We start from the raw sequence: 60,948 nt of genomic DNA on the forward strand, positions 1-60,948 counted from the left end.
TTTAAATTGATTTGATAAAAGTTAAATGGAGAAGGATGCAGAGGATTGGCCACACTGAGGTTTAGGGAGTCTTTATTAGACAGTGTGCACCTCGGGCTCCTCCCTGGGCATCACGGGCTGCTCACGACCATGTGACATTACAGGAAGGAAGCCACAGACTTGGCTCCTTGCTCCTTGTGGAAATGAAACGGTGAGGGAAAGTCCTCCTGTGTGTTTCATCAGAACTTACGCTATTCCTGAGCCTTCCTCCTTTGGTGGGGACATCAACCAGACTTTAGGCTAAGATTGTCATAATAGAATTTCCAGGGCTAGATTATAAAAGACTGGACTTACATTTAAACTTTGTTTGGTAAAGGAAAACAAAACAAAATTAGAATTATTTAAAAACCCGCATTTTACACAGTGAGCTCTCTAGAGGCCAAGAGGTGGAATATAACCCTGGAAGAGCCGTTCCCACTCTCAGTGTCTTGACTCTGGAGGATGTTTGTCCTTATCGGTGACAGCTGCACAGACATGGGAGGGTTTTGCCTTCCTTTAAGCAGGTTATGCTTCAAGTAAGACTCTCTCTAAACTCTCGGTGTCATCTTTCTACTTTCTTTAGTGGAACTTGTGCACATAACTGTGGCAACTCCAGGAGACAATCCCGTGTGATTATTATACCAGGGCTCCTATGCATGAGGTCATGGCAGAGGGGAAGGAAAGTGGACATGGACAGACGATGGGGGTGCTCCTGGCATCTAGGCTGAGCCCAGAGCGGTCAGCAGGGCCCGAATCTATCCCAGCCTTCAGTGGGCAGGGTCCTCTGTTCCCCACTACGACATCCAGGGGGGCCAGATGTCTCCTGTCTCTGAACAGAAGGCCAGCGCCCCCAACCCCAGAACTTCCTGGCCCACTTGAACAAGTGAGATGGTTTGACTCCCACATTCCTGGAGCCTGAGGGGAATTTCAGCCCCAAGAAGCTTCTGTAAACCCATCCCCTAGCACTGCACAAAGTTCATGGCAGAGGGAAAGCCAGGGAAAGAGAGGGGAGCCAGACCCCGGGGTGGGGTCTCCATTGGGTCTGACAGTCCCGAAGACTCTCTGTAATGACCGGGTTATACAAACAAGGTGCAGGGAGGGACCCTGGGGTGAGGGTGGGTCTGCAAGCCCCTGTCAGCCTCCTCCATGCCTGTCCCTTCTACTAGCCACTCTCCGAGAGAGACACGCAGGCCCACTATCTGCACCCTGGCACCCCATAGACAAAAGCCACCAGCACTAATGAGAAGAAACACATCTATTAGGAATATTAGAAAGCAATACATGTCTTGGTACGAGGAAGCCATTAGCATATGTGCCATGTGATACCATGAGACAAAACAGCTTTTCTCTGAATGAACCCAGTGTTCCTTCTCATGGAGCAAACTTCCCACCAGGAAAGGCACAAGCAGCATGGTCTGCTTGAGCAGAAAACCATGTTGTGTGATAGTGAAGGAGGCCCGAGGCTCTTGGCACCCTGAGCTCATGCTGGCAGCATCTGGCTGGGGAAACAGGCTCCCTGAGTGGGGAGCCCCAACTGCTGTCCCTGCTTTGAACCCACCTGTTCTTCGCAGGATGGCTGTGGCCCCTGGTGGTGGGGTCACATCTTGCATCACTGTGTTTTGCTCTGGGTAGGAGGGTTCCCTGGGGTAGCAGGAACACCCATATACCGGGGCCTGGAGTTCTTCCTTGTGACAATTGAATTCCAAGGGACTAAGTCCTTGCCAAACCCCTATTTCTCCACTAGGATCTGTCCAACTAGTGTAACTCGTGCCTGGACCTGAGCAGCCCTGCTGTGCACAGACACTCTTCTTGGGGCTGGCCCTGGGCTCTGGGCTGGGGCTGACCCAGGCGTGCCCTTCTGCAGGGGATATTCCTGCCTTTTGCCTTTTTTATTGGGCTTCAGGCCCTGGAGAAAGTGTTCCCTTTACTGAAGCGGCTTTCTTCTGTAAGTTTCCTGCCAGAAAATGATAGTATTCCCTGACCCGGGCAGCATGGCTCATCCTACTGTCTTGGGTGTTCCTTGGTCCTGCGGACCTTTGTTCCTGCTCTGCTAGTTTGGGCCTCCCCCGGGGCTCTGTCTTCTCAGTAGGGCCAAACTTCTCCCTCTGACTCTCCCAGGGCACCTTGGATTTTGGGCTACTGGGCTCCTCCTGCCCCTGGCTGCCCCCTCCCTTCCATGCAGGGTCACATAGCCCCTGGAAAGATGACATTTCCCTAGAGGACACACTCACAGAATAGGACGGAGGGGCCTGGGAAGGCAACATGTCTGTGGAGGAGCACGTCGGTGTGACGGCCTCCAGAGTGCAGGCCAGTGGCACAGTCTTGGAGGAGGACACCAGTGGCAGGACCTTGAAGCTGGCTGTCTGACTCTACTTTCACTTTGAACTCAAACTTACTGACAACATTTGCTTTGAGGAGTAGCTCTCATACATCCTGGCTGTAAGAAATTCTAGAGAGTCAGGAACCCTTACTGGTCCCCCAGAGACCCTGAACTCAGATTCACATTGATAGCTTGAGATCATACTTGCTCCCAAGGTGACTTCCCAAGCAGGGGGTCTTCTTCTCGCCAGTCTCTATGGTCTCCTGGGCCCTTAGGATTCGGCACCGCCACTGAGCTCCAGCACTGCTCCACTTGCAGGGGTCTCCTGAGGCCACGCTCTCCTTCTCCTCCGCTGACGCATTTCTGTCCATTGCTGGACTTGCACTTGGCACTGCACTGCCTCTCCTGGTCCCCAGGACAGTTCTTCTCTGCCAGGTTCTGTCCCCGAGGCTGAGTGTGAGGGGCTGAGAAGGTCACCTGCCTCCTGTCCAGTGGGAGGGGCCTCTAAGTGCACACGGTTGTCCCCAAATTGGGGCCCTCTCTGGACTTCCTGTCTCGCGGGTGAGGGGAGAGAGAGAAAACCAGTCAGGATGAGGACTGACTTCTCTGTTATCACCATCCTCTCCAAGAACGTTCTCCCAGGAAATTGTCAACCTCATCTATAGAGTCTTCCCCAAACTCATTGATGGCCCAAGAGGGAAAAGCAGAGTGTGGAAGGGGCCAGGGCTGAGCCTTGAGTTCTGTGGGCTCCAGGGACTGGAGGTTTGAACCCCACCTGTCCCTAACCTGGAAATTTCCATTGGGAGCTCCCAGCATCTGTTGAGTGCACAGATCGAGAAAGAAAAGCTCCTGGGAGGGGTTCACGCAGCATTTACCTCCCCTCTGGGATGGCAGACATGTGGGGTTTGTGCGGGAAAGAATCTGTGGGTAGGGCTCCATGAGGGTGGAAGAAAACAGGGACCCAAGCAGGGACTCAAGGCAAGATCTGGAGAGGGGCCCAGAGGATCCATGCACAGGTTCAAGAAATACCTCACTGAAAGTTCTACAGAATGATGAGGAGGAGGAGGCAGACAGTGAGTGGATTGGGCCCCAGAGCTGTAAATGAGGATACTTCTTAAGCAGGGGCCCAGGGAAGCAGCATGTCAAAAGAAAACCCTGAAAGCTCATTTGGACAGAGGACCATTGCCAAGGGTGTGGTCCCTGTGCCGGTGCGTGGGTCCTGGCTTCCTGCCAGCCTTGCTGATCCCAAGTCTGACACTCGCACAAAACCCACAGATCTACCATCCTGCAGGGGTCAGAAATGCTGCATGAACACCTCCCAGGAGCTTTTCTTCCTCCATCCGTGCACTCAACACATGCTCGAAGCTCACACTGTAAGATTCTGAGTGAGGCACTGGTGGGGCTCAAACCTCCAGCCGCTGGAGCCCATAGATCTCAAGGCTCAGCCCTGGCCTCTTCCACACTCTGCTTTTCCCTCCTGGGCCATCAGTGAGTTTGGGGAGGACTCTGTAGGTGAGGATGGCAATTTCCTGGGAGAAAGTCCTTGGAGAGGTCCAGGAGAGAAGGTGACTACAGAGAAATCAGTCCTCACCCTGACTGGTTTTCTCTCTGCCCCCTCACCTGCGGGAGACGACATCCAGAGGGATGTGAGGGGGCCCCAGTCTGGGCACAACCGTGGGCTCTGAGCTCCTGGGCCCCACCTGTGGTTATGTCCTTGCTGCTTTTACCTGCACACCCAGGAGGCTGGGAGCGCAGGGAGGCCCCCTGCTTGTCTTCTGCCAAACTCTGACCCCTCCATGGGAATATACACTGAGGCTCTATGAGCTCCTCAAATTCTTGGGATCTGCGGGAGGGGGGGTCCACCTGGCATTTGTTTGGGATGAAACTCCTTGGAATATGCTGCTCCTGCTGCTCCTGCTGCTCAGGGCTGATGACCACATTTAAAGACCACATTTAAGACCTAAAACCATAAAAAGTGCCTCAACATTGTCCTTGGAAATGGTTTTTTTGGATTTGAAATCAAAAGCTCAGGCAACAAAAGCAAAAATAAATGAGTACGACTACTCCAAACTAAAAAGCTTCTGTAAAACAAGAGAAACAATCAACAAAATGAAAGGACATCCTATTAATTGTGAGAAAATATTTGTAAGCCATATATCTGGTAAGGGGATATATAAGGAATATAAAATATAATAGGAACTCACATGACTCAATAGCAAAAACACAAATCCAATTAAAAAGTGGGCCAAAGATCTGAATAGACATTTTCCCAAAGAAGACATAAAAATGGCTAACAGGTATATGAAAAGGTACTCAACATCACTAATCATTAATGAAATGCAATTCAGAACTACGATGAGATATCTCACACCTGTTAGGGTGGGTATTTTCAAAAAAAAGATAAGTGGTAACAAGTGTTGGCGAGGGTGTGGAGAAAAAGGGAACCTTGTACACTGCTGCTGGGAATGTCACAGCGAGTGCCAAAGTCAGTGCAGGAAGCACTTAGCACAAAATGCTCCCATTGATCATTTCACAGAACCAACCTTTCAGAAAAGTTCCTAAGGGTCATCTAGCCCAATTCACCCCATGAAAAAGGAGAACCCAAATCCAGGGAGGTGAAGATGATGTGTTTTCTCCTCCTAATTGGAAGGGGGGCCACATGTGGCCTTCTGGATGCTTGTGTGAGGCCTTTTGTCTGCACTTGATCTTAGCCACAAAGCTGAGAAGGGATGAGGCCTTTTGTCTGAATGCAAATTTTACAGAAAGGGATTTGTTCTGTGAAGTTTGGATTCAGTCGAGGGGCCGCCCTTGGGGATATGGAGGGCCGCAGGTTTCCCACCCCTGAAGGTCTGACAAGAGCCAGGACCAGAAGACAGGTGGTGTTAGGTAAATAACGTCCAATGTGATCAAGTCTAGCAACTGTCAAGACACCTGACCACCGTGCCTGACAATGCATTAAGACTGCGCAGGCGCACGGGGCGGGGGTGGGGCTGTGACGCGGGGGAACCGCCTACGAGGAGGGGCGGGGCAAGTCCGGAGCGAGCAATCGTTGAGGAACAAGGGGGCAGGACCAGGGTGTGATTGACAGGCGAGGGACCAATGCCGGGGAAAGGTCCGGAGGATGAAGGCAGCACTTTCAGTTCAACTGGAGCTGCTGGTGGAAGTTGTAACAGCTATGTGTCAGGATCTTCAGTTTGGTCCAGCGATGCCAAGCACTTTTCATAAATTATTTTATCTAGAGGTCTGTACAACAGCATGAGTGAGCACCATTACCCATCTCTCTTTTACAGAGGTGGCAACTGGGGGTTAGAGATACTAACCTAGGCAAGGACACATCTGGGATCCCAAATGGGGCAATCTCACCCCAAATCCCATCCTGTTAATAGCACCACAGTTCTGGCCCTTAGACCTGGGAGTCAAGGCGGAGCAGGGTCCAGTAAAGAGGACTGGGATGAATGCAGTTGTCCACATTGTAGGCGGAAGTGTCAAAGCAGTGCACATAAATACGAATGAATAGCTGGGTGGGTCGTACACGGTGCGAGAGCGCAGAGGATGGAGATGGGAGTGTTATGGACCAGGCTGTCCCCCAGCTGGTGGAGCGTGGCTGCACTGCAGCATGACCTGGGTCTGCATTAACAGCAAGTGCAGAAAAGGTCTTCTCTTGGGGCTGCGGTGTTTTCCACGTGTGTGGAGTTAAAGCATTTTAGGAACGTAATAAGTGGCATAGTACCTGGAACAGAGTTGTCTCTATTTGCTGGGGTTGTCATAACAAAATACCATAGGCCAGGTGGCCTAGATGACAGGAATTTATCTTCTCACCGTCCTGGCGGATGGGAAGTCTGAGATCAATGTACTGGCAGGTTCAGTTCCTGGTGAGGCCTCTTCCTGCCTTGCAGATGGCCTATCTGTGTCCTCACATGGTGGACAGAGATTTCTTTTTCCTTCTCTCATTGTAAAGCCACCTGCACTTTTATGACTTCATTTAACCTTAATTACCTCCTTAAAAGCTTTATTGCCAAATACAGTCTCATTGGGGGTAAGGACTTCACCACATGAATTTAGGGGGACACAGTTCAGTCTCTAGCAATAGGATATGCTCAGTAACCAAGTAATGAATGATTGAGCACTGAAGAAAACGAACACTTTCAGAACTCAGGTGCACCTGAAGTGCTTTCACAACTACTACCTGGCTTAATGGGCATGAGGTGTGCTGTGCTGGTGTGAGCCTTAGCAGTGGAGGTGCATTCTGAGAACTTGGGTGGGAGGTCATGGTACCTCCACATGGCCACCATGAAGTTCTCTGAGAAAGTCACACCACATGTCCTTGATGGGGCTTAGTGAATCCATTATTCCCAGATTTATCTAAACCTCTCTGTCCCTGTGATGTATATGGCCTTTGGTGCTTCTGGAATAATGACAGCCACCATGACCTCCCCCAGGGAAGTGAAATAATGACTTTGTTCTGTATTGTTTCTTGTTGTCATCATACAGTTTGGTGACCAAGTCCTTTTTCATCCTGCTTGCCCTGGTGGGAGGAAGAGTGGTACAATGCAAAGCTCCAGGGCTTGGGGGTCTGCAGATACGGTTCCAGTCCTGGGTTCAACCACCTGTTGAGTGACCTAGGGCAAGTCACTTAACTTTTCTGAATCTCAGTTTCTTCATCTATAAAACAGAGCTAAGAAAAATACTGAGAACACAGTGTTATTGTTAGGCCAACTGAAAACAGTTTGAAACTATTAAGGAACTGGCCACTGAACTAGATATTCACGCAATGGGACCTGCTCTGCTCACACCAAGAACAGAAACCTCTACTACAGGCCCCACATCTGGCTGGCTATTCATTCATTCATGCAGAAGATTTTTATTGAACACCTGTGAGGTGCTGAAGCACCTAGTTCTGAGTCCTGGGGCCAGGGAAGAACGAGACAGACAAGGTCCAGCCATTAATGTAGCTTATGTCCCAGTGCGGGAGACAGACAAATAAAATGGATGAGGTAGTGCTAAGAGGTATGAGGAAATGAAACACAGGGTCATGGGCTGAAAGAGTGACTGAAAGCATGGCGGCGGGGGTGTGTGTGTGCTGGGGGCAGTGGGGGCATGTTGGACCACTGTGGGGTGTCTCAATAGCTGGGGAGGCTTCTCTGGTGAGTTGAGCTGAATCCTAAACGTCCAGGACTCATCACTCCCCAGGCAGGCGGAGCAGCACGTGCAAGGCCCAGCTGATGAGAGCAGGCTGGTGCCCGACCAGTCTGCAGGCTGACCAGTGCTCTGTCTGAAAAGGAAAGAGATGCTGATCTGAATTTTCTCTTGGGATTTAGAACTGGGAGACATGAGAAGAATTTTCACTTGGCAGTGGGAGCTGAAGCTAGAAGGTAGAAAGGTGAACCTTTGGGGAAAACACAAACTCTGAGTCAGCTGAGGAAGTCAGGTTGTGGCTCCAGCTGGCACCTGACTGACAGGAGAATGAAAATCGATGGGTATTTAACTGTCAGTGAGGTTCTTAGAGCTGTCTTGGAATCCAGGCCACCTTGCAGCTCTAGTCTGCAGGAAGTCCCGCCCTGTCGACAGCTGTTCTCGGTGTTCCCAGTTAGTCTCAATTTCTAATCTCTCACTATGTATCATTTCAGTTTTTGTTTTTATTTTTGTTTTCACTTATGCTGGTTCTCTGTTGCAACCAGAACTTGACTGAAGCAGAGCCACATGGACCTGGTTTGAATCCCTGGTTTTCCTTTTATTAGCTGTTACTTTAAGCAAATATTCAGTTTCTGTAAGCATCAGTATCCCACAGCTGTGTCCTTGCAGTGTTGTGCAGATGAAATGAGATCCTAAAAGGGAAAAGGCCTATATACAGTTTAGCACATTTTAATTGCCCCTAAAATAACTTGAGAAATCCCTCTCCTAAGTGGGTTGACACTGTCTCTGATCTTATTGAGGCCAGGGTAGTAGGGTAGTAAAAATGGATTTTAGATCTGTTAGTATTAATAAAATGGGTTTTAGACTTATTAACATTTGTACTTAGTTGGTCCTCCCAAATAGCTTGGAGAAGTGGCTCAAAGAGAGAGGTGTGGGAACCAGGATGGAAGAGTCAGTCCTCCAAATGGTGACTCAAGGAAGAAAGGGTAGGTAAAAGCCATCTCAGAGAAAATTAGGTTCCGAAGAGGAGGAAAAGATGATGACATAAACATGGAGCAGAGGTTCCTCGTAGACCTTGGTCTAGCAAGCAAAGAGAAAGGCGAGGTCTCAGTATTGGGAAGCTGTTCCAGCCAGAGCTCAGTGGCTGTGAAGAGAGCTCTCCAGTCTGGAGCCAAACAGAAAGCTCTTATTTCTCGAGGACAGAGCAAGTGTTAGGAGGCGGCTCTGGTTTGTACTGGAAGCAGGGGCTCGGGTGAGTAAGAAGCAAAGGAAGGATACCTGTAAGGTACTGACGTGTATGTTCACTTGCACCATCGAAACCAGCTGTGCTCACACGTCTCTGCCCGTGTGCCATGATCTTCCAGGTCTTCACGACACGGTGAAGTGAGGCGGCTGTGGCGTGCGACTGCTGCATTGCAGAGACGCGTGAGAAGAATTCTGCAAAAGTCATTGCAGGCAACATCCTTGATCCCAGGGGCACACGTCTTCGAGAGGACAGCTCTAAGCCTTTCGTGGAGGCATTAGAAAGGTATCCCAGCAGCGGTGGAATTTCAGGGGAGATTTGGTTTAGGAGCTTTCAGGCCTCTGAAGCAAGGGGATGGGGGAGAGGAAAAAGCAGAAACACAAAGTTCATCTGTTAAGTTTTACCTTAAGCATGACAACCTGGACAGAGTAAAAATGTGGCTTTTTTTTTTTTTTTGTCTCAAGAAGTCTGAGTCTTGGTGTGGAAAGGAGAACTGAGCTGTCTGGGAGCAGCTTTCTCACAGTGGCACTGCCAGGGAAGTCTTGCCTGGGGAGTATGTTTTGTTCCCCTATCAGGCGGTAGCCTCCTGGCACTCAGTTCATTTTGGGCTCGTTCCGGTTTGCCTTTAGTCAGCTCCAGTTGACTTTTCATTTTGAGGAAAAGCAAGCTGATCTCTGCTGGGCAGCTCTCAGCTGCTGGATTTGCCTGCGGTGCTGGCTTTGAGTCGTCCATCTTGCATCTCTCATTCCTTGGTTGCTAGTCGAGTGGCAAGGACGTTGTCCCTGCATGCAGATTACTGCTGCTGCTGTTTCACTTTCCCTCCAGACTCCCGGTAAGCCAGACATGGCTTTGAACTGTGGGGTCCACTTACGCATGGATTTTTCAAAATTAATATATTGGAAAATTTTTTGGAGACTTGCAACAATTTGAAAACACTTGCAGATGAAACACGTAGCCTAGAAATATTGAAAAAAATTAAACAAAAGTTAGGTATATCATAAATGCAAAAAGAATGTCAGTACTGGTCTATTTTGTCATTTTCTGCCATAAAATATATACAAATCTGTTATAAAAACCTAAAATGTATCAAAACTTACACACATGAATACTTGCAGATTGTGCAAAATATGTGTTAATCCACTGTTTGTTCTCAGCAAGCCTTCTGGTCAACAATTGGGTATTAGTATAGTTTTGGGGGAGTCAAAAGTTATATATGGATCTTTGACTGTGTGGGGCATTGGCGCCCCAACCCCCGTATTGTTCAAGGGCCAATTGTACTTTTAATTACACAACACATTTACTTTGTTCCAAATCAATTTCGTCTGTTTATGCTGCTATAGCAAAATACCTGAGACTGGGTAATTTATAAACAATAGAAATTTATTTCTCATGGTTCTGGAGGCTGGAAAGTCCAAGAGGAAGGTGCTAGAAGCTTTGGTGTCTGATGAGGGTCTAGCCTCTGCTTCTGGGATGGCGCCTTGTTGCTGTGTCCTCACATAGAGGAAGGCTGCAGGGCAAGGGCGGGAGGAGGGGGGTTATCTAGTTCCCTCCCGCCCTTTTATAAGGACATTAATAATCTCATTCATGAGGGCAGAGCCTTCATAGTGCAATCACCTCCCCACAAGTCCCATTAGTACTGTTGCATTGGGGATTAAGTTTCAATGTGAATTTTGAAGGGGACACAAACCACAGCAGTATTTAAATGCCATAAATTCCCCAATAAAGTCAGCATAAGCTGCACCCCAGCCATTGTGATAATGTAGTATTTTTATCATTCAGGTGAAATATTTTCTAATTTCCATTGGGACTTCTTTGTCCCATTGGTTATCTCAAGATATATTTCTCAATTTTCAAACATACGATTTTAAAATTATATTTCTGTTTTTTATTTCTAGCTTAACCGTACCGTGAAGAGAGGGCATGTTCTATATGAATTCAGTTGTTTGAAATCTGTAGACACTTGCCTTATTGCCCAGAAAATTAACACTTTTTGTGTGTTTCATGTGGGTGTGAAAAGAATACACATTCTGCAGTTGTTGGATACAGTGTTCTAAGTAAGCCTATTATATCAATTTTGCTAATCATATTTTTCAAATCTATGCCCCTGCTGATTTTTTGTTGTTGTTGTTCTCCCAGACCTGAGAGAGATGTTAAAATCTCCTGTTTTAAATTTGGATTTATCAATTTCTTTTTTTGTTCTATCAATTTTATGACTTATTTGGAGATTATGCTATTACATCAGACTTATACAAATTAAAAACTAGTATATTTTCTTAGGGAACAGAATCTTGTGTTGATAATAAAGTTTTCTTCTTAGTCATGCCTTCTGCCTGGAGATCTATTTTGCCTGCTACACATCTAGTTACGCTAGCTTTCTTTTGATTAGTGTTTGCATAGTTTATCTTTGTCCTTCCTTTTCTTTCAATCTTCCTGTATTCTTTTGTTTGAGATGTGTCTCTGGTAAATAACATACGGCGTATTTTCTCTTTTTCTTTCCATCTAACAACAATTGTTTTCTTTAAATTGGAACACTGAATCAATTTTCATTGAATATAATTACTAATATTTGGACTTAAATCTGCCATTTTTAAGAGCATTTTCTGAATGTGCCATTTGTTCCATGTCTGTAATTTCTCTTTTCTTTCATTTTTTAAAATGAAATGGGTCTCATTATGTGGCCCAGGCTGGCCTCAAACTCCTGGCCTCTAGCAATCCTCTTGCTTCAGCCTCCCAAGTAGCTGGGACAGCTGGCACACACCACCATGCCCAGCTCATCTCTCTTTTCTTGACCTTTTCCTTTGGATTGAGTTATTTTTAAACCATTTCATTTTCCCCTTTTATTATCTTGGTCAGTGTACATTCTTTTATACTTCCTTAGTGATTACTCTGGACTCTATTTTATTTTATTTTATTTTTTTTATTTTTTTGAGAGAAAGTCTCACTCTGTTCCCCGGGCTAGAGTGCCGTGGCGTCAGCCTAGCTCACAGCAACCTCAAACTCCTGGGCTTAAGCAATTCTTCTGCCTCAGCCTCCTGAGTAGCTGGGACTACAGGCATGTACCACCATGCTCGGCTAATTTTTTTTATATACATATATTTTTAGCTGTCCAGATAATTTCTTTCTATTTTTAGCAGAGACGGGGTCTCGCTCTTGCTCAGGCTGGTCTCGAACTCCTGAGTTCAAAAAATCCACCCGCCTCGGCCTCCCAGAGTGCTAGGATTACAGGCGTGAGCCACCGCACCCGGCCTTACTCTAGACTCTAATGAAAGTGCAACATACATCATGCTGTTTCTTTACTGTCTTCTGACATCTCTTGTGACTACTGAGAAACTAGCTGTCAGTCTGTTATTTCTCTGTAGATAACTTGTATTTTGTTCTACTGGACTTAGAATTTTTCTTTTTATCCTTGGTATTCTGCACATTCACTGAAGCATGAATTTACCTTTATTTATCCTAGTGAGTACTCAGGATATACTTTCCATCAGAGAATTCTGGTCTTTTTTCAATTCTGGAAAATTCTCAATTATTTTTATTTTTTATTTTTTAATTGTTATTCTTTTTAATCTTCTTTCTCAATTATCTTTAGATACGGCCTTCCCTCCATTCTTCTAGAACTCCTCTCGGTCTCTCCTCCATGTCTGTTCATAGTTATTTAGTTAGAAATTATTTTATTTCTCTGTATTGCATACTGGAATTCCTCACAACTATTTTCCAATTTCCTGATTCTTTTTCTAACTGTATTCTGTCTTGGTTATATCCTATTTGTTCAGATTTTCATTTTATTGCCTATATTTTTAATTTCTAAGTTTTCTAATTGGTTCTTTGTCATATCTATAAATTTTTGTTTAATTCTGTTTTATTTCCTGATATCTTACTCTTTTAAATTCAAAATTATTTTCTCATTTTTTAGCTTCCTTAACATATTTATTTGATGATAATGATGATGATCATGATTAACATCATTTGATTAAAGTCTTTGAGAGACTATTTTATAAAATTAATCTCCTCTGGAGTAATTTCATGTTCCAATTATTGACTTTGTAGGCTAACTTTCATAGCATTTGATTTCTACGTGTCTTTTGTAATTCAGATTTGCTTATTCATTGAATTGACACCTTCCTTTTTCCCTCTCCCTTCCCTCCCCTCTCCCACTCTGTGCATATGCTTCCTTTCTAGTTGTTTTGTGGGTGTCTCACTGGCACCCCTTCCCCTGATTTAATGTCTAGAACCTCCCGTCTTAAAATGGCAACAGAAGGCTCCTCTGCTCCAGAGATAGTGCAGTTGCTGTGGATCCAGGCAGACACCAACACTTTCTAATCAAGAATAATAGTCACAATAATCAACATTTATTGAGTTCTGACTATTTGTTGGGCACTGTAATATATACATATTATCTGATCTAATGCTCATAACAACTCTATGAAGTTAGACGTTACAACGACTACTCTGATGAAGACCAGAACGTCCATTTTACCAATGAGTAAAGCAAGGCATGGGGAGGTTGAGTAACGTCTTTAACAAAGACAAACCAGAACATTTAAATAAATAAATAGTTTGCTGGTAGTAAACTGAGTCCTGCCTAAATTAAGTTGCTGTGTTTTTTTTTTCTTTCCTATCTCTATTAACTAATATGATAGGTATATGTGACTGTAACATAAGTTTGTAGTTTATAGTAATCAATTTTTCATAGTCTTGTGGACAAGCACCCCTCAGGCCAATAACTCTGTACCATGAAAGGCACTTATGATCTCCAGGGAAAAGGTGTTATTCAAAGGGCAGTCTGATGCCCTGAAAGTTGCTACCTAATAGCACATAATCTTTTGATTCTCATGTTAATTTTTATTATACTTACTTTACATGGGAAGAAAGACAAGCCCCAGGAGTTAAGCAAATTGCTTAAGGATCTGTTGCTATCCAGAGGCAGAGTATGTATGGAGAGTCAAAGTTAAGTCTTCTGATTCTTAAACACTATTTTTTGCATGTTTTCACTGTTAGGGTGGAGTGCTGGTGCACACGGGCTTGAGAAAAATTTCTCCAGACAAGGGTTAGGATAGAAAGAAGAACTTTATTTTACTTTCCCAAGCAGAAAAGGGCTGAACACGAGAGAGAAAGAAGAGTATGTTGGCAGAAAGATTCAGGTATTTAGGCTTTTTATTTAGGAATTATTAAAAAGGGGGCAAAGATGATTTCCGGCTGTAGCCAAATTAGCAGAGTACCGTGAGCTGCATCCAGCTCCTCTTTCTGCTCGGCAGACAGATAAGGAGAAGTGGCTACTAGATGTCAAAGATCTTGTCAGTGTTCTAGCCCCTAAGATAGGATGTTGTGCAGGATCTGAGGCCTGGCTGCCCTTTGCTCCCCTGCAGTCCAACCTTGGGCTCCCCAGGAACTTCTAGAGGCTGTAAAACACATCCTAAAGGCTTTGAGCTGGTGAACTGGGAAGAGAAAGATTGACATTTCCTTTCTGTCTTTTGGCTCTTTTCAGATGTTGTGAAAACAGAACCCTGCAGAGTGCCTGCCCACAGAGAGAGCAGAGAGAGTTCATAGGATTGATCTTTAGCTGTTATTAGAAAATTAGGGGATTAGATATTTTCCTATGATTTCAGCAAGACAGCCCCTTTCATTCACCACGCTGTGATGAAATACCCCCAAGGAAATAACCGTCTCCAGCAGAAGAGATGTTCCCCCTCACCTTCTCCATTCCTTACAGGAATACACACAGTTATGAGTTCCTCAGTGTCCTCAGAGCCCTCCCGGGTGTCCCCTGAAAAGGACTTGGAATGGGATAGCTCAGGAAAGACCACGCACAACTTCATGGAGGCCCTCCAAGTTGCCGGTAAGGTGAGGACGTCCCAGATGTATTTCTGGCTCCAGCTAGGCTAGGACGCCTCCATCCAGGGAGCTGGCTGGGTTACCCACCCAGGAAGAATTTCCTGTCAGCAGAGCACTACTTGGTCCAGTTCATTCAGAGCTCCAGGTCTGGCTCCCATGTCCCTAGTGTGACCCATACCTTCTCCACTCCCCCAACCCCGGGCCCAGCTTTAATCTTCCCCGGCATTCATGCCTCCTCTTTCTTGCTCGACCAGAGATCATCATTCTCTTTATTATTTCCACCCTCTAACCTTCCTTTCTTCTTGCGGGCCCTCTCTCCTCTAGTTCTCAGCAAGCAGTGTCTTAGAGACCCTCAGGTTGCTAGAATTCAAAATCTTAAACAACGTGATGCCAACTATACTATACCAGAGAGTGACAGATATTATCATCAACTACCTGAGGACAATGGTGAGGAGCCCCTGCCTCTAGGTTGGGGGAAGGGAATGAAAGCACCCTGGTACTGACCCCAGGAATTCTCTTTTGGTGGATGATGACATTTGGAAACCAAGTGGGACCTGGGATATGAGTCCCTCAAGTTTCTAAACAGTGTGCTAGAGCCCACGTCTTGTACCCGGAGCACACCCCAAGAACAGCGAGCGCGGCAGAATGGAAGACACAGTGAGGGAGGGAAGCGGTGGAGCAGGAGAAGTGAGATGGCAGATGGGAAGGATTTGGGCTACTGCCCTCAGCGTCTGACCTGGTGCTCAGACTGTGTCCTAAACCTCCTTCTGGGAGACCACAGGCAGTCACTTTGGTAATGCGACTCAACTAATCACCCCAGTTAATTTCCTGACCTATTTAAATCCACCCACCTGTCTGCTAGCCTGTCTTTAGACTGAAGGGTCATGATGTCTACCTGTCCATCCATCCACATGCTTTTGTACTTACTTTCCTGACACTGAGTTAATCTGCTGTCTTATTTTCTTGGTTAACTACTATGTGGTAGGTGTCTTTCTTCAAGTTTACCTATCTTCCCTTGGCACGGTTGTCTTGTGACCTAGACCTCTGAACTCCCAGTGACTTTCCCAGGTTGCTTCCACAACCTCTTCCACCTTCCTGACGGTTCACTCACAGCCGTACGGGAAGCTCAGTGGTCTGGAACCACCCAGCCCCACCCCGACCCCGACGCACAAGCCAGAGGCTTTGCAAGCTGAGAACTTACCCTTCTTACCTTCTCGTCCTCTTGCACACTCGGGAAGCTCTTGCCCTCCAGCACTGGGAGGGTGCACGTGGGATGGGTGGGAGGTTCCTGCCCTCTTGGTAGAAGAGAATCACTTACCGACCAAAGCTGCTTCTCTTCCATCAAGAGACCCCTCTGTCTGGGGATGAGCCTGGGAACAGTTATCCCTCTCTTTCCAGGAGCCTCAGGGAGAACTAGAGGAGATGTATACCTCAGTCCTGGTCGCTCTGGGGTCCCAGTCCCCAGGAATGATCATCGTCAAGCTGTGGAATAAGTTGCATTTGCACAGACGGCCCCCAAGGAGCCTGCTGGTGGCAGTGGGGAAACTCCTCCTCCAGCCAGGTCTGGACTCTGTGAGGGGCGAGTTCGTGCGAGGAGAGGGCAGGGCGGCAGGGGTGGACTCTCGATCCTCCTAATCTTCTCACGGGACAGCTCCACTTGGCCACCATGGCGGGGAGGGGGACAAACCAGGATCCCTGTGGGGCTGACGGGAACTGAGGAGCTATTCCTGGGGACCAGGAATGGCGCAGAAGGAGGAGGATTAGGGTGTGGGAGACTGGGCTGGGGAGAAGACTGAGGAACAGCGATGGAGCAGAAGGTGGTGCAGAAAGCCCCACTCAGCAGTGGCAGGAGGGGCCCAGGTGGTGGTGAGGAGGCTTTGCTTAGGGGTCATGGGGGCTGTGGACTGGGTGAGAGGGTTGGAAGGGCAACCCTGTAGCAGGATGAGGTAAAGAATCATCACACAGTCTCTGTCCTCCACACTGTCCCTGTGGCACCTGGTGACAGCAGTGGTTCTCTTACCCATTCCACTCTTCTCCCTCAAAAAGAAAAAAAAAAATCAAGCCACTGGGCAAATGACAGTCCCTGACTTTTGTTGACTACCTGGAGCTAGGGCCAGAGGCTGGGGAGTCAGCCGGCTTTCTGGGCATCAGGTTCCAAGGGACAAGGCATGAGGGTTGGGCTACACGGCAAGCCTAGAAGACACAGCAGCAGAAGCGGAAATGCGTCTCCTAATCTAATCAGGACAAATGTTCGCACATTGAGCTCAGACAGCACAGCTCTCAGGTGTTCAGGTGTTCCTGAGAAGCGGTGTGTGCAGGTTGTGGCAGTCCCTGGCACTCATGTGCCGTGCTCACGTCCACCGTGGAGTTCACCTTCCCAGCGCTCCTTCCCAGAGGTAGCCAGGTCAGGGCTGTCATCCCGTTTCACAGCTGCGGAACTTGAAATTTAGGTAAATGAAGTACCTTGCTCCAGGTCGCCCAGACTCTTTGGAGGCAAAGCTGGGGTCGGAAGCCAGGCCTCATGGTCCCGAATCAGTAAGGCTGCCTACACTACAGCATGGCTCGGAGGCCCTCCTCCCTTGGACAGGTGTGTCTTTCTTACCCTCTCCTCCCAGGTACGGCCACGTATGTCAGTGCCACATGGACATATGTCCTGCGCCTGCTGAGGACAACCCAGGAGGAGGAGGACATGTTGGCACTGTGTCAGGGTAAGGCTCCAAGGGCCTGGGGAAAGCTCTGTGGGAATCAGGGAGGGAGCAGAGAAGGGCAGGAAAAGGCCAAGTCCCTGCATGTGGATCCCACGAGCCCAGGGAAGGAGCAGGAGGTGGCTGGGAGCAGGCCAGGGTGTGAGTAGATGCCATGCTCCGTTGCTTGGTTTGGGGCCAGGAGCAAACTTGATTGGGATGCTGTGAGTGTTGACGGCCTCGCCAATTTCCTCACCCCTCTGGGTGGACCAGGTGCCTTCAGAAGGAAGGACAGTTGGGGAGATGGGGAACGAGCAGTGTTTCCAGCACAGGACCCCAGAGACCCTCATAGGGTCAGGTGGGAGGACTGTGTGCACATGTGTGCGTGTGTCTATTTCCTCTGTGGGGACGGAAAGGTGATGGGCAGCTCCAACTCCTGCTCCCCTCACAGTGCTCAGTGGACTGGCCACCAGTGTCCTGAAGCACCTGCATATAGGCTCTACGGGGGACCAAGCAGTGGACATCGCCTCCAATGAAATGGCCATCAAAGCCCAGCTCACCCTCCGGGTTCTCTTCAACCGTTGGCCCCTGGCATCCAAGAGCAGGGTGGGAGCAGGGGTAGCTGGGGTTGGGGGGAGGCTTGAGCCAACGGTGGGGAGGGGCAGTGTCTGTCCACCGCCTGTGGAAGGCTGACTCATCAGGCTCTTCCAGGGGAAGAGGGTGACCCTCTTCAGCTACCTCTTCTCATTGTCCAGAAAAGGGAACAATCAGAAAACACTCCACTATCCATTCACTTAGTCATTAATTATGTGGCTCTGTCATTTGCATTTACTGGGCCCCCTCTCCCTGCCAGGCACTGTGCTGGGCCCTGGGAGTACCAAGATGAGTGACGAGCTGAGGCAAACTGCTTCTGTCTCTTGGGCACAGGTAACAGAGAAAGCCCTGGTGATCACCAGCCACCTCTTCTCCCTCATCCCACCATCCAAGCTCAGGAAGCAGGTGAACTGGTTAATCCGACGGCTGAAGACTTTGACATCAACAAATGTGAAGCCCTTCTACATTTCCCAGGTGATCGGGGTGGGAGTGAGAAGGAAACGGACCTAGTTCACGCATTCCATATTTACTGAACAGTTCACGCTGATGCCTGTGTTTGTAAAGGTTTCACTGGAACCCAGCCATGCCCAATCCCTTCCACACAGTTTGCGTGTTGTCCAAGGCTGCCTCTGAGCTATGACAGCAGAGTGGACCAGCTGTACCAGAGACCCTATGGCCAGGAAAACCCAAAATATTTCCTGTCTGGTCCTTTACAGAGAAAGTTGGCTGACCCTGGAGTGAATGCATCCCACATTTTTTGAGTAGCTACTATTAATATAAACAGGGCTGTGGAATGGGGCTGGGGAAGCTGTTATGCTTGTCTCGGAGCTGCTTTCTATCTATGGGGAAGAGGAAACTAGAAGAAACAGAGAAACCATGATTAGTTCTGCCTGCAGGAATTTAAGGAGGCTTCTCAGAAGGGGGGATATTTGAATGGTGCCTTGAAGAATGAAGCAGACATTATAGATGGACAACAAGCAAGGGGAAGAACAGTCCAATGATCCAACTCCGGTGGAGAGACTTCTGCTTCTGGCAAAGATGGGGTAACCGGGCCCACATCTGCTATTCAGCCTCGCTAACTGAAAAACTGGGCAAAAGATAGGAAATAATGGTTCTCAAGACGGTAGGCATCAGGGAACAAAGAACAGTGATCCCTGAGAGGCAGGAAGGAAAGGAAGTGAGCCCGGTAGCCGCCCTAGCTCGCTTCCCGAAGAGAGTTTCCCGGCAACAGCAGAGGGAAGGACTCCCTGAGTTGAGAAGATGGTGAGGAGAGTTCAGGGGGACCAAGGCAGCTGGAGTTGACAGAGAGGAGTCTTCAACACTGTCTCATGTGTGAGGAACCTGCTCCAGGTAAGAGAGGGAACTAAGAACTGAGGGAACAGTAGCCAGAACTCACACCCGGCCAGCAATAGTGCCTGTTCCCAGCAGCCAGCCTGGAAAACCTCAGAATTCACAGGGCAGCGGGCAGGGTACGGAGGAGCGGGACAGAGTAAAGAGTCAGCTAAATGTTGTTCTGATCTTGTCTAGCAAATCTTAAAAGCAAGACCCAAAAGGATTAAACCATTTCCAAGTAATTGTGTCCCAGAACAAACTCAAGAATATTTACAGGAATACAAAAATATTTGGCACCCAATAAAGGAAATTTACGATGAGTGGCATTAAATTAAAAATCACCAGGCATGCATGGAAGCAGGAAAACGGACCTATAATAAGGATGAACATCATGGAAAACTGAACCAGTCCTCAGTCAGAGGTTAAAAGAGGCAGATAAGCACATTGCAGCAGGTGTCAGAACTGCATGCCCTACGTTTCAAAGCGAGAGGAAATATTAAGTAAGCCAAGCAGAAACAAGGAAGATCTATGTTTTTAAAAGAACCAAATCGAACTTTTAGCTCTAAAAATTAAAGCATCTGTGATGATAAAAAGACTGGATGGGATTAATAGCAGATTAGACATTGCAGGTTAAATGACTGGTTAATTTGAAGACACAGCAATAGAAACTACACAAAATGAAAACACACAGAGAAAGAAGACTGAAAAAAAAAAAGGAATAAAGCATCAGTGAGCTGTAGAACAACTTCAGTCAGCCTCATTCATTTGTAGTTGGTGCCTCCAAAGAATGGGGAGAGAAAAAAAGAAATATTTGCAGAAATATTTAGGGAGAATTTTCTAAATCTGAAGAAAATTATGAATGCACCAATCCAAGATACTCAATTAACCACAAGCCCAAGAAAAATAAAGAAACTACACCAAGGCATAGCATAATCCAATTTCTTAAAATCAGTGAAAGAGAGAAAAACTTCAAAGTACTCAGAGTAAAAACAGAAACAGAAAAAACTCTGACAACAGCAAAAACCATGTTTCATGTAGGGGAACAAGCTAAAGACAATACTCACTTTGTCATTGGAAAGAACACAAGCAAGAAGAGGGTGAAATGGCACCTCCAAAGTAGTGAAAGAAACACACTGTCTCCTAGAATTCTATACCCACTGAAAATACCTTTCAGAAATGGATTAGAAAAAATAAGTTTTCAGACATACAAAAGCTGAGAGAATGCATCCTCAGTAGATGCACACTCTAAGAAATGTTAAAGGAAGTTCTTCAGGTATAAGGAAAATGATACCATCTAGAAACACTATTTAGATTTATACAAAGGAATGAACAGAACCAGAAATGGTAGCTATGTGAGTAAATATATATTTGTTCTTATTTTTAAAATCTCTCTAAAGTGTAATTGTTTTTAAAAAATTAAGCCATGTGGGCCAGGCACGGTGGCTCACAACTGAAATCGTAGCACCCTGGGAGGCCGAGGCGGGAGGATTGCTTGAACTCAGGAATTAGAGACCAGCCTGAGCAAGAGCAAGACCCTGTCTCCACTGAAAATAGAGAAAATTAGCCGGGCATGGTGGCACACACCTATAGTCCCAGCTACTCGGGAGGCTGACACAGCAGGATCACTTGAGTCCAGGAGTTTGAGGTTGCTGTGAGCTAGGATGACGCCATGGCACTCTAAAAAAAATTAAGCCAGGCGTGGTGGCACGTGCTGTAGTCCCGCTACTCAGGAGGCTCAGGTGGGAGGATGGCTTGAGCCCAGGAGTTCTAGGCCAGCCTGGGCAACATAGTGAGACCCTGTCTCAAAAACAGAAAACAAGAACAAAGAAACACAAAACTAAACAAAAATTATAACAATGTAGTGTGGAGTTTATAACATGTAGAAGTAAAATGTATGACAATAGCACAAAGTCCTCATGGTATCCTCATCAGCACACTTATACTTACTATACATAAGGTAGTATAAAATCCCATAAAGGCTGACTGAGATAAGTTAAAGATGTGTGCTAGCAACTATACCAACCACTGAAAGAGCAAAGAGTTATAGCTAATAAGCCAATAAAAGATAGAAAGTGGAATTATATTAATAAAACATATTCAATTAATTTTTAAAAAACCAAAAGGGAGGGAAAGGGGAACAAGGAATTGAGACTAATAGAAAACAAATAGCAAGATGGTGGATTTAAACTTGACCACATAAATAATCACATTAGATGTCAATGATCTAAATATCTCAATTAAAAGGCAGAGATTGACAAATGGATAAAAAAGCAAGACCCGCCTCTCTGCTCCCTACAGGAATTGCACTTCAAAGATAAAGATACAAATAGGTTAAAAGTAAAAGGACAGAAAAAGATATACCATGTTAACACTTCTCAACCAATAGGCTGTATTGGCGATATTTATATGAGAAAAAGCAGATTTCAGAGCAGAGACTATATTCAGGTATTCTAAACATCTCTGTACTTAATAGCAGAGCTTCAAAATGCCTAAAGCAAAGCTAATAGAACTGCAAGAAAAAATAGACAAATTCATAACTACAGTGAGAGATTTCAGCAGGCCTCTTTCAATAATTGATAGAACGTGTAGACCACCAGTGTAGAACAACAGTCTAAAGCAGTTTGACCTAATTGGCACACAGATGGGAAAGGAAGAAGTACAACAAGCGTCTGGCACCATGTCTTTATTTGCAGACATCATGATCAGCTATATGAAAATATGAAATACTTGGGAATAAATCTGCAAAAAGATGTGTCAGACCTATACACTGGAAACTGCTAATCACTGCTGTGAGAAACTAAAGAAGACCTAAGCAAATGGAAACATATGGGGGTGATGGAAATGTTCATTATCTTAATTGTGGTGATACTTTCACAGATGTATACATTTGTTAAAACTTATTAAATGGTACACTTTAAACATGTGCCATTTATGACATGTCAATTATACATCAACAAAGCTGTTTTTAAAAAATCAAATGGGGCCGGGCGCGGTAGCTCACGCCTGTAATCCTAGCCCTCTGGGAGGCCGAGGTGGGTGGATCGCTCAAGGTCAGGAGTTCGAGACCAGGCTGAGCAAGAGCGAGACCCCGTCTCTACTAAAAATAGAAAGAATATCTGGACAACTAAAAATATACAGAAAAAATTAGCCGGGCATGGTGGCGCATGCTTGTAGTCCCAGGTACTCGGGAGGCTGAGGCAGGAGGATCACTTCAGCCCAGGAGCTTGAGGTTGCTGTGAACTAGGCTGATGCCACGGCACTCTAGCCTGGGCAACAGAGTGAGACTCTGTCTCAAAAAAAGAAACACACACACACACACACAAAATCAAATGGAATGTATTCACATGTGGAAAGGAAGGCTGTTTCCTCACACTGGTGATATGAACAATCTGCAAAACAGTAGAATCCACGAGGCAGAGGGGAGACATTTAGGCTGTTAGACTTGGTTTTCAGAATTACTAACATCAGAGAACAACAGAACCAGTTCTTGCTTTGGCCATGATTAGTTCATCCTGTTTCTTTGAAGGCAGCCAACACTTGCAGTGTTGAATCGCCCTGACGGTCTTTGGAATAATGAGATTATGTGAAAATCAGCATAGCTTCCTGGATGAGGCAAAAGGACAGGTCCTTGCTGTGTTTAGCTGTGGAAGAACTGACCCCTGAGCCCACCTTGAAAAGGTCCAAGAGGACCGTGTGCAATGACGATGGCTTGGACCATCCTTGAAGAGGACATGAGGAAGACTATTTCCCTTGAGGCTGTGGAAGGGGCTGGGAAGCCTTGTCCTGACTGTCCTTTTGCACACAGTGCGTATGCCAGATGTTGGATGCTGTGGCCGTCAGTGGCTCTGGAGGTGTGAACTTGAAGTTACAGCTGGAAAATGTCACTGGCCTGCTGTTCAAACTGGTGAGTGTGCAGTGCTAGAAACATCCTGGACTCCCCCTTTCTTCTTTGGAGCTGACGGCTTCCCCAGACCAGGTCACCACCTCCACACAGCACATGTGTCTTTCACGTGGCCACCTTAGCTGTACACACCTCAGGGTTCCCCGGAACAGGCACACGCCTGGATTCTGGGCACAGAGCGGGAGCTTTCCCATGAGGTCAATTGGACACATCCTATACATTTCCTGGGGTGACATATTTGTTGCTCCCCCTAAATTTTTGGAAATGGGCAGAAGGTTCAAGCCCCTCCATCAGTCCATGGGAAATGCCAGGTCTTCTGTGTGGTAGAGTAGGAAGAGGACCATTGACATTTTGCAAAAGGGTGATAGCTTCCTTGTATTTCATTTTTTGGCCACTGTCTCTCTCCCTCTGGGGAGAAGAATGTGGATTCCTAGGTTCTATTTTCCTGTTTTCCTTATAGCCACACACCACACTTGTCATGGCTTCATGCCTCAGATTCCTCATCCAGGACTACGGGCACTGGTTTCAGTCCTCCCAGGTCTGATGGCCTTGGTCTCCCTACAGATGAGTGACAAAGTCAACCAGGCAGAGCCCCTCTCTGTACAGAACCACACCTTAGCCCTGAGAGCTTTCTACATGCTGAGTAAGTGAACACCTTGCCCTAGCCCGGGGTGTTTGTGTGTGTGTGTGTGTGTGTGTGTGTGTGTGTGTGTGGGCATGGGTGTGTACTCAGTGCCACTTTGGTCTCTCCCTGGACTGCAGGGTGGGGCTAGGTTCCCATGGGGGCCTTCCATCCTTCTAGACAAGATGCAAAGTAATTCATGAGAGCTTTGCCTGAAATTAAATGAATCTGAAAGGGCACAGGCATTGCCCCACCCCCACTCCCTTTATTTCCACTCCTTTAGCCTGCGACTGACTTCCCTCTCTTCTGGCGGGACCCTCAGCTCCTAGCACGGTGTGCTGGCCTAGGGCAGGGCACGCTGGGAGCAGGGGAAGGCCAAGGTCTAGCTCAGGAAAAGCGTCTGGCACCATGCCTGGCACATGGTAAATGCTGGGCAGGAGCTGGTTCTCTTTCTTCCTCCGTCCTTTCTCCATCCGCCTGGCCCCAGATGTACCCAGCGCATGGCGATCAGTGCTTTGCTGCATGATTTCACTCCTGCTTATTACCTGCCTCCTACACACACCTGTGATTCTCTTGTCTGCGCACCCTTCTGACAGGCAGGTTATACCGGGACCCTCTGTTCCACCTCCTTCAAGAAACGATGAAATCTGAGGACCCAGCAGCAGTCGTGTCAGCCCTGGAGATCTTCAAGGAGATTTTCCAGGGAGGTGAGCGGGAATGGGGGTGGCCCTGAAATAGGCGTTGCTGAAACGGGAGCGTGGCAACACATGACACAAATGCAGGAAGGGATCAGTCAGGGGCTGGGTCGGGCTTCACGGAGGAGATGGCACAAAGCCCTGGAAGGAGGGCGTCACCGTGGGCTAGGAAAGGGAGCTCACAGTGAAGAGGACCACGGGCCAACATCTACAGGCCGAGTGGCACAGAGGGTGGGAGGACAGCTTGGCCGGAGAGGGGGGTTGTGTGGGCAATCACGGGAGACTGGCGAGGGCTGGGTCTCCAAAGCTGATTGATGAAAGAACTGTGTCAAAGCACTTTTCCACCTAGGCTGGTCCATCCCAGTGCGGGTGGGGGGCAGAGGGGTCACTGAGACACCTTTGGAGACGCCACCTGGACTTTGAAGACCAGGACTGCACCTGGAACTCCTGCCACCTTTCTGTCCTCTTACGTCTCCTGAAGCAACAGAGGAGGAGGGAGGACACTGACCACAGCATGTCTGTGTTTTCTCTAGAGCCCCAGACAGAGGAACTTAAGAGGGAGTTGATGAATTCTGTTGTCACTGTGATACTGGAGGATCGCAGACCAGTGAGCAGAAGGGCTGCCTGTTTGTGCTGGGGGAGCAATTGCTGTCTGAGACCCCAAGGTCTTGTTCAAGGAGGGGGAGGGAAAGGAGAAAGAGGAAGGGAGGCACTCTGCCCAAGCCAGTTCTGGCCCCAGACATCTGCCCTTGGGATATATTTGGGTTTTTCAAACTGGGGAAGAGTTGGAGAAGCAGACGGGTGGTTCCTACCTGCCTCCTTAGGAGCCTTTGCTGTGGGCAGCACTGTGGTGTCCCCGGGGGAGCCATGGAGTTCCAGATGACACTAATCAGCCACCTGAGAACTCACAATTTGCTTAGGCACAGAAAGCCCCAAACATCACATCTGGGGTGGGGTGTGAGAAGCTGTATTTTGAACAAGCTCCACAGCCAGGGTTGGAGGCAGCAGAGACTCCCAGCTCTGATGGTGCAGGACACAGCTTTGGGATGGTGAGAACAGGGCACAGTGGGTTTGAGTGCCATATGTAGGACAATGACATCATCTCAAAAGACAAGGGCTCAAGTCCCGAGAAGTCTCATGAAGAGACTGGGCTCTGGAAGGCTGGGACCTCAGGACTTGCAGGATTTGTTACTGGCTTCACCTATGAGGACCAGACCCTGGGCCTTTGCTGGACTGAGATTCTCCCCTACCCAGATACCTGGAGACATGCAGTGTGGGCAAGCTCGGTGCCCAGAGTTCTCCAGGAGGATGGTGGGAGTTGACGTGGGTCAGAACTTCCGGGCAGCGTCCAGAAGTGGTCAGGTTTGGTGCCTGGTGCTGTGTCACAGCCACGGAGTCCACTTAAGAGTCACAGTGGACTTGGAATTCAGAGGTTGGAGTTCCTTGAAGACCTCCCTGGTCTGCTGAGGTCTTCTGTGTCCTCACCTGGAACCCAAGGGCTCAGATGGCCTCCCTGAGATCCCTTGCTGTCTTGCATGTGACCATCTGTGACCTCGCAGGTACGCTTGGCCCTCCTGAACTTCCTTGAATTGCTGAGCCATCATGACTACTTGAGCCTTCCCCATGGGAACATGGTCATCAAATACCTCCTCAAACTCAGCAAGTCGGACCCCTCAGTGAGCAGGGCCAGCCCTGAGGGGGGCCTGAGGGAGGGAGCCAGGCTCGGGGGAGGGCAGGGGGAGGAGCAGAGGGCAGACAGGAGGCCAGGCTGGCAGGACAGGCAAGGGTTTGGCCAGGGGAGCCCTTGACCTGGAGAGTCAGCTGGCCTTGCTTTCAGATTTTAGTTCTTTTGTTCTGCCTCCAGAATGAAGAGGACGTCCAACAGCTGTGTTCCAAAATCCTACAGACGGTACAAACAGCGGGGGTCACAGAGGCCTCTCCATTTCCTCCTCCCCAGCCCACTCTCTGACCCCCACTGCCTTCTCCTCCCCTCGCCTCCATCTCCCCCGTGTGCTGTCGCTTCCACCCTCCGCACCCCTGTCTCTTCCTGCTCCTGGGGCTCTTCTGAGAAGGGGCTCAGGGGAGCACATGACAGTCACTGGGTGGCGAGTCTGGAGGCCTGAGCCCGAGTCCCTCTCCCAGCGTCTGGCTGTGACATCTGGAACAAGTGCTCTCTGGGCTGACTTTCTGCTCTGTAGAAGGGGGGATGATGCACCCCGCCTGCTCACGGCAGCCCCCAAGGCTTCCTGGAGGCTCCTGGGAGCCGACGTGCTGTGGAGCGGGCAAGGGAGGGCTCAGCCGGGGTCCTCTGCTCCCTGCACGCAGCCACTCTCCCCCGAGACAGGCCCTGTCTCCTGACCCCTCGCATTTCTTCTGCCTCTGGAATGTTCCCCAGTGAAGGCGATGACAAGTCACATAATTCCAAATTTCAAGAAGACCCCTCTGTCTGATTGAGTCCTTCCTGGTGTCTTTTTAATAAAGAGCATGGTGACATTTTACCAATTTTACCATTTTACCAGGCGAGAGAGACAAAGAAAATGGGAATGAATGGGGGAGGGGGCCGTGTCTACAGGTTTCACAGGCCCCTCCAGGAAAGGCATCCAAGGTCCTGGGGTTGGAGGTCACGTGACGGGGCTGATTTGGGGTTCACACTGAAGCCCTGGCACATCCCCTGCCAGGTATCCTTGCCCAAACTGGTCAGCTTGGTGTGTCATCCCAACAACACTTCCGCCTTCGTGGTCCTGAGCAAGAGCGCCACGGAGGTGGCTCTGAGGGCCCGGGCCCTGGGCAAGGCCCCCTACCTCAGCAGCTTCCACCTCAGGCGTGAGTGCAGGGGAGGGGACCCCTGGGGAGGGGACCCTGGGGAGGGGACCCTGGGGAGGGGACCCTGGGGAGGGGCAGCAGCAGCAGCGCAGGCTCTGGCCGCTCCAGGCATGGGAGGGGTGGGCACAGGCTGAGACCCCTCGGGGTACAGGGGGTGCAGACCACACTCCTGTGCCAGGAGCAGGGAGGGAGGAGGAAGACAAAGGCTTGGGCCGCAGTGGAACCCGTCAGCCCTCAGCATGGATGGAAAGGCGAGGAGAGGGCCCCGCACAGGTTCCTCTGGCCTTTGGTCCTCATTTTCAAGCCCTGGAGCACACATGGGGAAGCACTGTGGGTAGTCGCCAAGTCGTGGACACACAGACCGTCCCGTCCCGGTGCCTCCTCTGCCCCAGCTCTGGCCTCACTCCACTCGCCCACCCCTGACCTCTCATCCGTGGGGTGAGGGATGGGGCGAGGGTGTCCATTCAGCACTGACTTGGTGTTTGTTTCCTTTGCAAGCCGGAGCGGCAGGGGTCCTGCTTTAGGCTGAGTCCTGGCCTCTGCCTTGCTCCTCTGCAGCACGGAGGGTGGGCTGCCGCGGGGCTGGAGCCGGGGCCCCGGAGCTCGCACTGACACCATCCTCTGCCTCTGTCCTCTCTTTAACGTAGCCTCTGAGTTCGTCTCCCCACAGAAACTCCTGACCCATCTTGTGGTAAGTGACGCTGACACTACGTCTCCATCTGTCCATTCATCTATCTGCTGGTTCCACAATAGCTGAGTCCTGCTCTATTCCAGGCTTTACCCTGGGTGTGGAATAGGGGACCAAGGACCCTCAAGGCCCTAGGGAGGGGCAGCCCAGACCAAAGGGCCTGGAGGAGGGCACTGGCCAGGTGGTGGGGCCCGGAGCATGGGGACAGGGGGCAGATGGGGAAGGCCCAGTTGTCTCCTGTGTGGCCTCCTGGTGAGCTTCTCTCTCTGAACTTGGACAAGTCCCCATGCCTTTGCAGACCTCATTTTCTCAGTTTCTCTATTTGCCCGGCACTGCGACAGACAGTATGAATATGTGGAGAGACCAGGTATACACCTGCCCTTGAGGTGTTGACAGCATCAGTGAGGGAGACGACCCTGGGGAAGACCTAACCACCCAGCGTGACATGTGACGAGTGCCCTAACAGAGGAGCCCACCGGGGGAAGGGGGTCTCAGCAGAGCAATGGCTAACCCGGCCTCCAGCAGTCACGGAGGGCGTCACAGAGGCAGCGGCGTCTGAGGGCATGAGGGGAACATGTTCAACGCTAGGAAAGAATGGCAGGGCTGAGCTTGCCTCTAGCGTGCTATGGGCTCGTTCTAACGTTCTTCCTTCCCTTCCCTTAAATCCTTCTCTCCCCCTCCTTTGTGCTTCTCTTGCCTCTCAGTTGTGTGCCCTGAAGCCCTACAGAGAAAAGGTATTTGGAGTCAACGCCCTGAGGCTCCTCTATGCCCTGCACCCCATCACCTCCCTGCACCCCGTCATCAACGCGAGCGTGGGCCAGCTGTGGAACAAGGAGATCCCCAACATGTTGCAGCTGCTGCATGGTGAGGGGCTGCTGGCAGGTGGAGGAGAGGAGCTGGCAGTGGGCGGCTCCAGCAGGGCTGGACTCGCAGGCCTAGGGCAGAACTTCCTTGGGGTGAGGAGCACCGGGACCGGCCTCTCTGTCCCTCTGGGTGCCGTCTGGATGGGTGGCCTCCCGGGGCCCTGTTGTGCTCTGAGCACAGGCACAGGCCAGAGCTCTGTGGCTCCAGGGTTCCCAGACCGACTGCCGCCCCTTCCTGTGGGTAGAGGGCCAGGGGAGGGTGTGGGTTTGGGACCAGACAGACCCAGCTTCCAGTCCTCGCTCGGACACTGGCCAGCTGTGTGTGTTCGGCCTTTGGAAAGGCCGTCACCTTGGAGCCTCTGTGACGTGGGATGGCGGTTCTGCTGTAGGATCATGGGGAGAACGAGACGAGAGCCTGGGCTTGCGGCCCCAGCACAGTGTTCCAGGGTGGGTTGTTTTCCTGCTGGGGCCGTCCGGTCGGGTGGTCCCCACACTCTGTCCTGTCACAGATCACACAGAGAAGAGCCTGGATCAGGACGACTGGGAGGACAGGCTGCTCCAGGTGAGCCCTCCCTAAGACCCCTCTCTCCCCACCTCCCAGTGTGGCTCCCTCCTCAGGGCCCTTAGGGAGAAGAGGCCCTGGATCCTCAATGGCTGAAGCCACCATCAAGGGACCTCCCTGACCATGGGAGCCTCCCTCTGGGCACCCATCCCTCCTGGTGCCTGCACCAGAGTGTCAGACTCTGGTCTCAGCCTCAACCCCCCTCCACACCCTCACGGCCCCTCCTTCCACGGAGAGTGAGGGGAAGAGCCCTGGCTGGGTGTCCTCGGCAAGTGATTTCACCTTTCCAGGCCTCAGCTTCTCCATCTGTAAAATGGGAATGTTAACTCCCATTGCACAGATGCAAATAGGATAATACAGGAGTGGGGCTTGTCGACCAGAAAGGTGGCATTGCCACACGAAGGTGGCTTTGCCTTTCTCATCACTGTGTTGTCATTCTCTGTCCTGGCCACCCCCCACTCCATGTATTTCAGTCCTCCCTATTTCTGGAGCTCTTTCTCCCTCTTTCCAGACAGCATCTTCTGTCTCTTGCTGCTTTCCTACCCCACTTGCTTGTGCAGAAAGTCCTTCCACTGTTCGGTGTGGCCCTCTTCTCCCTTCCTCTTCCTCAGTTTTCCAGTCAGTCACTGGTGGCCATCAATGATGACAGGTGGCTGGAGCAGCTCGACATGGCCATCCTGGAGAGGATAAAGAATGGCAAGGACAACGAGGAGCAGAAGGTGCGTCTGTGCCTATGCCTGTGGGGGGAGGGGCGTTGGGGTGGAGGGGGGAGGTGGAGGGGCCTGGCGGTCAAGGGCTATGGACGTGCTCTTGAGGACAGGCCTTGGGGGCCAGAGCACACCGGTGCTTGAACCTAGGGGGCTTTTATACCTACTCCTCGCCCCCACCTGTCTGTCACTGGCTTCCAAGCTTGGTCTGGGCCACAGAGTGGCACCTCCCAGGCACCTCCCTGCAAGGAGGCCGCGACCAACCCAGGGCAGTGCTCTTGAGAAGGCCACAGCCAGTCAGAGGGACCTCAGGTCTGGACTGGGCACCAACAGCATTGGCCAGAGTTGGGGAAAGGCGCTCACAGACAGGGGCCTTAGGGGGTGAGCTGAGAGCAGGTAAGACATCTGTCCAACCCCTAGCATGTTCCGTGTGCCGTTATGTCAGACACTGCGGGGCACAGGCGAGGGACGAGACAGACAGTGCTCCCGAGCTCTGCTCTGGGCAGAGCCGTGGGGGTGGGCAGAGCCAAGAACCCACTGAACAAGTACAGAAACGAGATCTCAGGGACTGCGATGAGGTCTGAAGCAAAGACCTGTGCTGGCGCGCTGGAGAGGAACTTAAGAGCTCAGGGAAGGCCCGTGAGGCAGCCTTGAAAGATGAGAGTGGGGCGGCATTTTGCAACCCCTGGAGGAGAGAACCAGGGAGAGAAAACAGGAAATGCCAAGGCCCTGAGGTGGCAGAGCGAGGAACTCTGGCAGTGGACAGGCCCCAGGCCTAGTGAGCAGGGACAGAGGCGTGACACAAGGAGGAGAGAGGGAGCAAGTGATGAAATGCACTGGCTCAAGCATGCGTTTTTGGTTTTCACATTATGCAAATGTGAGGAACTGTTTCTATGTCCCAGCTGGGAGTGGGCAGTGTGTGGAGCAGGCAAGGTTCCTGGAAGTAGGAGGGTCCTTCCCTAAGAGGCTGAGGAATTAGAAAAGCAGTCTTCTCCTCCCTGCAGCCTGAGCCCCTTCCCTGTCATATTGTGCCTTGTCCAGAGCTCCGGCACAGACCAGAAGGGCTGCCGTGGAGGACAGAGTGTGGGAAAGTGGGGGCTGACAGTCACAGTCTCTGAGGTGGCCGTCCCGTCGGCTGCCCTGGCCTCATTCCAAGCTGTGCCTGACCTGGCCCTCTCACCACCCTAGGCTTTCCTGTACAAATTTTTTGGCTTCACCCTGCGGACCTCCAAGAACTTGAAACTGGTGCAGATGATGCTCTCGGCCGTCCTACACACCTCCCACGAGGAGCTGCGGGAGAGGGAGGTGAGGCACAGGCTCCAGGAAAGGGGGTCGCTTGGAGATTCAGAGGCAGGATGGCGAGATGGCCAAGAGCTCAGGCCTGGCAAGCCAGACTCCCCGGGTTGGAATTTCAGCTCTGCCGCTTACTAGCCGTGTGCCCTCGGCGGGTGTTACTGAACCTGCCCGCGCCTCCGTTTCCTCCTCTGTTAAATGAGGCTATGGTGCCTTCCTCAGAGAACATTTTCTAAAAAGCCTTTTATTTTAGAATGATTTCACACTTACAGAAAAGTTGCAAAAAAGCAAACACAAAAACAAGCAATGGCGCCAAGAATTTCTGTAACCCTTCTCCCAGATTCTCCAGATCTTAACATTTCCCATGACTGCGTCATCCTTCTCCCTCTCCGCATACATCCATGTTATTATTTTCTGTTATGGTTCATTCCAAGAAGTTGCAGACGTGGTAGTCATTGACCTCAAATGTATCAGTGGGTGTCACCTAAAAAGAAAGCTATTCTCTTAGGCAACCTCAGAACAATGATCAAAGTCAGGGCACTCGGGTTGCTACAGTGCTGCTATCCAGCTTAGAGACCTGATTCCAAAACTGCCGACTCTCCAAGCAACGTGCTTTAGAGTGAAAGAAAAAGTGATTTTTCTGATCCAGGATCTCATTTACAATCGAATAGTGTATTTAGTTGTCATTTCTCTTTAATCATTTTAAACTTGGAACTATTCCTCTGTCTTTATCTTTCATGATCTTGACATTTTAAAGAAGTCCCGAGCATTTATTTTGTAGCACATCTCTCCTTCTTGGTCTGCGTCCCGTTTTCTCATGACGAGATTCTGCGTCTGCATTTTTGGCGGGAATACCACAGAAGATCTGTGTGTCCTAGGGCGGTTTGGAGGACGAAAGGTGTAAAGGGACTTAGAACAATGCCTGACACAGCCCTCGCTGGGCGCTGGCCGTGGGTGGAGCTGTTGGCAATGCCCTCCTGCCTCCCCTCTCCAGGGACCCCAGAGCACCCCCCTCCACACCGTCACGGCTATGGTCAGCTCCGTCCTGAGCCCAGGTAGCAGACAGTGTGGCTGGGGAGACTAGGCGTGGACAGGAAGAAAACCCCTCCCTATCCAGAAGAGTCTTTCTAAAGGCTCCGGGGGGGTCACTGAGATGCAGAACTGCTTGGGCTGGTCAGGGCTGGTGTAGGAGAAGGAGGGAAGCGGGGACTCCCACCTGACAGTGACATTCTGAGCCGAGACTGCAGAGCAGGAACCTCTGGGGTGTGTCTAGAGAACAGTCTGTGGCCTGCTTGGACTGGAATGCAGAGATCTGTGACAGGGAAGTCCCAGCGACCCCTCTGCCAGCACCTGGGGACAGACTACACACAGGAATAAAGAAAAGAGGGAAGACGGCTCCAGAATGGGGCCTGGGTTTCTGGCGTGCTCAGTTGAGAGGACAACAGCGTCTTTCCCTGAGTCAGGGCATCCAGGAGAAAAGGGGGCAGGAAGATGGTGCCCTGCCTTGGACAGGAGGGGTTGGGGTCCCCAGGACAGCCAGGTGGAGACGTCCGTCGCCATGTGGATCTGGAGCTCAGATCGGAGTGGGTGTCTAGATTTGGGACCACTCTGTTTCCCCTGTCTGCGACATGGGGATGAAGATATCTCCCCAAGCTTGAGCGTGAGGATCAGCGGGATACCATGTGCGGGCCTGGCACACAGCCAGCACTCACATGGCGAGTTATTATCACGGTGACGACCATGCTACGTGGAAGCCCATGGCCAAGGCAGGGCACAAGAAGAGGGACAGAATAGAACCCCGTCTGATGCTCTGCTAGTCCTTGCCTCCTAACTAGGCAAAAGCTTCGCTTTGTCTACTTGGAGGCCAAAAGTCTCCGAGTCCATGAGCACCTTGTCCCCTCCTGAGGACCTGTGTCCTGGGCCACTGCTGCTGTCCCTGTTCTCCCCACGCTGCCTCCTGCACTGCAGAGTCTTCATGGTGGCCCCTCCCATGGGAAGAAGCAGACACTCTCTGGTGGCAGACAGCTGCCGCCTGCATCTCTGCCCTGGGCATCCCTTCAGCTCCCTGCCCAGTTCCCTTCTGCGGTGAGCTCCAGGCAGACTCGGCTGACGAACACTTTAGCCAACAGACTTTGAGTTAAACACTGATCCTGGCAGGGGCGAGCCCATCCCCAAGCTTCCCTCTGCTCTTCTGGCTCCCGCTAGGTGATCACATCTGCCCTTGGAGCCCCAACTGTCAGACGCATCAGCCACTGAGGGCATTCTCACTGAGTTGTCCTATCACTATGTCACATACAACACACCCAGAACCCCCTCCTTGCACCTTCCCCCACCCCAAACAGATCTCCTCTCCTGTTCCACCTGCCCGCTGTGCTCAGAGTTCCTGCTGTTCCCTGTCCTCCTAGACCAGAAGCAGTGGCACTGTCTGGGAGTCTCCCCTGTCCCATCTCCCCTCCCCTCTCTGATCAGCCATCCAGTCCTGTGGAGAACGTGCCTTGGATTTGTTCCTCTCTTCCTGGCCCACCTCAGACACCCTTCTCTGACATCCTCGTACACACGAGCATGCTCTGTTCTGCAACGTAGGACTCAATACACCCAAGATTTGCCACATCTGAGACTAATTTTTCATCATCTGGAATCATTTGCCCTTTAAATTACTTCTCACAAGGGTGTTTCTTCCCTGTCTGGATCCTAAGCAGTTCCAGCCTGTGGGCCCCAATTTCCCTCCCATCTTTTCCCTTGCCCCTTCCTCCTCCGTCTCTGAATCCCTGGTCCTGCCAGCACAGCAGGGGCTCAGCTCGCCCTCAGCTGTGGCACGGGGCGGGGGCTGTCCTTGTTACAGGGCATTGCCGTGGCACTCAGTATCGTGTCCCTGAGATACCTGACGACAGTTCTGGACCAACTGCAAGCCTACGGCACCAAACTCACCGATAAGGACACGTCGTCCATCCTCAAACTGATTAAGGTGACGGCATTCCGGGAGCGCTGCCAGCATCCGGCACACGGCCTCCCCTCATGCGGCCTCCCCACTTCTTCCAGGCTTGTGACTCCCCCAAAAAGCTTCTCTCTCCCTCTGATTAAGTGTCCTGCTCCTCGCCCTCCCCCAGGCTGCCTCAGGCCCATGCTTCAGGCCCTGCTGTCCCCAGCTCCCCTGCCCCCCAGAAAATCATTTCCCCATTCCACAGCCCATCTTCCCTCCCCGCCCTCTGGGCGGTCTCCTCTCTGAGCCTCCGCGTCCCAGTCAGGCAAGGAGGCTGAGGAGGAGAAGGCAAGCCCTCCCTTCCCCCTGCAGGAACACCAGCAAAGGGAGTGGGGGCTGGTCTGCAGCACCATCTGCTTAAGCTACAGCAGGATGATTTCCGACAGGAAGGGCGCCCTCTTAAGGCACCTGGACGCCATCCTGGCCTTGGTCCTGCACCACTACCACAACTGTGTTGTGGAAAAGGTACTTCCCGCTCGCTGCGCCTCCCACACCCAGCCCTGCCCGAGCCCCCTCTTCCCTGCGTGGGAAAGATGCCCGGCCTGGAACGCAGCTCAGGGGCAGGGCTCTTGCTGTCGCTGCCGCTCCCACACCTCAGTCCTCAGTGCCCTGGACCTGCCACTCTGCACCCCTGACTGGCCCGAGGGGGTGCGGTAATTCGAGGTCTGTTGAAAGTGTCTCTTTCCCCGCTGGCATATTATGTGCCCTGCCTTTGGGCTCCTAGGGAGGGAGGAGCAATGCCTGAAGCATTCAGGGGAGACAGAGGGAGCCCCAAACACCTTCTGCCTTTGCCGCTTGTCCAGAGCACACGTCCCTGGGGCAGGGGGAGCCGCCCTTCCCATTCCCTGTCCACCTGCCACCCAGCTGGCCATGCTCAGGGCAGAACACACTCAGTGGGGAGACAGGATCTTGAGAGACAAGGAGGCTAGACCTGCCCTCACGTCAGAGCTCCCCTGCAGGGCTGCCACAGGCTGTCCCTGTCCCTTGGCTGTGCTCAGAGGGAAGATGCAGGGCCTCAGGCTAGGGAGGGTGCGGGAGGCTCGGCTCCTCATCCCCCAGGTGGCACGTGGGTGGATGTCCCTGGCCCCAGCATCATTTCTACCCTCGGAGGACGCTGAGCACGCTGGTTGGTTCAGGATACGACTCTGAGGCTGAATTACCTGGATGCCCTGACCCAGATGACAAGCACCCTGAGCAGCCAGCCCATCTACCTGCCGTACAGGATTCCCCACAAACTAGACCTTGTGGCCTCCATGGCGGTAAGTAGCCCCGGGGAGGAAGGAGAGAGCACAGCGAGGGAGGTGGTCCCCATGGAAACCCTCGGGCTCCTAGGCTGGGCCTGGAGGACGGAAGCCCAGATTTCCCAGTTTCCTCTTCCTACCGTACTTCTCCCTTTCCCGTCCTCAAGATAGGGGTGAGTACTGTGGGGCAAGTGTAGGTGGGAGTGGGAGAGAGGTAATGTCCTTCTGAAGCCTGTCCTTGGAAGTCCCTGAAGGTTTCAGTCCCACCTTCTTGTGAGCAGGGCCTGGGGGCGGCGGGGAGGCAGGCAAGACAAACGTGTTCATGGCCCTCCTGGTCTCTGGGGGCGGGGGTGTCACAGGAGCTAATCAGGGAGGAGCCACTGGACTGCATCTCCAGCCCCATTAGGCAGAAGGCAATGAATATTGTCACCGACTTCAGGTAGCAACGTGCCACCCACTCTGTCTGCCTCGCTCTGGCTCGATTTCAACTCTTTATTCCCTGGCCCCTCTCATTCTCCGCTCCAGCTTCTATACAAAGGTCCCCAGGAAGTAGCAGACATCCACTGGACAATGTCTGCCCTTTCTGTTGTCAAGATGTTGCGGGTGGGACTTCACCAGCACCTGGCAGAGCACCTGCTTCCCCATCTGCATAGGGCTTTGCTGTAACCTCCACCCCTGGCTTCCTTCTGCTTCCAGCGCTGTCCCTAAATAGACCCCTCCAGGTCCAGCCCTGTCCCCACCATTCCCTCCAGGTGTCTGGGGAACCAGAAAGCAGTATGTCACCCCAAACACCAGGCACCCTTGCCTCCAGTCGCTGTGCCTGCTCACGCTCCCTTCGTCCCTTTTCTTTCCATTCCCTGGTCCTTCTGCCTTTTGTTGTTGTTCCCTCGTTTTTCCTCTTTCAATTCCCTTTTCCTCCGGTATCTCCCTGGCTCTTGCTCCTGCCTTCCTCTCTGTCTCCACCATCTCTCTCCGCGCCACCTGCCTGCCTTTCACCAGGTGTCATTCCGGGCCACTGCTCTCTGGTCACACTCTGCTTCACCCCGGACCTTAGGAAGCTCCAGCCGGTCTTGGACGTGGACAGCAGAGCAGAGTTCCTGCTCACGTGCTACAGGGCTGTGTTCTGCCTGCCCCCCGCCGAGGGCCTGCTGGAGGAGGCGTCCCACCTTACACAGGGCCAGACCAGCGTGGTAAGAAGCTGTCTGCCGGTCGTCACCTTGTTTTAATGTTTGTCTTTGAGAGGGTATGAAGTACAGGTTTTATGGTCTTATAAAAGGATCTTCCACCATCTTTACCGAAAACAATTTTTGTGCTAGGAGGAGGGGGTTGCAGGCAGTCTGAGTAGACCCTGAGACCGACTCCCGCCTTGGGTGACCGCTGCCACCCCTTGAATATTAGGGCCCAAAGGTGGACACTCTGTCCTGCCCTTTGTAACTGCCACACAACTGAAACCAGTCTGGGAGATTCAAACGTGATCTTACTCAAGGCACAAGGACACATGACTTCAGGGAGTCCCAGGAGTAGATCTGTGCCCACTTCCTGCAGGGCCGGGGTGTTTGCCTGAGGGAGGGACACGGGATCCGGGCTGACATTCGCACTAGGAACTCTTTTATGTTCTCTGACCCTTTCTCTTGACTGGCTGTTCTTACTTTACTGATGCCATAGTCTCTTGAATTTCTCTGAAGATGTCAATAAGAATGTTTTGAAACAACATTTTCTACTGTTTACTGAACTAGTTTGGGTTCTTGGGGTCAGGTGGCCTGTTGATCTTGGGCCTCCTTTCCCTCAGATGTCTGGTGACCTTTCTTTGTCAGTCCATAGTTATTTATGTTGTGAAGCAAAGACGGCCACACTAGAGAGTGCTGAGGTGGGTGTGCTCTGGCTTTGTCCCCCTGAGGCCTTCCTCGGTGTAGTCCCGGCTGGGAGTGGGGGGCATTTGGCCGGGGCTCCCCTGGGTTTGCGGCAGTCTGGGATCCCGACTGCCCAGAGGAACGGCTTCACTCTGGCTGGATTCCTTTCCAGGCCTGTGCTCCCCGGGGAGCCTCCCTTCCTTCTTGTCAGCTTGGAGGCCCGTGACTGCCTTGCGGGAGCCCTTGCAGGGAGACCACCTGCTTTCCTTAGGGTGTTGCTGGGCAGGGCCCGGACTCTGTGCGAGGGTGAGAGGGGACGGGCACCGTCCTGCTGTCTGTCAGTCAGTCCCGCAGACGCCAGGCCAGCCTCTCTCCTCCCTGGGAACAGCTGGTCTCCGGGTAGATGCTACTGACTGAAGCAGCTCCCTGGGGAGCAGAGCCCCAGAACAGCACAGCTAGGGCGCGGGGATGGAGGGGTTGGGGGGCTGCGTGTCAGGCCACTCCCCGTCCTCTCCCACAAGCCGCACAGCAGGCAGACAGCTGTGCTCTGGTGACAACAACAGGAATTCATTCAAGTCAATAGCGGCAAGTGGTACTTGGAAATGCAGGGGAAACGTGAGCAAGGACGCCTTGGGGTGGCGGGGGGCGGGGTGCCAAGCAGAGTGTAGCAGGAGGGCGGGCTGCCGCCCCAGCAGTACCATAAGTCCCTCTTCGCTCCTCAGGAACTGTTCGGGATGACCCTGCAATCCCTCCGGAGGCTCATGGAAGCACTTGTCACCGAGAGGCCCGCTGAGATCCAGTCAAGCCTGGAGGTCAGTGGGGAGGAACCCTTGAAAGCCGGTGTGTCTGTGTCCTAGGGCTTGCAGGACAGCGTGCCACAGCTGGCTGGCTGAAAGCAGCAGGCACCGATTCCCTCACGGGTGTGACGGCGAGAGGCTCAGAGTCAAGGTGTTGGCAGGGTTACTTCCCACTGCAGGTTCTGAGGGAGATCCAGTCTTGGGTTCCATAACTCTGCCCTGGCTTCTGGTGACTCCTGCCAACCCTTGGCGTCCCTTGCCTTGTGGACACATCACTCCAATCTCTGCCTCCATTTTCACATGGCATATTCTCCTGTGTGTGTGTGTGTGTGCGTGTGTGTGTGTGTGTGTGTGTGTGTGTGCGTGTGTATGCGTGTGTGTGTGTGTGTGTGTGTGTGTCTGTCTGTCTTCTTTGTGAGGACAGCCATCACTGGATTAGGTAGGGCCCACTATAAACCCAGTATGAACTCACCTTAACTTGATGACATCTGCAAAGACCCTATTTCCAAACAAGGTCATACTCTGAGGTCCTGGGTGGGTGCGAATTTTGTCACCTCAGTACAGTTGGGAACAGAACAGTTGCCGAGAACTGAGGATGAAGGTTGGCTGAAGAGCTTTGAGGGAAGGCGATCAGGGCTGGGACCTAAACAACCTCAGTCTTCTCCCTTGCAGGAGAAATGCTTCCTTCTTCCATCTTGCACAGGCGTTGCTGTGGCCACACTCTCCCCTCTGCTCCTGCAGAGTCGTCCCAGGGCAACATCAACCAAAGTAGAGCTAATAGAGCCAGGAGCCCGTGTACCACCATCACCCAGCTTCAGAGACCAGTCATGGCCAATCCTATATTTTCTCTGAGCCATCCAACATATTTCACACAATTCATCAAAGAAGAGTCTATTGTATTCACCCAGATACTTGCCATTGCTATTCATCTTCCTTCATTCCTGATGTTCCAACTTTCCTCCTGGTATCATGTCTCTTCCTTTAGCAGTTCCCTTAGTGTCCCTACATTTACTGTTCCCAATTTTGCATTCTCATATTCTAAATTTTTTTATCCTAGAAAATCTCAGACATCAACCAAAGTAGAGCTAATAGAGCCAGGAGCCCGTGTACCACCGTCACCCAGCTTCAGAGACCAGTCATGGCCAATCCTATTTTATTTTCACCTCTGCTAGTCTCCCACTTCTGTACCTCTGGATTATTTTGAAGCAAATTCCATACCATTTTATCCATAAATATTTAGTATGTTTATTAAACATAAGGATTATATTAAAATATATAACTGTGCTATCATTATTATATTTAAAATGTAGGCTGGGTGCGGTGGCTCACGCCTGTAACCCTAGCACTCGGAGGCTGAGGTGGGAGGATCGCATGAACCCAGTAGTTGGAGGCTGCAGTGAGCTACGATGACACCATTGCATTCTAGCCCGAGTGACAGAGTGAGACCCTGTCTCAAAAATAAATTTAAAAAATAAAATATAACTTTAATTTAATTTCTTAGCATTGTACATGTTCAGACAATGTTTCTTTCATTTGCCCCGAATGTGTGACAAATATATTTGTTAAAAATTCTGTTCGCTTGAATCAAGTCCTAAATGAGGTGTATACATTCCTGTTGGTTTGTTGCTTCACTCTCTTCTTCTATAGGTTTTCCTTATGTCATTTTTTCCTTGAAATTTATTTGTTGAAGAAACCAAGTCATTTCTTCCATAAATTTTCCACATTCTGAGTTGTGCTTCTTACCTCGTTTTGGGGTCATTTAATAAGTTTCTCCATCCCAGTATTTCCTAGAGATTATTAGATCTAGAGGCTTGATCAGATTCAGAGTTAATTTTTAGCAAGATTACTTCACAGGTAGTCTTATAGTATCATTTGAATTTAAAATAAATTTTTAAATATTTGATGTGTTTTCATCCATGAGAAATTTTATTATAATTGATGCTACAATTGTCCCATCTTTTGTCAAAGGGAGGCTCTCCCAGTTAGCTCCTGCGTCCTTTTAACATGGCTTTAGGAATCTCCAAGAGCTTCCCTGCTTTCCAGTATAATATTTTGTGTACTTTCCATCTCCAGCCTGGAATCAGCTATTTTTTCAAGGAGCTATGGTCCCTCTTTGTGGAAAATGGTATTTAGAAATCACAGTCTTGGCTTGGGTATTTCATCAGAGTCTGGCTGCAAGAACAGGTGGTTTGTTTTGTTCTATTTTTTAAATTAATCCATGTGGCATCAGTATTGTCTTGAGATGGCTGTGGATTTTTTCATCCACTGCTGTTCTTCCTTTTCAATTACAAATTACTGTTTGTTTACCTGTATTATTGTCAGCTCGGTTGCTGCAGGTTGACAAGGAGCGATGTGTATTCGGATCAGTGGTATTTTGGGTCTGTAATTTACTACTGGTAAGACACGCACTGTGTTTCAAACAGGAATCATCCATAATCATATTTCTCCAACAAAGTTGCACATAACTCATCCTGCATCTGTGACTGCAGAGATACTTCTTTCTTATTACCAAGTTCTTTCTTTACGGAGGAATGAGAAGAGGTGGGTAGCGGAACTGCGGGATATGCTGACCCATTGGAGTGAGCTACAGTCAATATCATTTGAGAGTCAAGCTTTAACCTGAAAGAAGAAGGCACCGGTGGGGAGATTTCTGGCACCCAGAGAAGGTGGGAATTGGGGGCCGGGAGAAGGAAGGCTTCTGGTTCACATCCCATGTGCCTCTAGGCCAAAGGAGTCCTGCTCTCCAAAGTATGGCCCTGATACTTCGCAGAAGCCAGACTCCAAGGTGACATTTCTCCCCTCTGGGATGCAGCTAATCAGGCCTCCCCTTTCATCTTCTTCTCCCTGCAGCTTCTGGAGATGTGGCTGAATTCCCAGAAGGACCACGAGCGGGAGCGGGCCATGTGGTGTGCTGCCCGTGTTCTCGGCTTCACTGTAAATATGGGTAATTTCAAAGTGAGTGGCCACCTGCCCCAGAGCCTGGGCCCTGGCACCCCTCTGGTCACCTTCACCCCTACCTTTGTCCCCAACCTCATCACATCTGTCATCTGGCCTCAGTCACTCAGCCTCACCCTCCATCTCCCTGGCCTCATACTCTGTTTTCTCCTGTGCATCCCATCTTGTTCTCGCCTCTCTCCCGCTTCCTTGTCCCACACCCCCACGTCTTCCAATTGGTCTTTCTGTCCCTCCGCCAAATCATTCCGTCCCACTCGGTTGGTCTCCATCCACCTCTACAAGCCTTGGATACTGGCCTTGGGCCAGGCACTGTGCTACTTGCCATAGTGGATACGTAGATGACCAGGATACTTCCCTGAAGGTGATAATGAACATACAGACCACACGTGGTGGGAAGAAACTATGGAAACACAAATAATCGCAAGTGAGGGAATCTGGGAAAGCTTCGTAGAGGAGGATGCAATAAAGCTGAGTTTGAAGGATGAGTAGGGTGTCAAGTGGCAGAGAAGGGGGAAGAGTGTCAGGTCCTGCCCCAGCTACGCCAGTGTACGCGCTTTCCAGCCACACCTCATCTAATTCCTTCCCTGTTCCCCGAACCTAGTCTCAGCACTCAAGTCTGTAGTACACGTGTCGTCCCCTCCTCTTGGCTTTTCTCCTGTGACAGTCAAGCCTAAAAGAATGGCTGGGATAACTTGTGACTTCCAGCTCCCCTCCCCAGATGGAAATTCAGTTCACCCGGCTGGGGCGCCTGGTGAGGATGCTGGCCGTGCGCTGCCAGGACCCAGTGGACAACATCTGCTTCTTGTCTGCCGAGGCCGTCTACAACCTCTACTCTGTCCTCCTGCTGCAAAAGCGTAGGCACCGCCCTCCCTCGGCCTCCCCTCCAGCCTCGCCCTTGGGCCTGGCCATCCCCACACCTCTGTTCCAGAACTGTGAGGGCCTAGAAGTTACCTGAGCACCTCATTTTCATGGAGGGACCAGCCCCCAAACACCTACAGTGACCCTCCTAGGACAAATTACGTGCTCAGGAAAGAGTTCTTTTGTATTAGTTCCTCCCCATCTGGCGGAGCCTTATACTCTTACCTGATTCTGTCTCTGCTCTGAGGCAGGCATGGGGGGGGAGGGGCTCCTTAGACAGGAGCCGGCAGCATCTCTTATCCTGAGGGCTGTTCCTCCCCTGCCAGCCCCGCCTCTCTCCAAGCGGGCTGAGCTCAGCAGGCGCCTCCGGCTAGGCCAGGTCCCGGAGAGGTGAGAAAGGGCAGCCTACGAAGCCTTCCGAGTGTCTGAGCAGTGTGCTTGGGGGTCTTTGTTTCAGAGATGGGAAGAAAAAAGCAAGGCTTGTGGGAAGAAGAGGGCAAGAACGAAGTCTATAGCGCCAACATCTTCTATAATAACACCTTTAAGATCGGCGAGGTGAGGGGATGCAGAGACAAAGTGGGGAGAACTGGGGCCTCTCATTACATAATGTTCTAGCCTCCTCGGGTGGGACTCTTGTATCCCTCCTGCCTTCCTTCCCCGTGACTGTCTGTGAAGGTTTTCTTTAGGGGACAGTCCCTATGCAATGGAAGATCCAGTCCTGGGGCTCCCACACACTCTCACCTAAGCATGCTGGGTCCTGGCCCTTGGTCACGGCCCATCCCCCAGCAGCACTGGTTTCATGCTCATGGTGCTTCCTGAGCAACGTGTAGTCCCAACTCCTAGGGACCCTAGTAGTACTTGGCTGGGCGGTGGTGGCTCGCGCCTATAATCCTAGCACTCTGGGGGGCCAAGGCGGGAGGACTGCTCGAGGTCAAGAGTTTGAGACCAGCCTGAGCACAAGTGAGACCCCGTCTCTACTAAAAATAGAAAGAAATTAGCTGGACAACTAAAAATATACAGAAAACATTAGCCGGGCATGGTGGCGCATGCCTGTAGTCCCAGCTACTCGGGAGCCTGAGGCAGTAGGATCGCTTAAGCCCAGGAGTTTGAGGTTGCTGTGAGCTAGGCTGACGCCACAGCACTCACTCTAGCCCGGGCAACAGAGTGAGACTCTGCCTCACAAAAGAAAAAAAAAGGACCCTAGCCCCAGCCCCTCTCTCCCACTGCTCTGCCTCTGCAGCCTCTGACCCCTGAGCCCCACATTGCACCTGAGGTCTGTGTTTTCTGCCTCCCATCCCCAAACACTTTGAATCTAGTGACAGTGTCCTCTGGGAGGTTGGCAGACGGCACAGGCCTGAGACAAATGTGCACCTTGCTCCTGAGAGGGCTTCTCCCTCACTCGCTTCCCAGGAAGGGTGGTCTGGGCCATCTGAGTCAGGACTGGCGGCCCCTGTTGCAGGCATTTGCAGAGTATTTCACCCAGATGCAGCTCACCAACATGGTGCTGAAGGCCTTGGAGGGCCTGACCGACAGCAAGGCCAAGTTGTCTCTGGCTTCTGCCCAGCTGATGAGCGCTGTCATGAAAGAGCGGGGCGGAGACGTGCTAAAGGTAGCGTGGCACTGTGGCAAGAGCTCTGCCCTGCAAATCAGGAGCCCTGGGCTCTCTCCTGGCTCTAGTACTAACCAGATGAAGGGCCCTGGGCGATCCTTTCTTCTCTGTTGGTCTTAATTCACTGACCTATAAAATGTAGGCTCAGGCCGGCTGCAGTGTTTCAGGCCTATAATCCTAGCACTCTGGGAGGCCAAGGTGGGAGGATCATTTGAGGTTAGGAGTTCAAGGCCAGTATGAGCAAGAGTGAGACCCAGTCTTTACAAAAAATAGAAAAAATTAGCCGACCATAGTGGTGCATGCCTGTAGTCCCAGCTACTCAGGAGGCTGAGGCAGTAGGATTACCTGAGCCCAGGGGTTGGAGGTTGCAGTGAGGTATGATGATGTCACTGTATTCTACCCAGGGTGACAGAGTGAGGCTCTGTCTCAAAAAGAGAAAAAAAAAATGTAGGCTAAAGGAAGATGTTCTCTGTGGTCCCACAGAGCTGTGTCATTTGCAATCCTGAACTTAAAACTGGTTCCTCAGTTAACTCTACCAGAGCTGGAGGCAGCTGGAGGCCTGAGAGCCGGAGCACAGGGAAGCACTGCTGGACGTTCACCTTGGTTCCCTGGAGTGTCAGGGGCTTAGACCGCGGATTGCAAATCCATCAGCTCATCGAATGACTCTGACCTTTGAAAGCATTATCCTCTTTTTAGGTTAACATGTAAAAACGGGAGGATTTTGCATAACAATCTACATTTCCCACTTCACTGAAAAGAATTTTAAAATGGGGTCACCTAGGGCACCTTTCTGAGTGGCCACTGTCCCTTTTATAGATGGGGCATGAGGTCTCTGAGACCTTCCTACTCTCCCCAAATCCCCTGTCACCTGCTGCCTTCACTCATTTATGTGACTTGTCTGGCCTGGGTCGCAGAACTGGAAGGACACTCTGAGGGTGTCTTTGAAGCACTGCTCTGGAGTGGGCTTCCCAGATGCTCTGTATTAGGAATTTGAAGGCCAGGCCAGAGCCTGGGGTCCCCACCTCCAATGCCAACTGCTGCTGCAGTCTTGTGGGTTGAACATTGATCCCAGCTGGGAAGGGAAGCCCTGGGGTGTCTCCAAGGCGTTTGCCTTCCCTCCCCGGGGTCTTGCATCTCCTGAGCAACATGGGAACTCATCTCCGGGGCTGTGGGCAGACATCTGCTACAGTGGGCCTTGACACCAGCTTCTGGAGTTCCTTCTGTGGCCCCTGCTGGTCTGGCCTCCGGTGCCGCAGAACTGTGCCTTGGGAAGGGCGTCACTGGCAGGGCTGCAACTAGGCCCCTTGAGTTGGAGGAGTTGGTAGAGGAGGAAGGCGGGAAGGAAGCAGGGAAGGAGTTATGGGGACTTCTGGCTCTGCCCTGCAGGTTGAGGAAATTGCAGAGGGCATCCTCCAACGGCTCTACTCGAAGCTGGAGCCCAGCACAAACGAGGAGACCCTGCAGGCCATGTGTGCACTGGCAGGCAGCAACACCTGCACTGTCATCCCCATGCTGCTCAACAAGCCCCTGCCTTGGGACAGGTACCTGTGCCCTGGCCCAGGGGCACATTCTGCAGCCCAGGAAGGCCCCCTGCCTGGCCCCAAGCCCAGAATAAAAGCCCCTCTGCAAGGATTCTGTCTCTTGCCCTCCATTTTCTTTGATCCCAGTCGAGCCTCATCTCCTTGTCCTCTGGCCAATTCCTCTTTGGTCTCACTCCCTCCAGTCCCTGAGAACTGGCTCTTCATGGGCCTGAGACCAGACTCGTCCTAGGAGCGTGATCACCAGGGCCCATGACATCGCTGTCCCTGGGTCTTGCAGAATCACTCTGGCCCTGTGGAGGGCGCTTGGCACCAAGCGAGACACCACAATCAATGTCCTGCTGCGGCTCATCAGCATCCTGGAGACAAACCACTCGAGGGAGGAAACTAGGGAGATGGACACCCAGCCTGTGGCGGTCAGTACAAGTAGGGGTGGCCTTGGACATCCTGTGCTGGGAGCGTGGGGGCAGAGTTACAGTACGGAGGTCAAGCAGGTACTGGGCAGGGGCAAAGAGGACAGGCTGGCACTGCATCCCGAGTACTGCACCGCACTTTCACCTCCTTTTGGTACTTGTGCATCCAAGAATGCTGGATGGAGAAGAGGTAGTGACCAACCCCATCGTATGAGCAAGGAAATTGATAGCCAGGGTTCATGAGCTCGTTTTCTCTCTGGATTCTGGGGCTGGCATCATTTGACAGAAGGCCTGGGGGAGTGGCAGGGGACATAGGAGAGGCAGAGGTTTGGGTGCCTGGAGTTGGTGGGGACAAAGTATGCCAGAAATCACCTTCTGCTGAACGTTTAGACTTGGTTTCCTTTCCTTTTTTTTTTTTTTTTGAGACAGAGTCTCACTTTGTTGCCTGGGCTAGAGTGAGTGCCGTGGCGTCAGCCTAGCTCACAGCAACCTCAGACTCCTGGGCTTAAATGATCCTACTGCCTCAGCCTCCCGAGTAGCTGGGACTACAGGCATGCGCTACCATGCCCAGCTAATATTTTCTATATATATATTTTAGTTGGCCAGATAATTTCTTTCTATTTTTAGTAGAGACGGGGGTCTCGCTCTTGCTCAGGCTGGTCTCGAACTCCTGAGCTCAAACAATCCACCCGCCTCGGCCTCCCAGAGGGCTAGGATTACAGGCGTGAGCCACCGCGCCTGGCCATCCTTTCCATTTTTAATGTCAAGTGAGCAGAAAAGGAAGCAGACTGTGTGTGGGTGGCCCCCTCCTTTCCCTAGGGGTGAGGTGTGGGTGTTCAGTCGTCAGATGTTTCTGAGAAGCCCAGGTCAGAGTGAGCTGTGCCTGCTGAGCCGTGCTAGGGAGGGACAGCGTGGGATTCCAGCCCAGGCTTTCAGTGTGACAGGTGGTGGTCCAGGCATGGTCAATTGTGCTCCCCACCCCCTTCCCAGGTGACATGTGCCTTGTGTGAGATGCTGTCAGGACCCCTGTGCCAGGAGGCTGTCCAGGAACTCTTCCCACGGCTGTTGCTGGCTGTGCTGTGTCATCTCTACTGGGTGACTCAGCAAAATGCTCCCCAGAAGATGGTGGTGTACAACCGGGAGGGGGCCCCGGGCAGCAGGAGCAAGCCCTTTGACCCCACTAGGTAAGCCTGACCTCCGGGTGCGGGGAAAATGCAATGAGTCAGTTCCTGAGAGCCCCGGACGACTAGCTGCTGATCCGTTAGGGATGCAAGGAAGAGAAAAGTAAGAGATGGTGTGGGTGCTGCAGCATCATGCCCTGGAACATTCTCTTAAACTTTTGGGTTTCTCTTTACGCCTTTCACGGTGTGCACGCTTCTCCTGACTCACGCTGCGGCTGCCCCCATGCCCGTAAGCACACACGTGAAGAGTTAGATGGCAGACAGCAGGCCCAGGCCATGTCAGCCCCTTGTGCAGGGTGGGCCACCTGCCTCGGCTTCCTCACCAGCACCACCACCTGCGCAAGTCCCTGCCAGAACTCAGTTTCCTCGCCTGTGAGATGGGGGCGGGACTCCTACAAAAGTGGTTGTCATACTTTTCTTAAAACCTCAGAACACTTTATTCAAATGAAATCGTCACTGAAAATGAAAACAAATGAAAGCAGGCAAGGAGAGACACTCTGATTAGGTGGGCGAGGGGGTGAAGAGAGGTCCTCCCCCCTCCCTCTGTGCCCTGGAGAGCAGAATTTGAAAACCGCACTAGGACATGCCTCTAGCGTCTTCCGCAGGACTCTGTGGTGGGAGCAGGGTCGGGCTGGAGTGGTGAGTGGATGGGCCGTAGGGCTGTGACTGCTTGTCTGCAGAAGAGCAGAGGCCGAACCCAGCCACCAGGGCTGAGAATCTTCTCCGACTCACCAGCACAGGAGTGCAAACCAGGGCATAACACTGTGTCCATCTTTCTGTCCTTTCTTTTCACAAACCCAATGGTGGTGGCCTTCAGTTGTGCCCTGAAGGTAGTGAAGTCAGTGCTACTGGCGGCTGCCTACGAGGGAGTTGTGGTCTATGCAAATGACTATCACTGCTGGGACCTTCTGTCCAGCCGGAAATCTTACTATATCGGGATCATGGACCTCACAAGGTGGGACCACTTCCCGAGTGCCCCTGCACCTCTCTGACCCCTGACCCCGGTCTCCCAGGTCCCAGCACTCAAATATAGTAGCTAGGTACCCTCCCCACCACCTCCTGGCCCTCTGGTCTCCTGATTCCTCAGCCCTGTGTGCACACTGGTCCCTGGCCTCTTCGCCCACCGGCACCAACTGCTTGCTTCCTGTGCCCCATCCCAGTGCAATGGTAAAGACATGTGAACCCTCCGTTCTTCACCGAATCCTGAACCCTGTCAAGAGCTTCCTCAACAACTGTGATGAGGGTAGGAGGATCCTGGCCAGGGCCTTCTATGCACAGGTGAGAGCTGGGGAGAGGTCAACGGCTCCAGCCATGCATTTCCTGTAGCTGAGGAACTGAATGTTTAATGGGATCTTAACTAACTTGTCCCAAAAACAAGAAAAAACGAGAAAAAATGAGAATCAAGCCATCTCAAATGGGGTTCCCTTCCCTGGCACTTCAGGGGCCTGGTTCAAGGAGGTTGGGAAGCCTGGGGAGGGGGTTAGCAGTTCTAGTCCTCCCAGAATGATGCGCAGATCCCAGCGTTGGGATCCTAATTCAAGTCTTACCAACATTACCCCCCAAGCCCTTCCCCGTAGTCTCCACCCCATGTGAACAACTCTGCCTCTGCTCTCACCAGGACCCCAAGGGGGTCTGTGGGCTCACAGGGCCCCCACGACCTTTCCTCCATCCATAACCGTGGTCTCCTGCCCCACAGCTCCTCTGGCACCGATCCGTGGCAGAGACCCAGAGGCAAGACTTTCTGGGCACCTTAACCCAGTGGATCAAGGATCCTAACCTCGTCATGGAGGAAATTGGCCTCCGAGGAATCAGTAACCTGGCATTACACCCAGCAAATGTAAGAGAAGGGGGAGGACCCAGTGGGGTCCCTTGGGTCCCTCAGTTGCACCGGTTTTAGTACATCCCCAAACCCTCATCCTAGAGCATCACAACATCCAGAGTGTGGGCTGACCTAGGCGTGTCCTCAAGCTGCCTAAACCCCCGGAGCCTTCATCTCCTTGGCATGTCCAGCCCCCAGGTTTCCCACGTCTGTGTCTCTTAGGCACCTGTGTGCTCAAGACCTGTCCCCAGAGTGTTGCATGATGCTCAGGCTGGTGGGTGATCTCTGCCTTCTTCCAAATAGTCAGAGGCCCTCAAGAGCCTGGTTCCGTCCCTGCGAGTCTTCCTGAACGCTGAGGTGCGGGTGGTGGTGCAGGCGGTGAAGAGCCTGAGGAACATCGTCTACCACGGGCACGGCGAGGACATCAAGAGCATCTTCTGCAGCATCTGCCCGTACCTGCGTCCCCTCATCAATGACGTATGCGCCCACGTCCCTAGGACCCGTTGGAAATGACGTGGGCTGGGGCTGGGGCTGAATGCTAGAGCTTAACTAAGGGTGCTGGGCTAGGCCAGGGGCCTGTGGCCCAAGGCTGAGATCATGGAGGACAGACAAAAGGAGACTTGGCCACATGGAGCAGTGCACAGGACACGTCCCAAGTGTGCATTCCCTACCACATGAAGACATGGCACATGCCCCCATGTCCTCTCTCCCCAGAAGTTCCCTGGAGGAGCCACTGGACCAACAGTGGAAAGCTCACACGCTGGTATGAAGTTGGTGCTCACTCCAAGGATCTTCTCCAGACTCTGCTCATGGAGTGAAGAGGAGGAGAGGACTGATGGCTCTACCCTCCTCCCAGATAATTCAGGGACCTTAGAATGCTAGGGTCCTTGTGGTGATAGAAATCTGAGACTCAGAAATTTGGACTAACAGACCAATAGCATCTGTCCCCAAGTTTCATCTTCCTACAGATCATGGCATCTTAGAGCTGGAGGGAACTCGATGTCCCTGAGACACCTGCTGATTGTACTCCCGTTGTGGCATTTGTAACTTTTTCAACATGTGAACCTTGGGTTGGAATTATTTCTGTATAGGTCTCACCTCCTCTGTGACCCTGGAAACTCCCAAATGGCTAGGCCAATGTCTGACTCAGTTCTTTTACAGTTCAGCATGTGTACTGTCCTTGACCTAACAAAGCCCAAGATAATATCTTTTCCCTCCATCCAACCCATACAAGGACTTTAGAATGCTTTAATTCTGACCATACCCTCCCAGATTATATATGACCCTTGTCTAGTATTTTAGTTCCACCTGCTTATTAAATCTCCAAATGTGATCTTTATATCATCATCATTATGTCATACAGTCAGTGCTTATTTAGATTTACCCACGTTTACAAATCTCCTTGCTCACCTTTCCTTCCTACAGCTCTTTCCTCCCTCCTAGCGTCTGTTTTCCCCCTTCCTTTGTGATTCCTTGGCTGTCAGTCTGAAAGTAGTAAACATTTTCAGTCTTTGTATGAAAAGGTCTTTATTTTGCCTCATATTTGTCTTAAGTTGTTAGCAGTTTATAATGTGAACATTACAAAATTTCTCCCATGTGGTTCCTTTGTTTTGTAGTGTTGGTTTTCCTAGATGTTTGCTGATCCTTGGTACTGATTTCTGGCATTTTTATACGAGGGATTCCCGGCGGGCCCTTTGTGACACAGCAGCCCGATTTCAGTAGTCGTGGGGGGCATCCCGGGATAAGTGGACAGCCGCATGTGCCCACTGCCAGTCTTTGGACTCTAGGGCTCCCCGCTCTCCTTGGGGGGCATCAGACACCCAGGGGACTGTCCCATCTCTGTGATCTGGACACCATGGTCCCTGCTCTGCTGGGGTGTTCCATGCCCCTGCTGCTTGCTAACTGGTAAGGAGGATATTGGGAGGGCAAGGAGGAGGAAGAAACTGAACTGCACGGCTGAACTACAGCCCCCAAACAACTGTCCTGTTGGTTGCCCAGAATCGTCTTCTACTTCTTATACTCATAGCCCCTAAGTTTAGAGCACTCCCGGAACCCCTGCCCCCTCTTGCAGTAGTTCTTTCTTGCCCACCCTCCGGGCTGTGCTTTCTACATTAATTCCAATCCTGTCTACTGCTCATCTTTCAGGAATGCTCTATTACTCTGGAGAGGGGAGACTCCATCTGATGTTTCAGACCCATTCTGAACTGTAAAACGATATCTCTACCATTTCTCCTAGGGATGGGGTGACTGCAGCTACGCTCAATCCCCCATGTTGAGCTACTGTGCATGTGATATTTTTCTCTTTCTTTTTGACATCAAAGTACTAATAAGGAATCATCTCTGTGTTTGGCCATTATGCTATAACATGGACATTGAGCTTGTTAAAAAGTCTGCTTCTGTGTTCAGGAACGATCTGTCTTGTCCAGCCATGTCTCTCTCATTTGGCTCTGTGCTCCTAACAGGTGCTCAAGAAATATCTGTTCAATTAATATATGTTAATAATATTCCCCTAAGAGTGAACAAAGCTTAGCTGTTTGTGGTCATTATTAGTTCACACAACTAATACAGATTTAAACAATTCTTTTCTTTCCTTTTCTTTTCTTTTTTGAGACAGAGTCTTGCTCTGTTGCCCAGGCTAGAGTGCCATGGCGTCAGCCTAGTTCAGAGCAACCTCAAACTCCTGGACTCAAGCGATCCTCCTGCCTCAGCCTCCTAAGTAGCTGGGAGTACAGGCACAGGCCACTATGCCTGGCTAATTTTTCTATTTTTAGTAGGGACAAGGTCTCGCACTTGCTCAGGCTGGTCTTGAACTCTTGAGTTCAAGCAGTCCTCCTGCCTCGGCCTCCCAGAGTGCTAGGATTATAGCCGTGAGCCACCACACCTAGCAGATTTAACCAATTCTACTCATAGTACAACTAGGTCAAAAATATGCATTTTGAAAAATACGGCATGCTTAAACCAAATCCGTAGAAGGGAGGGAAGGTGCAAACTGTAAATATGGTCCATGGTAGAACTGAAGCTATGATCTTGCTTTCCCTGGGACTGTGCCTTCGTGAACTGACTTCCTAGTTCTAGGGGTGTAAAGAGAATTCCTGAGAGACGCAAACCCTGTGGTATTTCCACTGAGTAAGCGCAGTGCGGCCAGTGCGCTCTGCACACGCACACCCAGACATGGAGGGAAGGAAGCCGGGCCAGGCCGGGCCAGGGAAACCACCGCATCCTCACCTCCGCTTTGTGCTTCGTGGCAGGAGAGGGAGCCGGTGAGGATAGCAGCCATCTCTGCCGTGGGCCACATGCTGGGCCGGGTCATCAAATACAAGCCAGGAGCCCCCATGAAGAAGGAACTGTATAAATTTTTGCTCCCTCTCCTGTTAAGCATACAGGACAACAACACCGAGGTGGTCAAGGTACGCTGGCTGTCCCTGTCCTCCCAACCCCACACCCCCTTGTGCCAGAGCAGAGCCCCTTCGCCTTGGCTTTCCCTTCATGAGCCCGGCCTTGGCGGTTACAGCCACCGATTTGGCGTCCTCCTCTGGGCTGGCCCTGAGCACTCTCACCCTCTCTTCCTGCTGTAAGGGCTTCCACTCAGCCCCTGGCCTGGGCAGTCATGGGACTGGGATTTGGGGTTCCCTTCTCTGCGCCCATAGGCCTGTGGAGGGGCCCTCACTGAATGGGTGGAGGTCATCGGCTGGTCATCCCTGACCCACACGTTCCAGCACACCACCCTCAGCGACCACCTCCAGGTGATAGAAGAAACCTGCAAGTACCTGGTGAGTGAGAGTCTCTGAGGAAGCTGGGTCTGCATGTTCATCCTGGGGACACAACAGTGGGCTCAGTGGGCAGTGGGAGCAGCTGACAGATATGTCCCTTCCATTCCCTGCCCCTCAGTCTTCAGCATCAGCAAACCCAGAGAGCCCTCACCTGGGAGGCCAGGCCTGGCTCTCTGTATTCCATCCTCCTGGCGTCCCGATCCTTGCCTCAGGGCTGGGGAGGTCACGCCGGGTCGCTGCATGGCCACAGGACAGAGGCCCTCTGGTTAGAGTGGCAGGAGCCCTGTGGGCAGGACTTGGCAGGACTGTAGGGCAGTAGTCGTGGTATCAAGGATCCGTGGCTCCTGCCATCAAGAAGGGGCCAGAGATCGGGAATCCTGGTTGAAAAGTAAACATTTGAGGGCTGAGCAAGTAGGTTAGGAACCGACACGAGGAATTCTGATATTGGGAATCCCTCGCGCAGGTAGAGCACTTTCCAAAGCACTTTCACGGCCAGTCCCCCAGGACGCCTTACGGTTACGTGAGGGAGGCCGGGCAGGTTTCCCTCAACGCCACAGAGAGAACAGTGAAGCCAGGAAGGGTCAGCGCCAGTATCAAACCCGGGTCTCCTGGCTCCACATCGGTCGTGTTCTCCCTCCTCCTGTCGGTAGCCAGGGGCAAAGTTCTCTCTAGGAGCTTCCTGCTGAGTGTGCGCTGCTGCTGGGTGGGAGGGGTTGGGGTCTCGCTGTGCAGGTTCAAGCAGAGGCTGCCTGGAGACAGACCAGGGCTGCTGTGCACAGGGTGGGCCGTGTGGCTGCCAGCAGGTCTTTGGTGGCGTTGCCAGTGGCCCCTGTCCTGGTCAGCACCACCCCTTGGCTCCACAGGTGCACACAGGCAAATACCAGCTCATAGGGGAGTTGCTGTCCCAGAGCTTCGGCTTCCTGAAGAGCCCGCAGGCCTTCCTAAGGGCAGCTGCAGTCACGTTCATAGGTGAGGCGGTGGCTCCCGGCAACTCCTCCCTCCTCCTTCAGCAGGGAGCCCCCCTTGACCTCTGCTAAAGGCCAAGCAGTCCCATGGTGTGAAGAAGCAGGTCCCCTCTGTCCCAGCCTGGACCTGATTGGAGAGGTGGGCCTGTGACCAGGCCTCAGATTCTCCCTTAGAGAGGCTCGTGGGGAGAAGGTGAAGCCATGAGCCTTCACCCCAGGTCCGTGTGGTGCCCCCACGGCTGGGCTCTGCTTTGTGGGGCAGAGAGCCACGTGCACTGGAAATGGGGGGAAAAAAACCAAACTGTTGCTTCCACTGGGACCCCGTGACTTTCCAAAATATTTTTGTTTCTAATTGCAGTAGGAATATATGTTAATGTTAGAAAAACTAAAAAAAATTCAGATTGGCAAAAAGAAGAAAATAAATAATGCCATAAATTCCAACATTTACATTTAACCACGGCTAACATTCTGGAGGCTTTTTCCTTATAATATACAACGTCCCATATACCATTATATATTCTTCAACCTTATCATTAATGACTATATTATTAATTCAATTGGATGGATGGATGGATGACACAATTGAAATGACATAGTCCCAATATTCGACACTATGTTACGATTTAAGCGTCACTTCTTGTTTTTATAAGCAGGGATGCAGTGGTTAAGTCTCTGCATGACATCATGATTATTTTGTTAAGATATTTCAAGAAGAATTGCTGGACCCAAAGCATATGCACAATTTTAAGGATTTTGATGCTGATTGCCAAAGTGCTCTCTAAAATGGTTGGATCATTTTCTGCCCGCACCAGTGCTGTACATGAGCATCCATTTCTGCAGACAGTTGCCAACCCTGGGTAATATTTTTAAACTCATTACCAATTCCATAGGTAAAAAATATATCTTGTTGTTCTTTTGATGGTTAATATTTTTTGTCAGCAGTGAGGTTAAATCTTTTTTCTGTTCGTTGGCAACGTGTATTTCATTTTTGCTAATTAATAGCCTTGTGCCCTTTGTCCATCTTCCTACTGGTGAAGGAGCCCCGTGTGGGTTAGCATCCTGGGCTCATGCTCGACTTGTCCCCCGCTGACAATAATTTTGGGTCACAGCTGCTCTGAGGGTTCTTTTATTAAGACACTGCTATCTAGCCTGCAGGTCATCTCTGAGGTATACTGCTTGCTAGAACTTGTTTACAAGTTTCCCTGTTTATTACTGAATGTGGGGAAAGAAGCAACCTGAAAATCCAGGAACTCTGGAATGATGTCACATCTGTCTTGTCTTTAGGATTCATAATTAAGAAGAACAATATGAAACAGGTATGCGAGGAGGATGTGCAGGTGATACGGAACAGTAAGTCTGGGCCTGGTTCCTGGGTTCTGCATGACACAAGTGGGTGGGGTGGGGTAGAACAGAGGATGGGGACATTCTTAAGGACATGTTTCATTATCTTATTTTTACCACAGTCAATGTAATATAGAAAAGTAGCAAATAGAGAAAAGTAGTAGGAAGAAACACATTTTCCATTGTCGTAGTCATTAGAAAAAACACTGCTAGCATTTTGGGGATATGTCCTGCCAGGCAGTGAGCACTTATTACGTGTGTAGGTGGTTACTCTGCAGTGGTGTTCAAGAGAGACATAGTCACTGCCCTTAAAAACTTGCAGTCTTTTGTTCTTTTTTATTGCATTAAACTCTTACCAACATTAATTTATGTTAATAGAAAAAGTAGAGACTTTTTATAAAAAGAAAAATGAAGCAGCAGCAGCACTATCAGTATATTAACAACGGTTGGATACTTCCTGGACAGCCCTTTTGTGTATATGTATATGTAAAAATATATTTATATAGGTTTCTACAGGCTACATACCAAAAAGTTGACTTTTTGTCATGCATATTAAGCTTAACAGAGTGTAAAGTCAAATCATATTTGAAACTTCCCTCCCATCTTCACTTTAATTCCAATCACTGTCTTTCCCAACTTACAGGCTTTTGTTGGCCAGTGTTTTACTTCTATTTTGCTAACCCAGAATTTAGATGCTATGATTGTTGTTGTTCTTTTATACAAACTCTTTAGACTTACATACACTCCTGAGCATTCCCTTGTGCATGTCTGACCGTCCTTTGGGGACCATTTTTCTTCATCCGGGAGGCTATCTTTTAGAAGTTTCTTTAGTGCTGATATCTTGAGGTGTGCTCTCTTGGTTTTTCATTGTAATGATTTTATCTTACTCTTTTTCATTTTTTTACTTAAGTAGATTTAGGGGATATAAATGGTTTTATGTTATGTGGATGAATTTTATAGTGGTGAAGTCACAGCTTTTAGTGTATCAGTCACCCAAACGGTACGCGTTGTACCGGATAGGTAGCTTTTGATCCCTCCTCCCACCCTCCCCCCTTCTGAGTCTCCAAAAACCCTATACCACTCTTTGTGACCCTGTATACCCATCATTCAGCTCCCACTTATAAGTGAGTCTCTGCAGTATTTCACTTAGGATTATGGCTTCCAGTTCCATCCAAGTTGCTGCAAAAGACATTATTTCATTCTTTTTTATGGCTGAGTAATACTCCATTATACACACACATGCACGCACACACACTCACATATATACATCACATTTTCTTTATCCACGTATCAGTCAATGGACACTTAGGTTGATTATCTTTGCAATTGTGAATTATGCTGCAATAAACATATGAGTGCATACGTCTTCTTGATATCATGACTTCTTTTCCTTTGGGTAGGTGCCCAGTAGTGGGATAGCTGGATAGAATGGTAGGTCTACTTTTAGTTCTTTGAGGAATCTCCACACTGTTTTCCATGGCGGTTGTACATTCTCACCAACAGTGAATGAGCACTCCCTTTTCACTGCATCCACACCAATATCTACCACTTTTTGACATTTTAATAATGGCCTTTCTGACAGAGGTAACGTGGTATCTCATTGTGGTTTTAATATGCATTTCTCTGATGATTAGTGATTTTTGAGCATTTTTTCATATGTTTGTTGACCATTTATATCTGTTCCTTGGACAAATGTTTGGTCACGTAATTTGCCCATTTTTTAATGGGGCTGTTTTTTTCTTGCTGATTTGAGTTCCGTGTAGAGTCTGGATAGTAGTCCTTTGGTGGATATATAGTGTGTCAATATTATTTCCCATTCTTTAGGTTTTCTATTTACTCTACTGAGTGTTTCCTTAGCTATGCAGAAACTTTTAGTTTAATTAAGTCCCATTTATTTATTTTTATTTTTGTTGTATGTGCCTTTGGAGTCTCAGTCATAAATTCTTTGTCCAGGCCAAGTCTAGAAGAATTTTTCCTAAGTCATCTTCTAGAATTTTTATGGTGTCAGTTCTTACATTTAAGTCTTTAATCCATCCAGAGTTAATTTTTGTGTATGGTGAGAGATAGGGATCCAGTTTCATTCTCTTGCATGCAGCTCTCCAATTTTTCCAGCACCATTTGTTAAATAGTGTTTGTTAAAAAGATCTCCTTGTAGCAATCTTTCACCTCCTGGGTTAAGTACATTTGCAGGTATTTTATTTTATTTTATTTTATGTAGCTATTATAAATGGTAATGAGTTCTTGATTTGATTGGCTGTTATTAATGTATAGAAATGCTACTGATTTGTATGAACTAATTTTGTAACCTGAGACTTTACTGAATTTATTTACCAATTCTAGGAGTCTTTTGGGGGAGACTTTAGAATTTTCTAGATAGAAGGTCATATCACTGGCAGGCCGGGTGCAGTGGCTCATGCCTGTAATCCTAGCATTCTGGGAGGCCAAGGCAGGAGGATAGCTTGAGCTCAGAAGTTCAACACTAGCCTGAGGCAAGATCAAGACACCAACTCTATTTTAATAAAAAAATTTCTTAAAAGGTCATATCATCAGCCAATAGGGATAGTTTGACTTCCTCTTTCCTGATTTCCTACTTCCTTCTCTTGCCTGACTGCTCTGGCTAGGACTCCCAGTACTCTGCTGAATAGAAGTGGTGACAGTGGGCATCCTTGTTTGTTCCAGTTCTTAGTGGGAACGCTTTCAACTTTACCTCGTTCAGTATGATGTTGGCTATGGGTTTGTCATCTACGGTTTTTACTATGTGAAAATATGTTCCTTCTATTCCTAGTTTGTTAAGGGTTTTTATCACGAAAGTGTGCTGGATTTTATCGAATGCTTTTTTGGCATCCATGGAGATGATCATATAGCTTTTGTTTTTCCTTCTGTGTATGTGGTGAATCCATTTATTGATTTATATATGTTGACCCGTCCTTGCATCCCTGGGATGAAACCTACTTGATCATGGTGTATTAGTTTTTTGATGTGCTGTCGGATTAAATTTTCTAGTATTTTGTTGAAGATATTTCCATCTATGTTCATGAGGGATATTAGTCTTTAACTTTCTTTTTTTTGTTGTGTCTTTTCCAGGCTTTGGTATCAGTGTGATACTGGCTTCGTAGAATGAGTTGGGGAGGATCCCCTCCTACTCGATGTTCTGGCAGTTTCAGGAGAATAGGTACTGGTTCTTCTTTGTAGGTCTGGTAGAATTCAGCTGTGAATCTGTCTGGTCCTGGGCTTTTTTTGTGTGGAAGGTTATTTGTTATTGACTCAGTCTCCCTACTCAATATTTGTCTGTTCAGGATTTCTACTTCTTCATGTGTCAAGCTTGAGAAATTGTGTGTTTTTGAAAATGTATCCATTTCCTCTGTGTTTTCTAGTTTTTTGTGCATAGAGGTGTTCATAATAGTCTTAGATGATCTTTTGTATTTCGGTGGCATTAGTTGCAATATGTCCTTTTTCATCTCTGATTGGGCTTATTTGTGTCCTCTCTTCTTTAATTGCTTAACCTAGTGGTTGGTCAATTTTTGTTTATCTTTTCAAAGAACCAAATTTTTATTTCATAGATCCTTTGTATTGTTTTTTTATTTTCTATACCCTCTAGTTCTGCTCTGATCTTTGTTATTTCTTGTCTTCTGCTGCCTTTTGGTTTTGTTTGTTCTTGTTTTTCTAGTTCCCTGAGGTGTGACATTAGCTTTGTAACTTGTGAACTTTCTGTCCTTTTGATGTAGGTATTTAGTGCTATGAACTTCCCTCTTAGCACTGCTATTACTGTGTCCCAGAGGTTTTTGGTAGCTTGTGTCACCATTGTTATTCAATTCAAAAAATTCTTTGATTTCCATCTTGCTTTGGTCATTGACGCAAAGATTATTCAGCAGCAGGTAAATTTCCATGTATATGGATAGTTTTGAGAGTTCCTCTTGGAGTTAAAATTTCTAGTTCTATTCCATGATGGTCTGAGAAGATACATGGTATGGTTTTGATTTTTCAAAATTTGCTAAGGTTTGTTTTATGGCCTACCATATGGTCTGTCTTAGAAAGCGTTCCATGTGTGGATGAGGAGAATGTATATTTTGCAGGTTTTTGGTGCCTCCCTATACACCTGTGCTCTTCTCTTCACTGTTCTCCACTAGCACCCAGAATCTCTGTAAAACACAGACATCGGGTCATGTCTCCTCTTGCATTAAACCTTCAGTAGCTTCCTACTGCTCCGAGGGTCACAGTGTGGCCCCAGATGGTCTGGCCTCTGCCCCCTCAGCCTGCATCACTGCCCCCTCCCCAGAAGCTGCAGCCACAATGGAACTTTCTACAGCATGAACAGACCCCTCCCCCATGAGGAATGCTTCTACCCTTGCCCTGCACATGGCTGGCCCTCAGGCCGGCACTCCTGCTTTGGATCTTGCCTCAAATGTCCCCTTCCCAGAGAGGCATTCCCTGACTGGCCTGTCTGAAGGGGTCCTTCCTAGTTATTCTATCTCATTAGTCAGTTCAGTTTCCTTCTTTGGACTTAATTTATTTTTTACTTGTTTATTTGTCCCCAACAGAATGTTAACCTCCTGAGAGTGGGGACTCTGTGCCTCTTTGTCACCACTGTACCCCCAGCACCTAGCACAGTCCCTGGTGATAGGAAGTACTCAATAAATAGTTGCTGACTGAATTCATGATTCTTTATAACAGTGAAAAATTGCAAATAATCTAATTATTCACTAATAGCAGGTTCATCAAAAAATATGATAAAATCATGTGATTGGATATTTTTCCATACGGAGGAATATTTTATGGGAAGAAAAAATATTAATGCTATTTTTGTAAATGAAACTTTTGTCTATACTGGGTGTTTAAAAAAATTAATTGCCAGGATTTTTACCAAACTATTAGCAGTGTTATCTTGGGGGGTGAATGATTTTTCTTCCTTTCCTTTTTAAAAAAATAATTTTTATCTTAAATATTTTCTACGATGAAACAATTTTTGATAGTGACAAAAATTATTCTAAAGGGACTCATGTGGTGATGTCCTGGACTGTGGGGTGAAAAGAGAATGGGGGTTGGGTCGACAGTTCTTAGAGATCAGAGTCTCAGTTGACCTCCCCCTGGTTTCAGCTCTGGAAAAGATGAACAACGACCCAGAACAAACTGTGAAGTCTTTGGCCCAGAGCATCCTCAATGAAGCTGACGCCAGTCCTACCTCCCAATTCACCAGAACGTCCAGGATCAGCATAATGGGCATCAAAGCACGAGCAAGGAAGAAACACCTTTTCAAACAGGAAAAAGACCACCGGAAAGAGGAAAACCACCACCCTCCACTCCAAAGAGTTCTCCGTGCCCTGCGCAGGTGGCGAAATAGGAGAGTGAGAAATGTTCTCCAGTAAGAGGCTACGCCCCATAATATGCTGAAAATAAATAAATATATATATGTATATATATATATAAAATACTGAAATAAAAGAGGCTACATATCCAACATCTCAAAGTCCAGCTAAGGCTGGGCATGGTGGCTCACACCTGTACTCTCAGCCCTTGGAGACGCTGAGGCAGGAGGATCACTTGAGGCCAGGAGTTTGAGACCAGCCTGAGCAACCTAGCAAGACCCCGTCTCTACAATTTTTTATTTTTTTTTATTTTTTAGAGATGAGGGCTTGCTATGTTTGTCCAGGCTGGTCTTGAACTCCTGGCCTCCAGCTGTCCTCCTGCCTCAGCCTCCCAAGTAGCTAGGACTCCAGGCACATGCCACCATGCCCAACTAATTTTTTTTTTTTACGTTTTATTTTTAATATTTTTTTTATTTTTAAAAAAAAATTTTAGAGACAAATTGTCATGAGTCGTGCAAGGTCAGAGATAACCAGGTCTACGCATGTTTGTGTCTCTGCAAAATGTCAGACTTTTACTGATGCTATTTCAATAGCAAAAGGCACAAGCCATGTGGAGTTCCCCAGAAGGCAATTCTCCTTAGTACTGCCTGCTCACTCGGTAGTCAGAGCCACCAACACCCAGGCTCAAGCCACTCTACCAGTCAGTCAATACTGCAAACCATACATAGTAGTATACTTCTTCAATATACAAAGTTATGGATTAAAATTTCCACATTAAACAAAGTAGCATTTAACATCAAAAGAGAGAAAGGGGACAGGGAAGGGGGTTAAGGAACCAGTCCAAGGAAAGTGACGTGGACAAGAAGGGCCCAGGCTCGTCGATGAAGCTACCAGCGTCTTGCAAGGGAGAGTCTTTGATTTTGGCAGAGGCTTCAGGGAAGATGCCTCGTTGCTTATCACCAGGGACAGCAAGGACTTCACCACGGAAACAACCTTGCCTGCCCAGAGAAATCTTCTTCCT

At 49.8% G+C, this 60,948-nt stretch overlaps 2 protein-coding genes and 1 pseudogene across 2 annotated transcripts; 2 read left to right on the plus strand and 1 right to left on the minus strand.

Moving 5' to 3' along the window:
- Positions 1-757: 757 nt before the first annotated feature.
- Positions 758-4,907, minus strand: LOC123621133 (annotated as a pseudogene).
- Positions 4,908-29,138: 24,231 nt separating this feature from the next.
- On the plus strand, positions 29,139-31,565 carry LOC123621134 (maestro heat-like repeat-containing protein family member 1). The gene is made up of 4 exons (XM_045526980.1): positions 29,139-29,196; positions 29,255-29,307; positions 29,919-30,026; positions 31,203-31,565. Exons 1-4 carry the CDS (start codon positions 29,139-29,141, stop codon positions 31,443-31,445), a joined length of 462 nt encoding a protein of 153 aa, XP_045382936.1. The 3' UTR covers positions 31,446-31,565.
- Positions 31,566-33,189: 1,624 nt separating this feature from the next.
- LOC123621135 (maestro heat-like repeat-containing protein family member 7) lies at positions 33,190-60,171 on the plus strand. Its single transcript, XM_045526981.1, has 23 exons — positions 33,190-33,392; positions 34,089-34,272; positions 34,600-34,752; positions 35,424-35,546; positions 35,888-35,967; positions 36,583-36,718; positions 38,101-38,190; positions 41,026-41,130; positions 41,849-41,984; positions 42,446-42,543; positions 43,448-43,597; positions 44,984-45,138; positions 45,416-45,551; positions 46,539-46,732; positions 47,547-47,684; positions 47,890-48,007; positions 48,426-48,566; positions 48,852-49,025; positions 51,797-51,955; positions 52,196-52,318; positions 53,182-53,287; positions 54,568-54,633; positions 59,719-60,171. Exons 1-23 carry the CDS (start codon positions 33,190-33,192, stop codon positions 59,985-59,987), a joined length of 3,237 nt encoding a protein of 1,078 aa, XP_045382937.1. The 3' UTR covers positions 59,988-60,171.
- Positions 60,172-60,948: the final 777 nt, after the last annotated feature.

The sequence above is a fragment of the Lemur catta genome, chromosome 15 (genome assembly GCF_020740605.2).
Source record: "Lemur catta isolate mLemCat1 chromosome 15, mLemCat1.pri, whole genome shotgun sequence".
Lineage (NCBI taxonomy): Eukaryota > Metazoa > Chordata > Mammalia > Primates > Lemuridae > Lemur > Lemur catta.

Bases quoted from the DNA above. Each gene is read 5' to 3' on its own strand.
- LOC123621135 (XM_045526981.1), top strand. From the start codon at position 33,190: ATGAGCACCTTGTCCCCTCCTGAGGACCTGTGTCCTGGGCCACTGCTG. The intron at 33,393-34,088 runs GTGAGCTCCAGG...TGGTCCTGCCAG, and splicing joins CTGCCCAGTTCCCTTCTGCG to CACAGCAGGGGCTCAGCTCG. The intron at 51,956-52,195 runs GTACGCTGGCTG...CTGCGCCCATAG, and splicing joins ACAACACCGAGGTGGTCAAG to GCCTGTGGAGGGGCCCTCAC.
- LOC123621134 (XM_045526980.1), top strand. From the start codon at position 29,139: ATGGGGAGAACGAGACGAGAGCCTGGGCTTGCGGCCCCAGCACAGTGT. The intron at 29,197-29,254 runs GTTGTTTTCCTG...GTCCTGTCACAG, and splicing joins AGCACAGTGTTCCAGGGTGG to ATCACACAGAGAAGAGCCTG. The intron at 29,308-29,918 runs GTGAGCCCTCCC...CCTCTTCCTCAG, and splicing joins GGGAGGACAGGCTGCTCCAG to TTTTCCAGTCAGTCACTGGT.